This window comes from Uranotaenia lowii, chromosome 2 (assembly GCF_029784155.1).
Source record: "Uranotaenia lowii strain MFRU-FL chromosome 2, ASM2978415v1, whole genome shotgun sequence".
Lineage (NCBI taxonomy): Eukaryota > Metazoa > Arthropoda > Insecta > Diptera > Culicidae > Uranotaenia > Uranotaenia lowii.
The window spans coordinates 249,582,600-249,654,240 of NC_073692.1; the positions used below are offsets into that span (position 1 = coordinate 249,582,600).

Consider the following 71,641-nt stretch of genomic DNA (forward strand, 5'->3'; position numbering starts at 1 on the left):
ACTTTATACATTTGCAACAGCACGAAATATGAGAAACTTCACTTCTTCGAACGAAAGTGAGGTAAGTCGATGGTTAACATTATTCGCTGAAAAGGTCTGCGCGGATGCAGCAGTTCAGAAGTGTATCGTGATACAGAGAATAGTTTCGAAACGGAGGATAAGTTCGTGATGGTTTCGATATATTTTGAAAAGATTGATCATTTGTCGAGAAATTAAGGGCAATTTGATCATGAACTCAACGAGTACTTGCTGATGTATTGTTTAACTTCCCACTCGAAAACGAAGAAGACTCATTCGAGTGATTGGTTTCCAACTTTGTATCATGCAAAAAATATAGACGAAGAAATTAGTGACTGATAAAATTGTCAAAAAGGAACGAAATGTATATGCTCTCTGAAAGTAATAAAGTTTTATTGAAGAAAATTGTGAAAGCGAACAAACTGTCATGCCATTTCGACCCTAGTGTATTTAAAGTGTTGAAACGAAAATGAGGTAAGGTGTAAGGTGACTGGAAGAATACCAGACATGGCTAACACCGGTGTAAGCGACTAACATTCAACATTATTTGATGAGGATCTAAGAGAACTCGAACTCAGAGAATTATTCATGATTTTGTACATGCTGTTCATTCAACAGCGGATTGTGAGAGGCACTTATTTGATTGAAATATAAAATTTAAAAAATATTTAAAAAGAAAAAAAGTAATTGTAGTATCTGCATGAATATGAGTTCTTAATTGATACTACCTTTGCGTTAGTATACTTCTTGTACAATCATAGTTATCGGTTAAAATGTACACCCTCGATCTCTATTGATGTTACTTAGTAACACACCCAACGACATGAAAAAAGTATTATTGTTTATTCGACCTCTGACTAGGATATCAAGCTGGTGTGTCGATTACAGCTGCTCTGGAGGATACTACAAATAGCGTTCTCAACAGCCACCTAAATGAACTTAAATTTTGGGCTGATTAGCATTCTCTTCAGACACAAACGAGAGCTGATTAAGCTTCTATGGAACCTTTTTAAGGGAATTCTGGTTGCTTGGGAAATTTATCCGATATTTTCTTCAAACTTGCAAAAAAGTACTAAATTTTGAACAATAAAATGAAATTGGATTCGTGAATGATACCCGCTTTAAGATTGCTGGGTGAGAATGATGGTCAAGAATGTTTATATTTGACTGGACATAGCCGATGCTTCCTCTGACTTCGAGAACCGTTCAAGATGTGCGAAAGCTTAATCCAAAAGGTGTCAGTTATTCTCTGCCGCAAATGTACTAAAATAAAAAGTAAAATTTTGCCAAGTTAAAACCTAATTGCATTTTTTAAGCAATAAATTAAAGCAGTCCGTTTTACTGAGATATTCAATTTATTCATAAGTTCATTACAATTAAGCCGTTTCGAAAAATGAGCGCTTTAAAAGTTGCTTTGTAGCTTTTCAACGGCGCACCAGATGGCACTGCTTACTGTCAATTTTTAACGTATTTTTCTGATGATAGCTTTTAAATTTTTACACACCTTTCTGAAGATTTTTTGTTCGAGCTTGAACGTCTGTTCTCTGTGGTAGTATGTAAGCGGCCTGTCTTAACCCGTATTTCCTCCAACTGGTATCATCAGAGGTTATGGCAGTCCCATACAATGTGGTGGCAAAAAGTATTATTTGGTGTTTTGGACTCTTTTGGAAACTTTGAAAATTGAGCTATCAGCTGAAGAGAAGTCACCGCAAAACTCTCCTTCAGGTTGGGAAATCCTTAATTGTATCCAAATTACTGTACGGAATAGGCCTAACTATCTGTAATCTAAATGTAATGGACGAGATGCTTTCCCCCACATACAACGAAGTGCCTGGAGCCTGGAGCCTTCCGTACAAGTCCCGTGGAATCTATACTAGCTGAGTCAGGCTGTCTGCCTTTTCGGCTTTTAGTTGTCCAAAGATTAGCACAGTTAGAGCAAACGCACCAATAAGTGAGTATACGCGGCCCGGTTTTGCTCATTTCAGCGGACCGGTTTTGGGATACACACTCTTTCGCGCACCGGGCGGTAGCATATATAATTATTTTTAAATTTAGCATTGCACTGAGAAAACTTTTGAAGAAAATCTTAATCTTAAATTAATACGGACCGAGTAAATTTTCGGAGTCGTCCACCAAACGGCTCTTCTTATGTTACATGATCATTTTTGGTCATAAAATACGATGCTTCGAGTTTGTTTATCTGAAATTGAGTGAGAAAGGAAAAAAATTTATCAAAATTCATAGGTAGAAAAAAGTCCTAAACAATATAAAATACAAAATAAATAACTCACCATCAGAACCAGCAATTGCACTTTCTCGTTCAATTCCTCGATAAACCCGAAAAAATGTAACAAAATTGCGAATTCAACAGTTTATTAAAAAAAATCCATCCACAATTTTAATCTCATACACATTTTTTCTTAAAATGAATATCAACAAACATCCACACGCTGCGACGTCGTTTGTTTAATTCTGCTTAAATCTTCAACTTCTTTTTCTGTCCAACGTGCTGACTGAAATAGTTGCTGCTCCGAAAAACTGGGTCCCACTAGTTGCAAACTTATTGAGAGACCTCGTTTCGAAAGCCGAATTCAGGGCTAGAAGCGACCATGCGGTAAAAAAGTAGGGCAAAATAGTTACTTTGAAGTGAAATTAGGGTAAAATTAGTGACCAGATCAAGACGAAAACTAACTAAAAAATGACATAAAAAACTAAAATAATACGCTTTAAAGACAATTCTGTTAATGGAAAAACGTTTTTTGGAAGGCTCTTGGTCTCACTAATAGAAAAACAATATGTTGGACAAAAGAGGAACATTTTAAATGAGTTTAGATAATTTAAGAATAGCGGACGCAGAATCCTAAAGTTATAAAGAAACAATGGGAGGGAACCAAAAGATCGTTCTGTAAAGACTAGGACAACTAAGCCCGACAAGAACTTCGAGTTTATCCGTTTTCTTTGAAAAAAAAACACAAATTTTGAAAATTCATTCTATAGTGTATACACCATCAGATTTTTTTCAATGTCACTAAAACAGTTGAAAAAGTCTAATATTGTATTAAAAAAAGTTTAAAAAATTACTTTAAATTGAGTGAAGATTTACATTTATCTACAGAAATTTCATTTCATGAAAGAGAGTCATGATATAAAAAATTGGAAGGTCCTCTAGAAAAAGTGACAAAACAATGATAGAGGATTGAAAAAAGATAAAGGACAAAATGTGAACAGAAGATTGACAATGACTTAAAGAAGCTTATCGAAAAACTGACTTAAGATGATAATAATACAAAAAAGGCTAAAAAATTTTACGAGACTAATTTTCAAGTTAGAATATAATTTTTCAAATTTAAACTAATTCAAAGAGAATTTACTTACAAAAATGGAACATTTTCAAAGAGATACACTGCAGACTTTATTGCATGATTCACATATATATCATTAGAAAGATTTACTAGTAAAAAAAAGATGTTCAAAAAGGAAGGAATAAAAAAAAATTTTCATAAATGATTTAACACGAAAATTTCTTTAAAAAGTTAACAGATCCAAAAAACACCTTAGGAATATTGTATCCATCCAAGAAACACCTATTCGAATATTGCAGACAATATATCAGTAAACCTCTTAAAAGGTACAACAATTACTGAAAGTTATCGAAAACTTCAAAAAAGGTTTGAAAGCTATGCATAACCAATCTTTCAAATGATTCGGGAACTTAGAAATGAAATATCTGATATTTTTGATTCAATTGAGTCACTTTTCACAAGTTTGCCTTCCATTCAATACAACCAAGAGCATTGAAAGCATGGAATGTTTCCTGCCATGTGTTATAGTGCACTGTACATATTTTTATTGATTTTTTTTTAAATTCAGTTGAGAATTATTTTTAACAAATTCAAGTTATAACACTTCGAATCTTCGTTAAACATGTTATAATAGTGTCACTTTTGGAAATATTTTTTCTTGACACGAATTCCAAAACGTTGGTAAAGTGTCTTAAATAAACATAAAAAACTACATATTTTTTTAGGCGAAAAACTATTTTCGTTTGAATTCCAATTATCATCCATATAATGTTTAAGTGTAAGCGATATATCAAAGCAAAACAAAACAATAATCTTCCTTACTGAATCTGAGCCATTCTCTCAATTTAGGTCGTGTGAATTCCCACAGGACTCGAAAGAAAAGGAACCCGTCAAATAAATAATAAACGAATAACCTAATAATAAACTAATGAATACATACCACTTGTTGTGAAACTATATAATGTATTTAATAATGAGTAGAAAAAATGCTCAGAAAGGAAATTATATAAAAAATAGTGACTTTAGGGACCAAATTTCAATAAAAGTAACTTTTGAGTGACCAGCCTGAAAAAAGTGACAAAGTTACTAAAAAGTGACCAACTTCTAGCCCTGCGAATTGGTAGGGACAGTAATGGAATGCCACCCATACGGTTGGATAAAAAAATCCTGCACAGCGCACTGGTCTCGATTATTATTACTCCGAGAAAAATCCTTGAAGCTTCACTCAAGGTTGTGGGAGTCAGTAAAATGTTTACTACACGGAATGCACAATCAAATTTTTCAGAAAGCAATCGTCGGACTTGAAGGGCTTTTCGGAAATATTTCATGGAATTAGTTTTTGCGCAATAAAAAAAGTTTCCGCTTTCCGTTCGTTTGTTTAATTCTGCTTAAAACGGTAGAATTTTTTCAGTGCATGTTTGATCTCGCCCCTTTCTAGTGAGCAAATTTGGTGATTTTGTCGGTCCCGACGGCAACGGCCCTATTTTGCTCACCTTCATACTAACCCCCGGTGCGGTATGGAAGTGATTAATCTCGTGAGCATTTTCACTTTGCTCGCGATTGCTGCGGATGCCCCTAGGTATTCGAATTGCGAAGAAAAACATCGACCAATGCCTGCTATTAATTGAAAGATCCAAAAATGTATTTCAGACAACCACAAACACCACGGTTCCTAGTATGTGTCCACTCTCAAGACTCACAGATCGTGCGTGGAATGACAACCCACCAAACATCGATAACACACTTAGAAACTCCATTAAAGCAGGCAGTAGTCAGGGGGTCGTTCGTCCTAAGTTTCACGAACTTATATCCAGAAAATATTCCACACACAAACAGATATATACAGACGGCTCCAAAAGCCACAACAAAACCGGAGCTGGTGTATATATACCACCCAGGAAGATTAGCCACAATCTACCAACTGAACGCTCATTTTAACAGACTCAACCAGCTGTTTAGATGCACTCCACAACGGAATTTCACAACATCCTTGGATTCAGTCTATAGAAAACCACATACGAAAGCTCAACATAACGTTCACTTGGGTACCAGGACACGCCGGAATATCCGGAAACGAGGAAGCCGATGAATGTGCCAATATTGCACGCAACAGTACACCCCCAGCTAGTTCCAGAATTCCTGCGCAAGACGCTATACGCACCATCAAAACCAACATGTGGTGGACATGGGAAAACAAGTGGAGTTCAAATCAATCATTCCTAATGCAAAACGAATATTCATCATCAAAATATACAGACCGGAAATGTTCCTCGGACCAACGTGTTATAACAAGACTGAAGATAGGCCATACAAGACTAACCCATGCGTATCTGTTCGATAGAAGTTCTCCGCCTATATGTCAATTCTGCGGCGTCCAAACTACCCAAGTAACCATAAGCATTAAGCCAAAACCCTGAATCAGCATTAAATCAACATTTCTAATGCAAGTTAGCATGAAATCACCATTTCTAATGCAAGTTGGCATTAAATCAAAATTCATAATGCTTTTTTGTTTTATATAAGCATTATTAATGCATAGAAGCAATAAAGAAAATTAGCACTAATGATAGCACTATATGCACATATAGAGTAGCTCTAAAGTTAATAAGCATTAGGAGTGGTGTGACCCGAACAGTACTTGAAGTACGGATTTTTTCACCCACCTTATCAGCATCAAGAGTGGTCGAAATGGTAAAGGCGCAAGGAGAGATAAAGGCTGCTGCGGGAACCTCGGTTCGAGACTCAGAAGAATTCATTAAGGCGTCATCCATAAATTACGTAACGCAAAAACTGCACTTTTTTACCCCCTCCCCCCCGTATGTCACAAATCGTAACGCTTCAACGTACCCCCCTATGAAAATTACGTAACGCCGATAATTACCCCCCCCCCCACCACCCCAACTCCTCATGTTGTAAATACTGATTTTCGAAAATCAAAAAAAGATTTTAACATAAATTTATTTAATGTTCCTCAAAACGGAAATAATATCTGTCCAAATCGCTTCTTATTGATGATAACTCTCTAATAAAACAAATAATTAATTGTCTTATTACAAGTTGCTCTGTGATTTTTCACTGATGATCTACCTTGTTTCCTTTATTTTGTTTAAGGAGCATAACTTGTTATGCAAAATATGCTCCATTCAGTAATATTCGGCGGTGAGAAAAAATTGTAAAATATAATCTAAAAAGTTTGAATTGAGCCCTTGGGGGTAAATGTATCTGATATTCGATTTCCAACGGATATTTCACGGTAATTCCATACACATGACGGAGTCTGTCTCAGAATCTTTAAAGACGAAAGGTTACAAACCAGTTTCAATCTTGTTGAAGCTAACAGATTTGAAGCTTATTTTGGTTTGTTTATCATTCTGCAACAATTGTATGACATCAAAATAGCTGCGATTGAGTGAATTGAAATTTTTAAGGAAAAAATCGTTACGTAACGATGAGCATACCTCCCCCCCTCCCCTAAGTTCGTCACGCTCGAGCTTACTCCCTCCCCCCCCCCCCCCTAGGAGCGTTACGTAATTTATGGATGCCCCCTAAGCAGGCATAATCCTCCTTCATTCAGCAGGTTGATTGATGTTGCAGATAATCATTATTTTTTTATTTTTTGTTCATTTTAATTATTCAAAAAATAATAATTAAATAAACAAAAGGTGTTCTAAGTATGCATTTTTAATGCTTTTATATGGCTTGCGAAAAATGACGTTTTGATGGTGCTCTAATTCAGCATTTGTAATGCTTATTAAAGACTATATTGTGATAGCATTTAATCAGCCCGCTATTTCGCCTTTTTAGCATTAAATCTGAATTATATACGCATATAGTGCAAAACAAGCATTAATACAGAGTTATATATGGGAATATAGTGTTGATTAAGGGCTATGTTTTAGTGCTTATGGTTACTTGGGTACTGTGCAGCATATTCTGACCGACTGTCATGGATATAAAGAAGCTCGTGAGAGGAACAACATTAGAGGAAGTGTTTTTGAAATACTCAAAAATGATGAACCACGTGAAAAATCGCTAATTAAATTTCTGAACGAATGTAATCTTTATAAAGCTCTGTAAACTGCATTTTATTTACATGACACGAATGCCACGAAGATGGTAAAGTCCCAAGCAACCAAAAGTCGCGTTTTTACTTAACGCCAAACTCTTAAGTTCACATTTGGCTGAAAAAATGTTTTACGGGAACTCCAGATGACTCTTGTCGCGTAAAAGTTACTCAGGAACTTCTATCGCCCTTTGAAAGAATAAACTATCGATAACGGAACTTCTAAGCGCATTTAATGGAAATTCCCTCAAGAAGGTCGATAACGTTCGCGTAACATTCTAAAACGCACCATTAAGATACTTGAAGTTATTTTGAAGAACCTATATGGGAATTCTAAGCGAAATGTCAAAAATGTCTTTCGAGAAGGTCGATAACGTTCGCGTAACATCCTAAAACGCACCATTAGGATACTTGAAGGTGTTTTAAAGAACCTATATGGGAATTCTAAGCGACATGTCAAAAATGTCAGTCAATTTCTTGTCATGGTATTTGTTTTGTTTATATCTGTACTGATATTTACAAATGGAATTCAAGATTTTTTCGAATTTTTCTTATAAATGTTAAGATATTCGAATAAATTTTCGATAATGCGAATTATTGTTATTATTCATATTGTGTACTGAAAGTCCTTCAAACGACCTAAGGAACAAACTATTGACCATCAACCTATTCAATCATCTCAAATGATATTGAGTTTAAATACTAATTATTACAATGGCAATGAACTATTGCTGGATTGGTCGAGAGGCTGGTGAGTTTCATTGCAATCTAGAGAGCAGCGGTTCAATTCCCTAGGCATGTAAGCAGCTTTTGTAATCAAAACAATATAATTAAAACCAATGAGATAGACCATGATAGACCGGCAACCTAGCAATCTGACATCTGGTTGTCAGAGCAATCTATCAATCGGATTTTTTTTTCGGCGCGTAGAAGTTTCTTGACATTCTCTTAGCAGCTGAATAGCGTTCTCTACAGCTTGAAACGGACGGCTAGCTCAGACGACTTTTTACACTCAGGGTCGGCGTGCTTGGGTAGTGATTCACGAATAACGGCTAGGAGGAAGATAGGCAACCTTCGAAACATGTAAGATGAGCGAAAGTTGGAGAAAAACCAAAGAACCCTTCCGTGGTATATCGGCTCTTGATTGAGAAAAAGGGACATTTACATTTTAAACTTTTATTTTTTTCATTTCAAGACACAAAACATTTAGGGGGAAAGGAACCGATGCGGCCGTTCTCCTATCGCTGACACCTTCGAGTTTTGGGCATGGCTGAATTCGGGACTTGATTTTGGTTGGGCTTGATTGAGTTCGGGCTTGATTGAGCTTGAGGCAAGGGGTTCATGCATGGGTACATACGTGTTCCTTAGGCGTCCTCGGATTACCGGATTGTGGCTGGCCTGAGGAACCGTCGATCCTTCTGGTTTTCGGTTTGATGACAATCGTCCAACGCAGAAATAGTCGCCGTACCGATTCGCCGTGACGTCAGCGAAGGGTGGCTCGGCGGTCTTTCTTGGTGCAGAAGTGAGTGTGGCCTTGTCGGATGTGTACTGGTGCTTGGAGTGGTGATGGGGCAACCTCGTGGTCGAATAAAATACTTTCGACGGAGAGCAGGAATTCGGACGACCTGTCCTTCACCTGTTCGTCTGGACCGGATTTCTGGGCGCCTTCTGGCAATTCGGCCGATTGTAATAAGCCCACCACGAGTCCTTATAATGGTACTCTGGATCGTGGCGAGCTGGCACCTCGTGGTCCACAGGCAGAAACAGGCGGTTTCGAGGAAATTCGTGGCGTATCCTCAACCGTCGCTCTGATGGGCCAATTGATTAACCGGTTCCCGCACTAAAATCTCGTTATGTGGAATACTTTCCACAAAACTTCTTCCAACACGCGGTTTTTCCTTTATGTGAAAACACGCGGTGACAAATAATTCTTGTCCTTCAAAAAAATCACGTCCGTCGCACTCCGTTGACCAGCACTCACTGTCCCAAAATGGTCACAAGAACTCCTCTCATCCTGTTTTCCGTTCTCTCTTCGCTCAATATCCTCTCCTCGTTCATCGTTCCGGAAAAAGCAATGACAGCCCAGCTCATATCCCGCCGTGTTCATCCATGACGTCTGCTGATATTCTGCTGCAGGGGCAAGGATTGGATTCTAGGGTGACCAGAGACATAGCCTCACGCTCGCTTGTCACTAACGAGCCACGGAAGAAGCCCGCATCAAATCGCCGGACCGGTTGGATGTGTTTTTGGGCATCGCGCCCTCCAACACACCGGCCAGGTTACCATCCGTGATGACAAGTGAGCGTGAAACCCTACTTTATTCACCTATCGGACGTCACAGCTCGATAACAATTTTTGATATCAAAATGACAAAAGAAAGAGCCTTTAACAAACATAATAACTATATTGATCATTTTAATCCTAACATATACAAGGGATGGGTTATATTATTATTTTATTTAATATTTGAATATTTTGTTACCTACGGTAACAATTATCCTCCTCTTCGCCAAAAAAAATACAGAGTATTTTTTTTTACTGTTATCTTTCTGTTAATATTGTGAATCTAATTGATGTTATCGTGGTTTCTGTTCGCCTTTTTTTTTTGTTTTTTTATTTTTTTTTTGTTTTTGTTTTTGTTTTTTTTTTTTTTTTTGAATGATCAAAGAAAAGAAACGTAAGCATGCAGTATGTGGTTGGCTTAATTTTTATCGCATTTTTTCATAAGAATCTTAAACTAATATATTGTTAACCCTATATGTAATAAACTTTATTACTTTGTTTATTATTTTCATTAAATCTACATTCATACTGTTTTTCATTCATTGGGCCCAATTTCATCCACTCTCTCATTCATTCTACTCACATACTTGCTAGGATTAACTATTTCTAACTAACCTAAAGATCGGTGAATCATTCCGTCACCATGATCATGTGTAGGCGTTAATCGCTCTAGCTTCTCATTTCTATATTACTAAATATCAAGTGCACTTAAATTTCTTTACCAGCTGGATTTTTTTTTTACTTGAGAATTCGTTCATTTTATTCTTCGCTAACCGAAGGTTAATAATGCTTTTTCTCCCATATTTTTTTTGTTATTAACTCCCTAACGTATCTTTATAAAGATGCAGTGTGAACTAATAATTTATATTAATTCCATATGATTATTTTTTCGGTTGATAGAGTTGGGCGATATTAATTCCTTATTTCCTGTTGAAATCTGAATCGCGTTTCTGATTGCACGAAACTGCACGAAAATTCCGAACTGTCAAGATTCTTCTTCTTACTAATATTTGTTCATTTCGAAATTGATTTTGAATCGGTGGAAAGGTGAAATATAAGTATCTTTTGAAATTTTTTTTTTTGTTAGCTATTAGGAAAAATGATCGAATCATTTGGTCTCTATACGCGCGCTTTCGAAGATATATCTTCATATTATTGCGAGAGGATTATGAAGTTCTTAATCCAGGACCCAAGAGCACCAGTCTCGGGAAGAGAAGGCTCTGGTAAGTCGATTCGCGATCTCCTAAATGTAGAATTCTATGTTTATTTTTATTATTAAAGGTTCATGGGTTCTTGCCAGATCTACTAGGCCCAAGAGCAACAATTCCCCACGAGGCATAGGTTTCGTGAGAGAAGACTCTGGTAAGCCTTGATCAAAATTCCACTTACATTATATTTTAACATGAGTTTTTTTTTTTTTAGGTGGTTGCTAATATCTTCTAAGGATTTTCCACAAGGCTGCGGGGATTGGTTACTGGGGCAACTTTAGAATGGCACGCCATGCTTGGCTATGCTAATCCCGTTGAGAATGGCTCCAGAGAGCGAACTTTTCGTTCATGAGGGGTTTTCAATCGTGGTACGATTAAGTTTCCGTGGATAAGCGACCTTTTTTTTCTTAAGATGACCCGTGAGGGGTCTCCACAGTGGATCGATCGAGTTGCCTTCGCTTAGCGACCTATTCAGGGTAATTTTTTTTTTTTTTGTGCTTTATCGACGAAATTATGATAAGATTATAGCTGATTATTCAAACGGTGTATTCTTTTTCTTTTCTGACTGAACTACACTCCAAGTTAGGAAGGTCCGGTTACAGCAAATGTGTCTTGCGAGCAATAAGCACGCGCATAATGGGTGGCTCCAGAGATACTTTTAGTCTTTATTATCATTTTAAGTCCGTAAGTTTTTTCAGTTTAGTAACGACTGAACAACAATCCGTAAGAGGAAGGTTCGGTTACGTCTGAGGATTCATAGGTAATTTTATGTGGATTCATAGACTTTGAAACTCCTATCGGTTAGTGAATTCCTTTTTTTTTTCGATAATTCCTTTAAAAATACAACGGTTTATCAATCCCTATGTGAAGGGATCTATTTGTGACGACTGAACATCACTCCTTGTTAGGAAGATTCGGTTACGTCATCAATGAATTCATTATCATATATTCCAGGTGATTTCTGAAATCCTCCGACCCAAGTGCACATTCTAATTAAAGAAGGCTCTTTTGTAGTCTGGATTATGCTGGTTTAAGGTGTTCGGCTGGCCAAACCCCTAAATCTTTTCCGTCTAAATCGGACAATCTGTATGACGAAACTCCTTTCTTTGCCGTGATTATGGCAGGTAAAAACTGCGGACCGTATTTTGCATTGTAGTGCTCTAATGCACTCGATGGCTTCATATTTCTTCTGTATATCATTTTACCCACTTCAAAATCTTTCGCAAATCTTCTATGGCGAGTTTCATATCGCTTTTTCCCCTCTAATTGAGCTTTCGCAAGATTGCGTCGAACTAACTCGTTAATTTTTTCAAACAGTTCTCTCTGTTGGGCATTCTGTCTTTCATTGTCTAGAGAGGTGTTGATATTCAGTTCATGGTCGGATCCTTTCTGAATCATCTCATACCCATGAGTCGCGAAGAACGGAGTTATCGTTGTAGCTGTATGATCGGTGGAGTTGAGAATGGTTTCTATTTCCGACAGTTTGCTATCCCAGAGTCTTTGGTCCGATCTGGCATAGGATCGAATCGCGGCATTGACTGTACGGTTCAACCTTTCGACAGGGTTCGCCTGCGAATGGTATTTTGCGTTCAGCCAATGACGAATGTCGAACCTATTCAGAAGGGACTTGAACTCTCGGGATAGGAAACAACTAGCATTGTCAGTAATGATCACCTGAGGGACTGAATTGCGGAAAAACCATTGATCTTTGAGAATATTACAGAATTTTGCGCTGTCTATCTTTCTGAATGGATATAACATCACATATTTGCTATGGAGGTCTACTATGGACATAATGTATTGGTGCTGAGCTTTGCTACGCGGGAGGGGTCCTATAAAGTCAATTGCGATTATTTGCCATGGGTGGCTCGTTATCATCCGTTCCCCCATGGCTGGAGCCATCGCTATGTTTGGAGCTTTTGACTCCTTACATGTCGCACAGCTAGCAACATGTTCTCTTATATCCGAGCTCATTCTTGGCCAAAAGTATTTCTGACGAATACGCGACAGGGTCTTTTCAAATCCTAAATGTAAGGAATTATCATGACCGTCCAAGATGATTTGTAGTCTTTCCGCAGGGCTTGGCACCCTTTTCCAGTCGAACCGCGTATCGTGGGGTCCTTCTTTGCTTTCGACATACTTCAAAAGGATACCATTCTCTATTCGGAAGTCTACATTTTCATCAGGGTGGTCTACGACTTCCCTAATCCTTTCATCATACCATTCGTGGGTTTTCATACTGTCAATCGCGGCTACACTTCGAGATAGGGCGTCAGGGACGGTGTTCTCCTTGCCTTTTCGGTGCTTTATGGACATGTTGAATTGTTGAAGCTGAAGACACCACCTGCTGCATCGCGATGCGGTCTTCCATTTAGCGGTCATTAAATGCGTGAGGGCCGAGGAGTCCGTAATCAATAGAAAATGGGACCCTTCCACGTATCCCCGAAAGGCTTCGATCGCGAGTAGCGCCGCCAGCGCTTCTTTCTCACAAGCGTGATAGTTCTTTTGCGCGGTGGTGAGCTTGTGGGAAAAATAGGCAATTACTCGCTCTAGTCCTTCTTGTACCTGCGTCAATATTCCGGCGACAGCGATGTCACTTGCATCTGTCTGAATCTGAAATTCTAAGTTGAAGTCTGGGCAGCCCAGGATGGGAGCTGAAATAAGCTTCTCTTTTATTCTGGCGAACGCATTTTCCGCATCCTCTGACCAACCCAGTATCTTCGATTTAGTTTTCAAAAGGTCAGACAAAGGCGCCGTGACACCGCTGAAGTCTTCTATAAAGCGGCGGTAGTAATTTGCCATTCCTAGGAATCGACGAAGTTTCGTGACGGTATTCGGCCGTTCGTATTCGACGATGGCACGAATCTTCTCCGGATCCGCACGAAGGCCGTCAGTGGACAGCAGATACCCTAGGAATGGCAATTCGGGGACACCAAACTTCGACTTCTCGAGGTTTATAGCTAAGTTCGCGTTGGATAATCGAGAGGCCACATCCTTAAGTAGGTGTAGATGGTGCTCGAACGTCTCCGATACAATGATGATGTCATCGATGTAAACGAAGACGTTCGGTTCCAGTTCACCGTGACCTAGTATTCGGTCCATCAACCTAGCCAATTCCCCAGCGCTGTTAACTAGACCGAAGCAAAGTCGCCGGAACTGGAACATACCCAATCCCTGAACACTAAAAGCTGTATATCGTCGGGAAGCTTTCTCCAAGGGAATTTGGAGGAAGGCTTCCGACAAGTCAATAGTGCTGAGGTATTTTGCCCTAGGCAATTGCCCCAATATACGACCTGGATGTGGCAGCGGATAGGCGTCTCGGACTGTACGTTCATTAATTTTTCTTGCATCAAGGCAAAGGCGTACCTTACCTGATGGTTTGATTACCGGAACTACGTTCGAGCACCAGTCTGAACTGGCACGCTCGATTATTCCTGCTGTCAGCATCCGCTTTATTTCGAGAGCTACCTTTTCGCGCACCTTTGGGGACAGTGTGTATGGATATTGGCGCACCGGAGGCTTGCCTCTCCATTCATCTGCGATTTCTATATGATGCTCTACTAAGTGGGTGAAAGGGAGGTTATCTGGGTCAGCTATTTTGAACAATCTTCTAATTTCTTCTAGTTCTCTCAATTCCTCCGTAGATAAAGATGATATCTCAGGAAGTCGCTGGAGCTCATCAGAAGTTTCGACTAAATTACAACCTTCTATTTTAGGCCATATTTGGAATTTCTCCCAAAAATCCATCCCTAAAATACAGGGTACGGTAAGGTCTTTTATTATAAGTGTTTGAATGATTCTGGTCTTATTCGCAAAGTTAAATGGAATGTCTAGATGGCCCAGGACTATTAGACTGGATCCGTTTGCCGACAACACGGTCGTGGGTCGAATAAGGGGTTTAATTTTCTGATTCGGAAATCTAGTATACACGCTATTACTGATCAGCGTAAGTTGGCTTCCGGAATCCAGAAGTCCTTGGATATCAACGTCATAAATTTTTACAGTGGCGTATGGTCGATTATCGTCATATTTGGATAAGGATATCATTAAACTTTCTGATTGATCAGGTTCATAACCTAATTCAGGAACTATCTCCCAAAACTCAGAAAGGGTCGTATTAGTAGGAAATGGGTTTACGCTATGGAGTTCGGCGGCCGGCGAATTTCGGTCGCCTGGAACCCGTTTTTTCTGCAAAACGGACAATTGTGGGTCTCGAAACCTTTGAAACCACATACTAAGCATATCGAACCCCGATAGCTCCTACATTGATCAAGTGAATGATTAATTTGGCGACAGTATATACATTCTTTTTGATTTGGTGGTATGTGGGCGGCTAGTAAAGACTCTAAGGTCCGAGTTGGTCTCGATGGACCTGCAACTTGAGGGTCATCTTTGGGATCGAGGCCCTTGCTCCTAATCTCCGGCCGATAGTTTCCTGATTGGCCCCCTTTTAATCTTTCTTTTTGTTTCTCCGGAACATTTTCCAGTCTTGAACCAGAGTTTTTGATTCGGAGGTTGTTTGAGTTATTTTTGTTATTCCAATCTCTCTTGGGAGTTCGTATTTCTTCTACTACATTAGTCGATTTTTCGCTACCGAATACTTTTGTGTATAGAGAAAAGTTAGAGGCGTCGATCAAATGACCAGCTTCTAGCAGTTCTATTAGGCTATCGGTTTGTTTCCATAGTAGCAACTTTTTGTAGTCTGAACGCATGTTTCTTTTAAGTACGTCTAATTTTTCTGCTTCACTTAATGGAGAATTCATTGATCTAAACATCCCTTCCATATCGTAATAAAATTCCTGAAATGTTTCATTCCTTTGCTGGCGCCGTTGGTATATCCTGATTCGAACAAGCGAATCGAGCTCAGGATGTACAAACGCCCTCTTTAATTCAGCAACCAAATGCGCCCAGCTGTACAATCTTCCGGCGGCTCGCATGGTCATATACCAATTGAGCGCCGGACCGGAGAACAGATGGAAGGCTGAATCAAAGAGCTCATCTTCACAAATATGTTCAGACAAGGCTAGCTGAGTAACTAACATAAGAAATTCGTTAAGTTTAAGGCCTTGATCGGTTCCCGAATACTTTTCTAGGTGCCATTTCGATACCGGAAGTTGACTATAAGATCTCCCGCGCCCGATGTCTTGTTGGTACAATTGGCCATGGTTACGCGGTTCGTTTCGAATGTTTATTGGTGGAGGGTTCGGAAAAGGGCTATTCAGACGCGCGTTCGACGTTTCATGATTATTCATCAAGTTATTTCGCGGCGGAATTCCAGATAAGTTTGGAATTAACGGATTGGAGTTGTACATGGTGTTTTCAAGCGACGTTCTTTCCGGTCCGGGTTTGATCATCGAAGGTCTAGGGTGAGGGATCTGATGGGATGCATGTTCATGAGAATTCGGTAAAAAGGACGATAAATTCGGTACGGTTTGAGTATTTACCGCCGAAGGGTAATAAGATTGTGATGTCGTAGTCGGTTGAAACATTTGATTCGGTATGGGCCACGGCGATATTGATGGGTAATATTGATAACCCGGCATAATAAACTGGGGTTCGAAATTCCGAAAAGAGGATTCTATACCGTATGCCTCAGACACGCTAGGGCGTGTTCCTGATGTGAATATTGGTGGGTTCGTAATTTGGGTCGCGATTCGCGTTGATACAATCGATGGAAACAGATTACTTTTGTTCGAGGTGTTCTGTTGATACGATTCGTAAGGACGGTGTTTTTGGAACTCACCGGTCATGATTCCCGTCTCGGTGATTCTCGCGTTCGCGTTATTCGTATTCGTCGCGTTTTTAGGCGGTTTAGGGATTGTACCGGTAGATTTAGAAGTCATATCGGAAGACTGTTTCGTGGATTGGTGATTTTCTTTAAAATCACGAAGCTGATAAAGTTCGTTCTCTAGTTCCAATAAACCTTGCATGAATTCTTTCTTGTCAGAGCAATCTGATTTGACCAGGCCTAAACGTTGAAGAGACTGTATTAGGTCGATTTCAATATTGGTCCCTTTTTCCCCCGGATTTGTTAAATCTATCGCCGGCAAAGGTTCAGATGCTTCTGTTTCTATTGCGCGTGTATTCATATCGAACAGTCCTTGTAAAGCTCCTTCTTCAATTACTGAGACAGGGATCTCCTGTGTCAGTTCTTCATTGAAATATTTGTTTAATAGAAACAAAACTCTGTGTAATTGATCATTCAGAACATTATGCTGATCAACTGATATGGACTCTTTTAACAATTTTATACGACAACCTATGTGTAAAAGTATGGTGTAGTATTTCCTTGGAAGGTCCTTTTTGTTTGTAAAGCCACAAACTTCTTCTACTGCCTTTAATTTACTTTCACAACATTCTAACTCCTGCAATACTTCGCGTGTTAGTATCTTTTTATTACTTTCAGATTCTTCTTTTTCTATTTTCAACCTGTCTTTCAAAGCTTTCCTCTTGCGAGCGATATGTTCTTCTCTAGCAAAAGGAACGCTTCGAACTTCCAATTCATAATCGAGTTCGTCGCCGTCCAAATGTTCGATGCGGGCCTCATAGAATAATCTATCTAAATCGCTTTCCATTATTAGATTCATTTTTTTTCTCTATCAACTTCTAATCAGAATTTTTTTTTTTTAATTTTCTGCTGATGCACTTTTTAAGATCCTAAATGATTGAAATACTGTATGAAAATCAAGCCAAACCAAATAAGAATACTTACGCTTTATAATTACCTTTTTCAAAAATTTTACTCTACTGGAACAAACAAACATCGACTGGGCGACAAATCAATCAAATTCGACAATAAATAACAAAACGATCACAATAATTTAGGAATTTGTGACTCACCCCAAGCCAAGTGAAAATATTCAATTGACCTAGAAATCTAAAACAATTGAATATTTTTATTAGCTTTCGCGGATCGCCAAGTGAAACGGACGGCTAGCTCAGACGACTTTTTACACTCAGGGTCGGCGTGCTTGGGTAGTGATTCACGAATAACGGCTAGGAGGAAGATAGGCAACCTTCGAAACATGTAAGATGAGCGAAAGTTGGAGAAAAACCAAAGAACCCTTCCGTGGTATATCGGCTCTTGATTGAGAAAAAGGGACATTTACATTTTAAACTTTTATTTTTTTCATTTCAAGACACAAAACATTTAGGGGGAAAGGAACCGATGCGGCCGTTCTCCTATCGCTGACACCTTCGAGTTTTGGGCATGGCTGAATTCGGGACTTGATTTTGGTTGGGCTTGATTGAGTTCGGGCTTGATTGAGCTTGAGGCAAGGGGTTCATGCATGGGTACATACGTGTTCCTTAGGCGTCCTCGGATTACCGGATTGTGGCTGGCCTGAGGAACCGTCGATCCTTCTGGTTTTCGGTTTGATGACAATCGTCCAACGCAGAAATAGTCGCCGTACCGATTCGCCGTGACGTCAGCGAAGGGTGGCTCGGCGGTCTTTCTTGGTGCAGAAGTGAGTGTGGCCTTGTCGGATGTGTACTGGTGCTTGGAGTGGTGATGGGGCAACCTCGTGGTCGAATAAAATACTTTCGACGGAGAGCAGGAATTCGGACGACCTGTCCTTCACCTGTTCGTCTGGACCGGATTTCTGGGCGCCTTCTGGCAATTCGGCCGATTGTAATAAGCCCACCACGAGTCCTTATAATGGTACTCTGGATCGTGGCGAGCTGGCACCTCGTGGTCCACAGGCAGAAACAGGCGGTTTCGAGGAAATTCGTGGCGTATCCTCAACCGTCGCTCTGATGGGCCAATTGATTAACCGGTTCCCGCACTAAAATCTCGTTATGTGGAATACTTTCCACAAAACTTCTTCCAACACGCGGTTTTTCCTTTATGTGAAAACACGCGGTGACAAATAATTCTTGTCCTTCAAAAAAATCACGTCCGTCGCACTCCGTTGACCAGCACTCACTGTCCCAAAATGGTCACAAGAACTCCTCTCATCCTGTTTTCCGTTCTCTCTTCGCTCAATATCCTCTCCTCGTTCATCGTTCCGGAAAAAGCAATGACAGCCCAGCTCATATCCCGCCGTGTTCATCCATGACGTCTGCTGATATTCTGCTGCAGGGGCAAGGATTGGATTCTAGGGTGACCAGAGACATAGCCTCACGCTCGCTTGTCACTAACGAGCCACGGAAGAAGCCCGCATCAAATCGCCGGACCGGTTGGATGTGTTTTTGGGCATCGCGCCCTCCAACACACCGGCCAGGTTACCATCCGTGATGACAAGTGAGCGTGAAACCCTACTTTATTCACCTATCGGACGTCACAGCTCGATAACAATTTTTGATATCAAAATGACAAAAGAAAGAGCCTTTAACAAACATAATAACTATATTGATCATTTTAATCCTAACATATACAAGGGATGGGTTATATTATTATTTTATTTAATATTTGAATATTTTGTTACCTACGGTAACAAGCTACCCAAACGAACTTGAAAGTAGCTTTAAGAACTTAAATTTTGGGCTGATTAGCATTCCCTTCAGACACAAACGAGAGCTGATTAAGCTTCTATGGAACCTTCTTAAGGGAATTCTGGTTGCTTGGGGTGTCACTAATAAAACATAATAAAAATATATTTTTTTTATTACACACAAACATTTTTTTTCTTGTATTATTGTATCAAGTTCACATTTTGGTAGAATTTAGTGGTGCTGCTATTTTTTCGCGCATCACTGTACCAATTGTCTTTTAGTCATTAATTTTATTTATTTATTTATTAGTCTTCGAAAAAATATTGTTTCGCACAGACTTATTGTTCTAAGAGAAGCCTTAACCTATTTTTAAATGACTGTTAGACATACCAAAATTTAAAAAAAAATCTAGCACACTCATTAAAATAACGGTTACACGTGTCTATTGGATAGTAGTAGCCATATGTGGTTCGATTTAGAGACGATGTTCATAGATTCAAGCACAACATTGATCGAAATGAACCCGGATCCACACTCCTTCCACCCCACCGCAGGGCAACTCTTGGTGAAACTACCCTAGTTTCATTACGATTTCATTGAAGCTTAGATTTATGAGAATTCCAAACTTTCTAGGACTGCAACAAAACAGCTGGGTTGTGGCATGGTTCAATGTTGCGATCCTTAAACTGTTATGTAGTATTGAAAGCTACATATATCCTCCAAGTTCAGCATCCTCTGGCACATAACGTACTTACACATCCCTCATCGCCCACCTACATAGCATATAAGAAAGATTCCCGATGTGCTTCCTAGGTAAACAACAACCGCTCATATGGACTAGACACCGTAGTAAGGTGGTGTAGGTGATAAGAAAATGCACTATCAATGTTTTGCAGGGATCCCAGAGTTTATGTACTTTTATTTATATTCCGACTTTCATCAAATCAACAGCTCTCGGCTTCTCGGCTATGATTTACACGGGTAAAGGCATCTAAAAAATCCATGTGATGAAACCGACGAGTAACAGTGATAACGGCAACTGTGTAACGAAATAATCGAATCATGCAGTGTTCTAATGTTAGAGAATTGATGAAATCGGACTGTGAGACAAGTGACTATTGTGAAAAAAAGGAAAAATATGTTCTACAATGGTGCGAAAAATGTGTTTATATTTCTAGAAATATTGTACCCAGTAAAGGACTTTTTGTGCTCGTTTCTAGTGATTGCTACGTACTGAACTCCATAAAGTAAGTGAACCACAATTTATAAGGATATGTGTAGAAAAACTATTACTATAACTAATCGTGACCATTTCAACAGAGAACTAGAGAGAACACAATTCTTTTTTTATATGCTTCTTATTATTTGAAAAATGTCTCTCAGCATCAATTTTTCTCGAATTTTGAAAATATTTAAAACAATTTTAACTATGCTGATCATTCTATCGATGTATGGACGTCCATCGTATTTGCTATATCGCAGACATTTTTAATCATTCACAGGTTTAGTTTGTTTATAATTCTTGGTTCAGCAGTTATTTATTAGTACAATTTGATGAATCAGGACATTTCCTGAGATTAAGAAACCGACCAGTACTTTTGTGATTTAGTGTTAAGTATCCGCACAGAAATTTACTGATGTGTTTGTTTCGTTCATATTTTGGATAAGTGATTGAATCTTAAGAGGTTCATACCTACAAGTAATTTCCGATAAAGATGATAAGTTAATGGTTTTCTAGAAATTTGATCTAAAATCTGAATTTAATCTTGGTCTGAATCTTAATTTATGAATATCTGGAACTGAGAAGACAATCTGTATCTTAATCTGAATCGGAATAACAAAATGTAAAATCTTAATATGATATAATTAATATCTTAATCTCAATCTGAATTTAAAATCTTGATCTTAAATCTGACTTTAAAATCCTAAAAAGAAATTGGAATGTGAATATGGTGTTGTCAATTGAAAATGAATGAATTCTGAATTTTAAAACTGAAATCTGAATATGAAATTTGAATCTGAAATATAAAACTAATTACTGAATCTGGAACCTGAGTCTGAATGTACCTAAAATCTTAATCTGATATCCGATTTCGGAATTCGAATCTAATTACAAAATTCCGAATCTTTAAAATAATCTTAACTCTCTACTGAATACGAGCCCATATCGCAGTTATTTTCACATCTTTTTGCATAATTCAGTACCTACATACTGTAAAAAAATTGCAAAAATTTTAATGCCTTAAAAAACCATTTATTAAACCTGAAACTAAATATCTCATTTCTTACACTGTTTAAACAATAAAAACTATTGAAAAAAAAACTTCGGGTTTTTGGCATAAATTACCTAGTTAGAGGTCAATATGCAGCGGTCATCGGAATAAAACCGCGACACGACCGGTTTAAACTTCACATCCGACTCCACTCCGAGTGACAAAAGAAGGATTTGAAATTTGTTCCGGCCTTATACATTCTCTTGATACTCAATCAACACCTGATTACCCATCGACCTGTTGTTTTCGTTGACGAAAAATTCATTTTCTCAACGAATTTATAGTCCATGCAGTACAGGCAATTGAACTCTAATGCGTGAATACAAAATGATAATGATGATATTTTTCTTTTCAACGTGATATTACACTTTTAAGAGTGCACGATTTTTATAATTTTTCGTCCTAAGGCTTTCGTTCTTAAAGAAAAGAAAAAACAAAATATAAATATTTGCAATGAATGTAATGTGTGACATTTAAACAATAAAAACTGGGAGTGGAGGGTGGTCGCTTGAAAAGTGTCATCTGAAATCTATATCTAAATCTGAAAAATGAATCTGAATTATATAGCTTGGATTTTATCTAGATTTGTCAATAAATCCCACTTTGAAATCAAGGTTTTATTGTCGAATTAAAATCACAAAATTGAAGATTTCAAAAGGTAATCGACGCATTCAATGGAATTCATCGACTAAATACCTTTTGAAATCATTTTGTCTAAAAATTGGTGCATTATGATCTCAAATGAAGTCGATCAATTCAGCAACTATGTTTGGGATTTTCATCGCAAATCGAACTTCATTGTTTCAAGGGTAAACGGATATATAACTATCGATAATATGGTCTCATTATCCTTTTTTTTGCACCCGACCAGCAAAAAAACGAATTTGTGGACAATGCATGTCTCACTGTGCCAGTACCTACAAATAAGCGATATCGCGATGTTGAGAATGGCAAAAAAATCACCCAAATAGAACCTTAATCATTGTTATTTATCCCTTGTTCCCATCCGTCGTAAGGATGTGCGAGATATGCTTCGATGTAGAGGAAGTTTTGTTAATCGTCATTGAGTGATTGTAACTAAATTTTTTACACATTTGTTCTCACTATGAATCAATGATAAACTTTTCTTAATTCTGCGACTCGAGTGACGTGACTAACTAAATTTCATATCGTTTTGCTGGCTTAAATAATCTCTCTAGCCTCGAAACTATCGTTCGGATGAGCTCTTATTAGTCTTCAGAGCTCATCGATACACAAACTTCTTTGCTGAAGCATTTTTGGAGTCAGGACGAAGAGGTGAAATTTCGTGAGTCACGTCACTCGAGTCGCAGAATATGCCCCACTGATAATGATGGTCTTGGTGTGTTTGTGTTAAAAAGTTATATAAAAACCTAGCTGACCCGGTGTGCTTTGCTACACCTTCTGAAAATAAATTAAATTTGTTAAAAAAATTACTTTTATTTCTAAGGCAGCATTTCTTACCTAATTTTACCATAATCTATAGAGGCAAACTTGTTTGAAAAAAAACCTGCAACTGGAGTTTCGAATTTCAGTACAAAGATGATTGACTGATACTTTCTTAAAATTGATCTTTAAATTTGTTTTTCAAGATCTGAAACTTTTATTCTGTTTTAATAAGCATCATAGAGTTTATAATGATGTCAAAATATGTTTTAATGATATGGACTTCCAGTCCTTTCCCTCTTCCAATGCAAGAACCAATGCAAGAAGTGCTCACGAACTACTATAAAATCATTTTTAGTATCTAATTGAGGTAACATTTCCCTTCATTTGTCTGATAAGTATTGATTTTATGCCAAATATAATATGAATAAAGGCTTGCCTTCTTCTTTCCGACTCCACCCAGAAATAAAGGATGGTCTCAAATTAATCGTACGCGAATAACCTTAATTTTCTCTTTATTGTGCTGGGGGTCCTTTTTAAAACTTTTTAATATTTAAACTTACTGACCTTATATGTTCATTAACATTCGATTGAAAAGCAAATTTTCAAAAATTGAAAGGATCGAGAAAAAATCTGTTCATGTTTCCACGGTGGTATGAATATTTTCTAAAAATTTTCATGTAAACATCACACAAATCAGAAAAAAGGAAGATTTCTACGCCGAGAAGGCTAACAGTTATCAAAGTTTCTATTTTTTCCTTTTTTTTTAATTTCAATCTTAATTTCAATTAAGATCCACCGGGGCAAGTGCAAAAGAATTTAACCATTTAACGTTTATGAAATCTAAGAAAAGTATGTAAATCTTTAAAACAAACAATTTTTGTTTGTCACATGAAAATCAGTTAGCTTAGCTTAGCTTAGCTTGATTAACTACTCACATCCACCTTAAACCGTAAAACCCGAAGCGCATGGTTGTAGAAAATGTAAGCATTGCTTGTTCCAAAAACATATTATGATAACAATCACTTCGAGGTCCCCGATCGCTGGCGTGGCTCAGTAGAACAAGTTCCACATTGCCAATGGTTGCTACTCCGTGATTGACCGAGGCCATCAATTTTGATCAGAGGTCAAATGAATGGTGCTTGGGATTAGCAGCTCATTCACACTTCACAAAACTGATGCTCTCTCTTTTAACGTCAATAACGGCGCCGGCCACGTCCTAGTAGTCAATAGATAAATTGGAAAAATGAGAAAAGGATGAAAGATCTATTTTGTGCTTTAGGACCGAGGTTACCTCTGCATCCTAGCAAAACAATTTTGGTTGGGAGAGGGTTTGAAGGAATTGATTGGGAGACACTTTTGACTAGTGTTACGGTGAACCTTAGTAATTATTTTCCTAACTCCTATTAGTTCCTGTTGAAAGCTTTCAGTTCATTAACAGGCTTGAGTATGTTAAGTTTAGTGGTGACAAAAATTAACTATGAAGGGACTCTAAAAACTCTTGTTTCTTATTTCGAGTGAAAATTTTAATGCATCGTGCCGCAAAAATATCGAAACTACTAAAAAATACTTGAAGTATGGTTGAAAACTCCACAAAGTTTGTTTTCAATTTTTGAAATAAAAAAAAAACTTATCAAAAATGTTAATACTGCTTTTTATTCCCAAAAGCATGAAAGTTAAAATTAGCAACTGTCGTTTCACGAAGATAATCAAACAAAAAAAAAACTTTCCCAAAAATTGTACACAAACGTCTATCGATTTGGCTCTGAATAATAAAACTAATGCACTCTGTTATTATAAAATGCCAAATATTAATCGATCCTCACCGTTAAAAAATGAAACCATTTGTAGAATTCCACTTAAAATCAATACTTGTCCAGAAAGTTTTGAGCAAATGCATTGAATTGCTTGAAAAAATTTACCTCTACCCAGAATCTAAACTGACATTTTAAATTATTATACAAAGTTGATCAATAACATAGGAACTACCGATTTTTCACAAAATTCAATCAAAAGAATGGGCTTTATATAGAACTGAACAGTGTTGTACACAATTTTATGAGATGAATGTATATCAAGATTCTAAAGACAATGTGAAAACCCATTTTTATATCATTTGTAATTAGAAATTCTTGTCCCATTTCTGTGTGGGTGAAAAAAAAACAATTTGATTGTATGTAGTCGGTACACCAATGAAAATAATGGAAGTGTTCACTTATCTTTGTTCCGTATTTCGATGTCTTTTCAATCCTGTAAGCCATCATCAGGAAGGACAAGTTTGGTCCAATTGTTCAGCTGCTACAATTTTCGAGCAATTCCGGAAAACAGTTTGTTTGTCACATGAAAATCAGTTTTCAACAAACTCTTGTTGAAAGTAATTGAGGCAAGTGAAAACACAATGCTTTTCTGAACTTATTCATAGATGCGAAACATAATGTATAGGCTTTGAAATTAATTTAATACGTGTTCCTGTTTGTTTTATCAAATTGTATTGCATTGCATCTGCAGTTTTTCTACTTTATAAGTTGATGTTTGTTGATTCACTTTTACTAAATGCTGTTTTTATCAAGAGACCTTTATTTACAAAAACATTTAATAATTTTTAAAATCCACTTCAGGTTCAACACACGGGATATCCTTTTCTGGCCTTTCTCAAATAATGCTGAATCATTTTGGAGAGAAAATTCTCCAAAGGTAGAGGCGCATTTGAACTTGTTCCACCATGTGAAATTACAGGAGTTGATATTATGTATTTTCAACACTCTCAGGTCATATTAAAAATTTATCAAAAAAAAAATTCTGTAAGTCCTACGTATATGAATTGTGTGTTAACAAACAGTACATTGTTTTTCGGCGTATGATTCAAAAAAAGGTTGAGTAGTTTATTTAGACAGATTGTTTATTTGGGCCCAACAATGTATAGATCAAGTAATGAATGATGAACGTACAGCCGAAGCCAAGTGCCGAGCAAAACCGGTGCCCCTATAGCAACACTACTGTGTGAGCAGGAGAAATCCCGAAAAACACAACTGAAGTGCATTTTTTTCCTTCTCTTCCTACCACAGTAGGCAAACAAACAGCACGAAACGATATTGCTTCTTCTTCTTCCTTTTCTTGTTGCGAAAGAACCAAGCCTACTGCGTTGCTTTAGCGCTGCTCCTCTACACTTATGCCATATTCGTTTTCATCCTGGTGGTGCACCGGTAGTGCACCAAGTGCTGTCAATACGTTTTTTTTATATGAAGATGACAGCAGTTGGTGCACCACCATCTTTCCACCAGATGAAAACGAATATGGCATTAATGTGATGATTTTTTTCTCTTGCTCTCACACTGGCGAAGCGTTCTCTTCTCTTTGATTGGGTGTACGCCCGGCGTCTTAACAGAGCAGGGCAAGTGTATCAGAACGAAAAGTGCACTGAGTTGCATTTTTCAAGCCGCTCGGGGAGAAATGGACAACCATGTTGAAAACATTCACTTATGCATGCAAAAAATCAAAAAGTTCTCTGCCTTTAATTACATCAATCCTCTATTTTAAATGCAGGCTCTTGTTCAGTTCAGTGTCTGTTCATTTTCACCGGATTTTGTTGTTGTTCTTAAAATTGAAAAGGTGCTTGATACATCTTCAGTTTAGTACATGTTCAAAAAATGTGTTCGACCTATTTTTGTTGAAAACATCTTATTCTTTTTTCTGTCATCGATATGAACCAAAACCTTGGAACGGGCATTAGAAACGACCATCCAGAGTTCATGTGTACTGGACAGCAAATCAAAGCCTGCTTATGAGTTAAAAATTTGATAGCGGAATTTTTTGGCGAGTTTTTCCCTTATACTGTTCGTAGCACGAGGTTCTTGAATGAAATAATGATTTGGCCTATGATTTGTCGATTTGGCCTATTGGTAAGTCGGAGAGGTAATCAGTAGGCTCGAGTTCGATTCCTGTTCGAGAGGATTTTTTTTCACATACCATTCATGATTGATTTTTTAGATTGCCACATTATACGGCTAGTCAAACAAAACACCAGAAACATAATGTATGAGCATGTGTTAATTCCTTGAATTCTACAAACAGACCTAGATTATTTTGTTATTGCTTTGTTTGATGAATCTACGCCTTACCGTTTAGTGCAAAATGCATTGATCATGAATGATAAATGAAAAAAAAATCACCTTGACCAGGAATCGAACTCGGGTCTACTGATTACATCTCCGACACCTTACCAATAGGCCAAATCGTCAGATGAAACAAGTCAAGCTGTAGCTCTATTATTCAGTTAACTTCATCGAATCGAGCTCGCTGCTAGATTCCCCGGCAGAAAACGCTCATCGTGCTCCGATTAATGGTGCTTATACTGCCCCTGGGGGGTTCTCATTATGCCCCTATAGTGACTGGTTTTCAGTTTTTGGCAAAAAAAAATTTAAATGCATTTTTAAACGTTTTTATCTACTTTTTCAAGTTTCATCCAATTAGGCAATAGACTATTTGAGTCTGAACACGGAACAATGATGTAATACACATATTATAGCTGTTCTCTATGGCTAAATAAGCGTTTTTCTTAAGGTGGCCATTACGCCATTATCTCCCCTACGTTGATTTTGTATGGAGGCCTCCGGTTGAAAAAGTGGCATAGGTCATGTAGTAAAATAAATAGTCTAATCATGTCAAAACTAGCAATTTCATGAGAATCTCATGAAACTTGTATGAGTTCTGTTATTTTTTACAATAAATTTTATACGGAAGCTACTTGTTTCAAAAACCACAGAGCCATTCTGCAAATCAAATTCACTTGTTTGTCCAATCGTGCCTCTGAACCCATTTTTATGAAATAACCTGAAAATCGTTCGAGTTATGACATATTTAAAGTTGAATTTGTATGCCCGCCATAGAATGAGAGGAACTTGAAACTATTTAACAAAACTCGGCCAAAAAACCCTCGACTACCAAATTTCATTGATACGTAATCTTATTTCCAAGAAAATGCGTCCATTCTGATTCTTGATTTTATTTTTATTTCTGTTTCTGAATTTTGAATTTCGACCCGAGTTCTTATTCTGAATTGTAATTCCATTCACCCCAATACCGCACACCTTAACTGTTAAACAAACGCACGCATCAGGATGATTGTCTGCTGATGTCAAATCGAGGGCGTCAATTTTGCCACCTGCTGCGAATCAAACCAACAGTTGCCTTGACTGGAGAACCGTTTAGGATACAATTTTCCGCCAACGATTACCACCAGGCATTTGCTTCTTGGTGTGCTTGTGGGATGGCCAAACCAAGTAGAAGAAAAGGGACATTGTACGTCTCTGGACGTCCTTTTATCTCACAACAAATTACACTGATCCGAAAGCTAGGCGTCGTCGATGTAGATTGTATATACCGGAGAATAGCGAACAATATACAACTTGTGAATAGGAGATTCATTATCAATGTTTCGTACTGCGCAAAACTCTTCCAAAAAATATGTATGCTGGCTTATTGATGATCTGACCGTCTCAAAATTAACATCTTATTGACCGTTCGTTTCGAGCGCGCTGGAAAAGTGAACTCGAACTACATATTTGAAATCAAAAGTGAATGAATACCAACAACATTGAAGGTGAAAATGAAATAATCAAATTTAGACTGCTCGCCCGATAGTTCCTGGGTGCTGTAAACTGCTCTGCATGTAGCGGCTCAAGAAAAAAATTTCACTAGTGAAAATGTTGGGAGAGTGTTTTCGGTCACATTTCATGATTGATTTGTGGACAAAACGTGCGTTGTGTTAAATTTGATTCACGAACAATGTAAGTAGTCGACGTTTTTTATTAGACATACCTACTAGCTGAGAAAGTGGTTTAATAATAAATAGTACACAAACAGGAACAGGTTGAGAGTATCTTAAACAAGCTACAATCTTTTGACGGAAATATGATGCACTTTTTTCATTAGGTTTTATAGGTTCACCTGTGAAAGTCGATTATGCACCACGGATTTAAAAGTGAGATTGATTGAAAGCTTCCACATCTGTAATTGGACGCTAGCCTAGATCGACTCTTATTTATTAGCAGTTTGGAGCTGCTCTAACATACGTTTAAGTCAGCACAACAACAAGAAAAACTTAAGTTTGTTACACATAATTGTTTGACACAAATGGATTGTTAATTTAAAAAGGATGAAAAAAATCTTTAGGCGAACACAGTCATCAACCTACATAAATGTTAGAAAGGCTTTATTTAGGGGTTTAAGCTTGTGTTTCTATTCGTTCCACACAAGCGGAACATGTCCCCTTTATTCGAACATCCTGAAAGCATGCCAGAGCGCGCAAGTTTTGCGCTCAACGCGTGCAAAGCGTCGTCAGCGATAATATTTGCTGCTTCTCCAGTTGGACTTTTTTTAAAATACACCATCTGTTTTAGGCAATCTTGTTGCACTGCCGGTCGCAGAGAAAACAATAGGGTTATTTTCTCACTTGAAGCCCGTACGAGAAAACAAATTGAAAGATATCGTGGCGGACTTTTTATCGTATCCGACTTATACTGACTTTAAGGAATCATTTTTAAGATCGTTTACTCACTTGGGATGAATTGCGATTCGCATTAATATTACAGGGTGGCTGGCGAACCGGGAAAAAAACCAGGAATTTCAAATCAAAACCGCGAATTTTTATATGGATTATTAAATTCTATTAAATCCTAAAATACAATGTTGGGATTTTATATTAATGAATAAAATGCCGGGAAAAGTCGAGAATATTTGAAAAATTGAGATGTCTCGACCACAAACTTACCTTATTTCTTAGCACAAGCACTGCAGTTACTATCAAAATGTTTTTAAATTAAATCAAAGTTTCACAATTGTGAAGTGTGATTCATATGTTGAAATCAGACAGTTTTCTATTGAATCCACATCTCGAAAACTAAGATTTAAGCTTATCATCTATCTTATTACTGGAATTACTATACACTAGTCCAGAATTGACGTTCGAGTCTGCATCACAAGCTCATTTTTTTTTTTTCAGAAAAACACGTTATGCTGAAACGATACTTGGAAAAATTAGCAGAAATCTAACAAACAAATTTGAACTGGGGGAGTTATTTTGAAGAATCCGACGAAAATATCGGATTATTTGATGAAAAAAAAATTAATTTTAATAGAACTATAAAAGAGAGATATTTATTTATTTATTTATTGGGTTTATATCAACGGATCACGTATTGATCCTAATGATTAGACTTAAAAGTAACATTAATATAAATTAACAAAAAAGTATAAACTACAGACTACACAGTTCTTAACATCGCTAGAATTCTTCTTTTAAACGTATTCCTGGAGGTATCAAAGTCGAAGAGCTCTGAACAACGGTTGAATATCCTTGTAATACCGATCAGGGCACTATTGGCTCCATAGTTGTTCTGGCGAAGAGGAATGTGAAGCTGAAGGTTCCGATTTCTTAGTCCTGGAGGTCGTACGCACAGGTTGATAGTTTCCAGCAGCATGGGGCAGTCTATATTCGAAGCCAGAAGATCGGAGACAAATAACGCTCGAATGGTAGCTCGCCGGGCTTGGAGCGTGTCCAAAGATATGAGGTAGCAACGATTCTCGTATCGTGGAAGGCGGAACGGATCTTGCCAATTCAAGCGTCTCAAAGCGTAACGTATAAAGCGTCTTTGGATGGCCTCGATTCGATCAGCACCATTCTGATAATAGGGACTCCATACAGCAGATGCATACTCCAAAGTTGAGCGGACAAGGCTACAATAGAGACTTTTCAGGCAGTAAATGTCTTTGAAGTCTTTAGTCACGCGAAAGATAAATCCCAAACTTCTCGATGCTTTGTCGACTACATAATTAGTGTGCGACTTAAAGTCCAACTGTTGGTCAAGAATTACACCTAAATCATTTACTTGTTTTGCTCGAGCAATTATCTGGTTTCCAAGGAAATAATCAGCAGTTACAGGAAGCCGTTTACGGGAAAAGGTGATGACCGAGCATTTTTTGCGGTTTAATGGCAGGCAGTTGTCATCGCACCATTTGGCAAAATTGTCAAACTGTCGCTGTAAAAGTACAGTATCTCCAGAACATTTTATAGTGTAGAAAAGCTTCAGATCATCTGCATAGGCGAGTTTTGGACCGTCAAGTAGTAAAAGCACGTCATTGAAGTAAATCAGGAACACTACTGGGCCTAGATGGCTGCCTTGAGGCACGCCTGATGTGGCAGAGAATTGTTTGGAACATGAGTCACCAGATCTTACAGAGAATTTGCGTCCAATGAGGTAACTGCGAAACCAATCTAATAAGGACCCGCAAATTCCCAGCCTTTCCAGCTTCGCAATAGCTATTTCGTGGTTCACTTTGTCAAAAGCGGCCGACAAATCAGTATAAATTGCATCGACTTGAGAACCGGCAGCAAAACTGTTTTGCACGAATGATGTGAATGTCAATAAGTTCGTAGTCGTAGAGCGCTTGGGCATAAATCCATGTTGATCATTACAAATATATTGCTTGCAAAACGAGAAAATTGGGTCGAAGATAACGAGTTCGAACAATTTAGCTACAGCACACAAAGCCGATATTCCTCTGTAGTTATGAATATCCCTTCTTTCGCCTTTTTTGTAAACCGGGAACATAAAAGCATTCTTCCACAACGACGGAAATATAGCTTTGTCAAGCGATGCGTCAAATATGCGTTTGATAGGAATTACTAGATGAGGCATGAAGCATTTCAAAAAAGTAGCTGGTATGCCATCGGGGCCCGGGGAAACAGAATTTTTTAGTTTAACAGTCGCCTTCAGAATAGTGTCTTCACCAAAAGAGATGTTGTTTAACCTTCCAAGGCCGTTCGCTAAATATCCGTTTCGGGGAAATATGAGTTGTAATTTGATTTCGTTCTCCTGGCTGTAAATGTTAACCGATTTTGATGATATTATATTCATTGTGTAGGTAATTTATTCTTATTTCTCAACATTTTAAAATAAAGTCGATATGTATTAAAAGGTTATCAGAAACTGGTTCAGAAAGTAAAAAGTCCGAAAAATCAAATTTATTTTTAAAATACTCATAACTTCTGACAGATTTTCTGTATTTAATTATTTCATTTATGTTTGAAATTGTCAAGAATCCATCTATCCGACAATGTATAGATATGTTGGGGTCCAATGAAAGTTTTTACCGCTATGACAGATCTTCCGGTAGAAAAAAAATCTTACTTAAAAAAAACGACATCCAGTTTTGGCTTTGCTTAGCTGTATTTGATTTCTCAATGAACCGATTTTAAAAACTCAAATTTTAATTTATTGGCGTTAATTTGTTCATTATTTTCATAGAACATACTTGGTCTGTTAAAATTACCAGTTCATCAGTATATTGGAATGATGATAAAGATGCTTGAAATGTGCGCTTCGGGTCATATTGACCCGAACGGCTTTGGAGGGTTAAAAGAGTATTCAAAGATGGAACGTTTCTAGTTGCACTAGCTATTTGTTCTGGGGAAATAGATCCGGAAGTGAAGACGCTAGAAAACTTTTTAGCAAAAAGATTGCATATATCGTGGTCCGACGATGCCGTCTCGTCATCAAGAAACAGGTTAGTTGGTAATCCCGACTCTTTCCGCTGGTCTTTGACGTGTTTCCAAAAAGAGATATGAATCCAGTTATTCAGTCATGAAGTCTTACCTCGGTCGAAAAATTTTCTGAAAAGTTATTTTTACAAAAATCTAATGATCAATGGTAGTTTTTAAATAGATTAAAAAATGAGATTTTTTTTATGTGACTTTACTTATTTTCAGCAGTTTTCAATTTAGTTAACAGTACCTCAAACATCAAAAATAATCATAACCATATTTCAAATTTTCATTTCATTGATAAAACATTGAAAACAAATTAAAAAAAGAATATTTTCTTTGTGTTTTATGTAATAAAACACGAAAAATTGTCAAAAAGTTCCAAAATAAAAATCAAATTTCTGACAAACGACATGACCTCGAGGAACTTATTTTATTTGGTTTCGAAAATATTTTCTTCTAATATTGAGCTTAAATTTAACTTTTGAAAATCGGGAATTGTCCCATGCGGGAAAAAATGCCAGAAAAAAGATGCCACCATTTTATTCGGTCAATTAATAAACGCATAGAAGGAAGAAGATGTAAAAAAAAAGTAACTTAAGGCAGGTAAGGCAACTTATTTTCTTAGCGTATTTGAGTTTCAAGATTGAACTAAAAAGAATTAGGTCCTCTCACACTTTTACATTCAACTTGCATAAACATATCTTAAGTTATGGTCAAAAAACCTGTTGGACATATTTATTTGCACATTTTGAAACGAGGGAAACCATAAAATCTCAATCGGGAAAACCGGGAAAAAAACCGAGAATTTGAAAATGGAAACTCGCTGGCCACCCTGGCATGGGCTAATATCTTTATCTTTATATTTTCGGAATCGCTTGTTCCTATATTTTTTCAAAAGCGACAAACGAGTGATATGAAAAATTCATCAGAATAAAATTGGTAATTTCGAGCGTTCGACAACGACAAAGATGCATTTTATTTATTTGCTATCAAATACGATCCATCTGCGTCCCCTTTTGGCAAATGGCATAATGGCTGCACTCCCTGATTGGTTCGACATAATCAACATTGCACAATGAACCAATTGAAAGATTGCTAGAATTGATTGGGACTCTTTATATTTTTACTTAACGCGTTTCAATTGGTTCACCAATTTTAGCACTATTCATTTCCTGCAAAGAAATGAGAGAATAAATTTTTCGATTTATAGTAGAATAACTGTTTTTCAAATAAATGGTTGGTGTTCTAATTCGTTGAATGATGTTTTGCAAAAATCTATTGGAAACCTTGACTAAATTTTAGGTCTTAGTGCTGATAAATAATTGCATCTTTAACTTTTCGCAATGCATAATTCTGTTAATCATGACATTGTTTAGCGTGTACTTATTGAAAAAACAGAAACAATTTCATTTATAAAGTGAAGTTAATCGATTTTTTCTTCTTTTTTGGAATAAATACTTTGAAGGAAATTCTATATCTAACACAATCGAAAAAATCAAAAGTGTAGTCTGACATTTCCAATAGTAAAATTCTAGCATAGATTAAAGTTATAGTTTTCTTTTTAAAATCCTCTTAAAATAAACAAAAATAGAATAGAATAGAATAGTTTTCTTTTTGAAATATTTCCATTCCTGATGTTTAAATTCAATAAAACTGGTTTGCCAATAAAAAAAATCTGAGCTAAAAATTCAACAATAATTTTTATTTTCGAAGTTTTCTAGTCACGTGAAATCTGTACGCCAATTTGCGTTAAAATTGAACCACTTTCCGTAGGTAACATCATTTCAAGAAACTTTCACAATATTTGAAAGTATCAATTCACAAAATATTTAGATATAACGTGTAAATGATTAGGTTAACAAAATTCCCAAACCCGGTAGAGTTCGTGATTCTGAGTTAAGGAGGACAAGTGATTGAAGAATTTAATAACATATCGTTTATCGGAAGTTTCATGAAAAATGTAGTGACGCCTTGGTGAATTTAAACAAATAACCTTCTTGAGAACTTGTTTTCAAAGCTTTCTGCCCTCGTTCACATGGTTCGATTTTACGTTTTTTTTTTCATTTGAAAATTACACTTCCAAACTAAAAAAAATCTAACAAGACGATTTTCGCGGACCTGTCATAAATACAACCGATCACTATTTTTACTCATGGCCAACTCGATTTCATTATTATTCGTTATTTTTGATTTACTGCTTTTGAACGATTGAAATTTTACAACCAATAATCATTATGTTCATTTTTTTTCTGTTTCCAGGTAAGGCAACAATTTGATCCAGCTTTCACCGCGTCACCGTAGAAAGCAAGACCGGTCCAGCTAAACCATTATTGTGATAGTTTTAACGCTCAGCTTTTAAAATCGGACTATAATGCCCAATTCTTTACTAAATACCGGAGATGACGATCGTGAGAAGTTCATCAATTGGCCCTACCAAAATGACTCCAAGAGTGAACTGCCGATGGATATGCAGTTTAATTCCGGACACTTACTGCAAATAGTCGTGTATAGGTTCGTATTGCTTTTGGTTAGTTTAGAGCTGTTGGTTTTTATATTGTGTGCGATTTCAATATGCTGTTTATTAAACTGAGCCATCAAAAATCTTTAGCGAGATTGATTTAAAAAAAATTACTATTACTATCTTTATTCATTACAGTGTTCTGATGGTCATTTCGGCAATTGGAAACATAACAGTTCTAACACTGCTAATAAAACGTCGCATGAAGTCACATTCTCGGATAGATATGATGTTGATGCATTTAGCAATAGCAGACTTAATGGTATGAACAGAACAATAGTTGTTAAGATAGTTAAGTGGCTGTTTAATATGCTGTAAATTTCACAGCTGAAAATATTCCGCAACGCTACAACCTATATTGAAATATGTTGAAATAATTCCAAGAAATTCTCTTTTCCGTCCTTATTTTCGGTTTGAGCTTATATAACATCATCAAACGGTTTCGGACCCTCGAAAAGTTACGTCTTTTTCAAATGCCGAATCGACAAAACAGATTGAAACAAAACTCGGTTGTAGGAATTGATCAGTGTTTCTGATAATGATTACATAATTTAAAAGTGTTGTAGCTAAGAGCTATTTTAGCTATGCTGTTCAAATCTTTTGCTGCTCCGGTTTACCTACAAAGGAACTTTTTGAGGTTTCCTGGTTTGGCCTTATTTTTTTTTTTTTTGCTTTCCATATAATATGTCATAGATACACCTAATATATTTTTTACCCTTTATACCTCACTTCTTGTATATCAATAAAACATCTTGTTCTAAAATTTCATTAATGTATGTAATATATACACTGCCGGCCAAAAGTTTGGGATCACCCGCCTAAAAACATGCAAATTTTGATCGTTCATATCTCAGCCGTCTTAGGACATATTGCAAATCTTCTGATCTCATTTGAATGATAATGAGCAACAGCTATTTCGGAGGTATTTTGCCCATAAATAATGTTTAAGTTTTGCACCTAAAACTTAACCTAAAGTTAGAGCATGTTCAAAAAAACGCACTCAATATTCAAAGCCAATCATCTCGCGATAAGGTTGACCAAATTTCAAAATTTGAGTTGCACTAGAATCCTTATTCTAAACTTCTCAAAATACAATCAAAAAATGTTGTGCAAAAATTTAAAAATGTACTTTTAATTAATAAAATAGACACTTAAGTTATCGTCCAAAAGTTTGGCAAAATAACTCCGAAATAGCTATTGCTCATTATCTTTCAAATGAGTTCAGAAGATTTGCAATATGTCCTAAGACGGCTGAGATATAAACGATCAAAATTTGCATGTTTTTTAGCGGGTGATCCTAAACTTTTGGCCGGCAGTGTAGTTGGATGAGCGCAGAAAAACCTTGACTTCTAATCAGATTTGAAAGCACTTTCTTCAACTACAAAGAAGAAGAAAACTTGTTTTCTTTCCTTGGCAAAAACCTTAACTTCCCAATTCTGGAAAAACCTCCAGCTTCAATCGTCAAAACAAATCAATCAATTCAGGTCCTTTCCGAGTGCTTTGGCGGAATCGCACAAAAGATGATATCTGGTGTCCTTTCTTGCAATTTCATGGCGGTGATGAATCGACAACAACGAACGGCTTCATAAGGTGACATTTCTAATGATGCCATTGGAAATCGCGTGGGCGTATACAGTCCGGTGGATGGCCGGCGATATCATGTGTCGGTTGATGGCCTTTTTCCGAACATTCGGTCTCTACCTATCTAGTTTCGTGCTCGTTTGCATATCAGTCGACAGGTGAGACTTTCATACACGTGTTTCGAGCTCTAGAATGGACATAATCCAGATAATATTTCTTCTGTTTATAACATTGTTTCAAGATACTTTGCCGTTCTTCAGCCTTTGAAGCTATCGAAAAGCAGAGGGAAAATTATGATAACAATTGCTTGGGCCTTATCCTTCCTATGTAGTGTTCCACAGGTAAGTATTTTTGTTTTTCATTGCCATAATTTTGTAATTTTATGTGATCGTTTATTATCATTTATCCTCCATGCGCTTCATCATCGTTTAAAAACCGACCGTTCCTACGTCAGTACAATAAAAAAATCTGGGCATTTGAGGACTCCAAAACTGAAAAGTTTTTTTGTCTTGGATTTTTTTAATCTAGAAGTTCATTTTTGAAAAAGTCAGGAAACATTTTCAGATGAAATATTAAGAAGAAAGCAATGAAAATTTTGATACCATCGAATAAAATTTACTCTATTTTCCATTTCACATTTATTTCTATTTCAGACTATCATCTTCCATGTTGCTCATCATCCTGATGTCACTTGGTATGAGCAGTGCGTCACAGACAACATAATAGAGAACGATAATTATATTATCGTATATAATATTATCGTCATGATGTTTATGTACACATTCCCACTTTTAACCATCATTTGTTCATACGGTTCAATCTACATGGAAATATTCCGGCATACACGAAGGCCCAACTCTGGTATTATAGAATAAAAATGAAAATTTGAAAGACTTTTTATAACTGCCAGTATGAAATATTTTACAGAGGGATTTCGCAGATCCAGTATCGATGTTCTAGGGAGAGCCAAGCGCAGAACTTTAAAAATGACCATCACTATAGTGATGGTATTCATCGTTTGCTGGACACCGTATTATGTTATGTCAATATGGTAAGATAATGCTTTCGACTTTCACAGAAGTTTATGACAGCATTTCTCAAATCTAATCTAGGTATTGGCTCGACAAAAAATCAGCATCGAGCGTTGATCAACGTGTTCAAAAAGGACTCTTCCTGTTTGCTTGCACCAACAGCTGTATGAATCCTATTGTTTATGGAGTATACAATATCAAAATACGCAAAACTCGCAAAACGGTAAACCATTCTCTTCAATCGGAATTGTCTGTATACTTGAATGCACCTATTTATTATCTTTGCCAAAATACGTGTCGTTGGTAGAACACAAAAGTAACAACATCTAACACAAAATGAAACATCAGTTGGATGAAAGGGTCGATCATGTAAACCTAACAATAAATTTAACGACTCATAACTTATTTGCATCACAAGAAAAGTTGAGCAAAGCGATTTAATCATTCCGAAAATAATTCATGACTTGAAAATAAAAAATAAAAGGAAAGCGAGTGTTGAAAACTGTCGAAACCGATTTGATTGCGCCTGAAGATGCAACTACAAAACTCCATTGTGTTGTGTTAATACATTTCATACATGATTTTTGTTTGTTTTGATGGAACCAACATGAATAATGTCTTGCTTGTTTAGCTAGGATTGCATGTTAAACTATTGTATCAAAAGTTGCGATTGATTGCTTCATTCTACTTACAGGAGACTGATCAGTGTTCGGTTGTACTACGTAACACCGCAAAATATACCCGTCATTCGGAATCTCTCCGGTCATCCAATGGTAGAGGACATAGAACTATCAGCGTTGCCTGTGACGTCAAAACTATTTAAATACATTTCCTGGACAAAAACAAGTCTTCCACACATTTGTTTCGCTTTAATTTCTCTTTTTCCCGAAAAGGAATCCACCTACCTAACCTAACCTAAGGGTTCGGTGCCGATTCTCCGAAGTATAGGGCCAAGATAAAAGATGTTGGCGATCCGGAACCAGCGTCTACACTTGCTACCAGCCAAGGCTTTCATCAACTGTGCGGATTTCAGCGGCTAAACTACGCGGCCAGTAGCTTCAGTGGCTGCTTCTTCTTCGATGCCTATCAGGATTCCAGTATAAGAAGAAAAAGATAAATTATTGGCTTAAAAGGAAAAGAAGATTGAAGTTTCTTCTTCCTTTTTTGCTTTTTTGCTCCGGCTAGCTCATTTAATTTAGCCAAAGAAGATTTCGGAACAGTTTCCGATAATAAATTTCACATGTTGCAACGGGAGGCAGTGGGCGAATTGGGATCTGGGTTGTTAGCGGATGATTTAAGCGCCACTCCGAGGAGACCAGCCGCCTTTTGAAAGCTTGCCCGGCTTTTGAGACCCAACATAGGATGGGTGTATATTGTATTGGCCCAGATCAGACTCAACCTACCGACCTCAACCGTCGACCATCCATCAATATCCCAGACTAATTGGTCGAAAAATACACGAAAACTAAGACTGGTTGTTCGGTTGGCCAAAAAATATCAACTAACTGGAAAAAACTATATTTCCAGAATTATCTTCAGCGGACCCACTTTCCCCGAACAAATTCCCCAAGATTGCTTCGGAAACTGGAAAGGGGTTGGAAGGGAAAAAAAAGAATAAGCGAGAGTCAACCCTACTCAAAAAAAAACTACCGAACAACCGAAAAAAAACGTGAACTTTAACCATTCATTAAAAACATCGTTTATTTGCTCGAAAAACGTTTGTTGCAACAACTGATTATTTATTTACATTTTCCTAATTTGCTTGGTGGTGGTTTGTTGTTTGTTGGATTAGTAGGGAGTGTAAGTTTACATTTTTGGTGGGTGGTTTTGGCTTAGAAGGTTTCTCCTACATCTAGCTTCTCCTTCGAGATTTCTTCCAATTTACATTAGCGCCTCTAGCGCTGCCTAGGCACACTAACCTTCCCAAAATTTCCCCGGATGGGGGTATTTGTCTGTCGGTAACTAAAGAGTGCTTTCCTCAAGTTTCCTTTTCCTTGACGAGGAAACGGTGCGTTTTCTTTCAACACCACCGGAGGTTATTCCAACCTCATCGGTGGACCATGGATTTTATATGTATAAAAAAATATCTCGCAAGGGGAATTGAACCCGGGCCCTCTAGGTCCTCAGCTGGGGACGTAGCCGAGTGAGCTATTTGCTCATATGTGTGATCGGCTTAAAAAAGGGAATCAAGATCGGATTCCAATCATGCGCATGATATATGACAATTTTTTGAGTACTCACGTTGCTGGGCAATCAAACCTCAATTAACATTTCGGTTGATCCCCAGACCGTCGTTTCTGCTGCTGTCGATGTTGGTATGGTCGTCGCCGTCGCAGGGTGTCGTCGGAAAATCGGCGCAGCTCCCGTGATGTGTGGCTTCGCCGGTGGCGATATGCGTCGACCCGCAGCGGATTTCCTTGGACCAGGTGATGATGACGTTGTTGTAGGCTCGCGTGGGCTTCGTACCTGATCCGTTTTCGAAAGTTAGTTTTAGGGAAAAACGCACTAAAAACCATTAAAAATTACCGTGTTCTGCTCTTTGAGCTATCACCCAACGGTATTGCTCGCACTTAGAACACTCTTAATCGCACTCTATTTTGGGAAGGTTTTAAAAAAGACATTTTTATAAAAAAAATTAAAACCCACGGTTTTTTTAACAAGTACCTTGTGGTACCAATGCGAACCCGAAATAAAAAAAACTTGCAGTCCAGCCTACTCCACAGCCCAAGGAAAAGTGATCGAGTACTTGCATCAGCCCTCAGATCAGAACAGTCATCTAATTTCCTGACCGGAACTTCGTAATCGTTAGCGAACGATTACGAATGTTCACGAAAAACCCTCTTCTTTTTCATATTTTTTTCTGGTAATCAACCCGAGATATTGACATCCGATCTCGGGTGTAGATTCTAATTCCCGATTCTTACCAATACAACCATAAGACCTATCATCTGGTGGGGTCAACGCCCGGACATGCATCAGCTGGTGGCGATATCTCTAGCAAAGTTTCGCCAAATCCCTTTAAAACACCCAGATCCGCTTTACGAAGAAAAAGAGTTTTTCCGTGACGTCACGCTCTCGATGGGGTGCGTCGAAAGTTTTGTTTACTCTCCAAAATATTTCTCTCCTACTCGGCTATGCTCTTGGTTTACTTGGTCTATAAATAGATATTTTATCGGCTTTTACAGGGATGGCTATTTTCAGCTAGGTGTTCATTCGGTCTACTAAGGGATGTTCAAGTAAAACAATATGAAAATTATTTAATTTTATCCATACTGCTACAATGTATTTAAGATTAAATTAATTTTTTTTGGAATATTGAGAGCCGTAAAGAACGAACTAGCTTCGTTAACAGTTGGAACAAGAGAGAGAATTTTATTTAAATTTTAAACATGGGTTACTATGATTATTTTGTTACTATTAAACGCCTGCTGCGTTCAACACTCCTCCTCAAACTATTCAGAAAGTACACCCATCTTAGCACGTAACTTCTCAAGGCGTACTCGCTGAAGCGGCTTCGTCAGGACATCTGCAACCATATCCTCCGTCGGGCAATATTGAAGTTGAATAACACCCTTCTGCTTCAAGTCGCGAACGAAGAAGTACCGTGTGTCAATATGCTTACTTCGTCGCTCGATCCGGTCACTGTCAACCATCTTGATGCAGCTCTGGTTATCCTCAAACACTTTGGCGGGAATGGACTCGTCTCCACTGATTTCGCTAATCAGCCGGCGCACCCAAAGCAATTCTTGGCACCCTTCAGCGAGTGCAACGAATTCGGCTTCAGTTGAGCTGAGGGACACACACGCTTGCTTTCTGGATCCCCAGGATATGATGCCTCCTCCGAAAAATACTGCATGGCCAGAGTTAGATTTTCGGTCCCGAGCATCACCGGCCCAGTCCGCATCTACGTACATCGCCAACTCGCCTTCTGTGGAACCCAGTTTCAGCTTCAAGTCGGATGTTGTATTCAGGTATCGCAGCACACGCTTTGCCTCATTCCAATCCAGTTGGGTTGGGCAGCTGGATTTTTGAGCTAGGATGGATGTGCTGACAGCCACGTCCGGCCTGGTATGAACAGCTACGTAAAGCAGACCTCCGATAAGACTGAGATACTGCTGGTTGTTTGGCAGCCGTTCCTTCTCCTCCTTCTGCTGTAGGTAGCCCGGATCAAGAGGAATCTTGCTGGGTTTGGCCTCCCCGAGCCCAAATTGTTGGGTTAACTTCCGGATGTACTGCTGTTGGCTAAGCTTGAACCTATCCGGACCACGTACAACTTCCATGCCAAGGAAATGTTTGATGTCTCCAAGGTTGTTAATCCTGAAGTTCGTCAGAAGACCTTGGAATATTTCTTGGAACTCCTCCTCAGTCTCGGTTATCACCACCATATCGTCCACGTAAACCAACAGATAGGCGATGACAGTTCCCGTTCGACGAATATAGAGACACGGGTCTGCTTTGGAAATGCTGAACGACATTTTTCGCAGGAACGAATCGAGTGTATGGTTCCACACTCGAGCGAACTGCTTGAGGCCGTACAGGCTTTTGTTGAGACGACATACACTATTTCCAACAGCATACCCTTCCGGTTGTTTCATATAGACAATCTCGCCCAGTTGTCCATGAAGATACGCAGTCTTGACGTCAACGTGTTTGACGACCATGCTACGACTGCTTGCCACTTCTGCTTCGGGATATGGACCATAGCTGGGGAACCAAACACTCGGATGTGAGCTAAGTTCGGCTTCTTTCCGCTCCACATTTCCTCAAGTGTCACCTCGTGTCCTTTGGTAGGCGATCGATTTACCAGATAGACCGCTGTTGCTGTTGCTTCTGCCCAGAATGACTTAGGCAGATCCGCTTCAAATAACATGCATTTGGCCCGTTCTACCACAGTACGGTTCACACGTTCGGCTAAACCGTTTTGTTCGGGAGTGTAATCCGCCGTTGTTTGATGGCGAACCCCCAGACTGTTCAGATGGTCTTCCAGCTTCTTGTTGCGAAACTCCTTCCCGTTGTCGGTTCGCAGAATTTTTAACTTTCGGCCAGTCTGCCGCTCTGATGAACATCGGTAATTTTCAAAAGCTTCAAAAATTTCATTCGCTGATTTTTCTTTCAGGAAATACACTGCGATGCGACGAGACTTATCATCCGTGAACGTAAGAAAATATCTTCTGCCGCCCAACGAATTAACTTCCATTGGTCCGCACACATCGGAATGGACCACTTCCAGGATTTCTTGCACACGTGAGCCTTGCTTTTTGAAAGGAAGACGAGTTTGCTTACCCATCGCACATGTTGAACACCGATCTTCAATTTCCGCTGGACCGTCGAATTGCACTCCGGAGACCATACCACGTTTCAATCGCTGAACACTTTCCAGGTTGAGATGGCACATTCTCCTATGCCACAGTTTGATATCCACGACGGAAGACGCGCTCATTGCTGTTGATAAAGGCAATTGCGCCAGACGAAACAAACCATTCTCCAACACGCCGGTAGCCACCAGATTTCCGTTCCCTTCGTTGACCTTCACACCAGCTGCGCTAAACGTGACAGTGTGTCCGCGCTTCACTATTTGGCTCACCGAAATCAGGTTCGTAGAAATCTCCGGAATGACTTGCACATCGTTGACGTCGATTGGCTCGTCGTCTTGACTACACTCGGGTAACAGCTTCAATTTTCCTTTCGCCACTACCTGCATGGCACCTTTGTTGGCTGCAACGACGGTACCGCTGGTTTTCTGCACGTTTTCCAATTTCGACACGGAATTGGTAAAATGATTCGAAGCACCGGAGTCGAAATACCAGCTCGATTCTTCGCCAAAATGTTCGCTTCCATTCGTTGATAAAACGGTACACCATGCTTTCGACTTCCTATCTTTAGATGGACAATCCCTTGAAAGATGGTTAGGCGATTTGCATATTCTGCATTTTGGACCTCGTTTCATGTCCGATGGTTGCCATTCTTGGTGCTGTTTCGGTGGTGGTTTTGAAAAATGTTTCCTCCCTGCATACGCTGTTCCTGCTGATGGCTCAGGTGCTCTAACTTCCTGCAGTAGCTTCGTCTTGATGACATCGCCGTTGATTGCTGCCAAGGACTATAAAAATCGCTCACTCCTCGAAACGCACACGAAAATGCTTCGCCGCCGGCTCGTTATTCGTTTGTGTTTAATACAATCACGAACAGCAACAAAAACGATTCTACGACGGCGGTTTCCATGCAGTGCAGCTCGTATTAAAAAACATAAATGAGCGAATCTGAGAAACGGGATCACGAGAGACTCGAATTTGGTTCATGAGAATTTTGATACCGAGCTTGCTGTCTGTTTAGGGAAGGAAGTACGCCAGTTCCAGGGTGGATAAAAATCAATGATTTTTTCAAAAAAATCAAAAAAATCAGATTTTTTTGATTTAAATCGGATTTTTTTGATTTAGATCAGATTTATGTGATTTAAATAGGATTTGTTCTATAAATTGGATATGAGGGAAATATTTTAGCATCCGAAGGTTCTTCAATCATGTGATAAAGCTGAGTGATAGTGTAATATTCATGATTCATGATTTTCAACATTCATCAAAGACAAATGCTTTTCAAACTGAATCCACATCGATTCGACTTTGTATCTAACGACTCGATACGATTGACGGTTGTGTTAGAAAATTTTGTTTTATTCCTTCGTAAGCTTACTCCTTTGTTATGCATGTTTTCCACTGTCCTCGTCTTATTGAATAGTTTGAATACAATTTTTGAAGTATTTTTTAATTAAAATGGTTTATTTCATTAACAAATGAGCAATTCCTTTACTGAATGAAAATATTGTCGAAACTCACTAAACATTTTTTATAGACGGACTACGAGTCAGAATTTAGCACTCTACCAGCCTTCTATTTCTCTTGGTTCAGAGAAATAAAAAGATCAACTAAAAAGAATAAATTGTAATTCATAACTTTTAAAAACGTTGAGCATAGAAATTTAAGCAAAAACATAAAGATCAGATGATTTTATAATTTCATTTTGCTTGAAAGAAATGAACATACATTATTTTGAGCAGACTTAAGTGGACATTGTTTGCCAATGCGAACTTCATATCAAAAATATATTCATTGAATTAAATTTGAGTGATATTTGGTCGGGATTCGACCAGACCGAACTGAATGCCATCAGCATTTTTTCAAGACACTTGAACTTCATGTTCAAATATTTTCATCTAGAAACAAAATCTTTGATGTTTATGAGCTAGAATCAATAGTTTATAATTCAAGGAATTCATTTTAATCATTCTTTTTCGGTTTTGCGATCTAGGATATGAATAACTCGAGATTTAGTTTCTGTTGTTTTTAAATTTTCTAATGGCGCTCAGTTCGGTCTGGTCGAAGGCCGGCCATTTATGAAGTATGTCCACGAGGACATTATCCAAACTCCAACCTACTTCTACGTGGACAAGCATTCGTCATCTCTGTCAATCACAACTTTCGGAATATCACAAGGAGCGAGAAAAAAACAGTTTTAAATTCCCGAGGGGATGCTTCGATGCTTAAAAACGAGGAAAAATTAAATAAAATCGTTCCATACTCACTAAATTTCAGATATTTTATTCACTGAGGAACTCTGATTTAAATCACTGATCAAAATCAAGTGATTTAAATCGTGATTTAAATCATGATTTAAATCATTTTGATTTAAATCAAATCCACCCTGGCCAGTTCAGAAGAAAAAAGTAGGAAGAAAAAAAAGAAAATCTTTCGGCTCTCAGAGACAAACCATCCGTACCGTACGAGCACCGATCGTTCAAATATTGGCTTGGCCTACACAAGTGCACACTGTTGCTGTTGATGTTATTGATGTTCCTTCAAGCTCGTAGCTTCAAAAAGTGACGCACATTCTTTCGTATGAAGCAATAATAACAGCACTTGCAAGAAGCAAAACAATTCGTTTGGCTTGGCATATTTCCCTGAAAAGAATAATAACATCACTAAAATGGATTGGATGTGCCGGCCGTATACACACTGTTCTTCTTATTTTCCGTTCTTTTTGGCCAACGCGTTTTTACAGCCAACACGGCTTGGCGTCATCTTTGTTGCTTTTTGTGTTTGTTCAAGCTCAAGCTTTGCAAACATTTTTCCACGGGAAAGAATAATACCATTACTAACACGGCTCATGAGCGGGTTGGTAAGAAGTTTCATGAATCGGCTCGCTGCTACGTAATCGTCGGGTTGATGCTAGATTTTGTGTGCGGAGAAGGAAGCAAGGCAAAAAGGAATCAGGAGCCTTGGTGGTGTTTCCGTTTTGGTCGGGCTTGATTCGTGAGAACAGGAGATTCTCGCTCACGCCTCATTCGCGTTCCAGGGCATTTTTAATGATCAAAAATCGGAGCGATGCAGGTTCCGTCGCTCGTTTGAATGAGTTTTTCAATCCTTGATTGCTGCTCCGGAGTTTTCGAGTGCCATCACCATTGGGCTGTACGATTCTGGCAATCCTGCCAACAGAAGAGTTCCGACCCACTCTTCGCTTATGTCAAAACCGATTCCACGTAGTTGATGTGCTGTGGTTACTATGGTGTTGACATACGTTTCCATGGAGTCGCTCGTTGCTAGGGACGTTGTGATTAGTTTTCGCAGCAAGCCAACTTTTCGTGTCAGCCCGGAATCCTCAAACGCTGCTTCCAATTTCCACCACGTTTCCTGCGCAGTTCTCGCTTCCCTCACATGGACATAATTCGTAGAGTCAAGAAGAAGAATTATTTTTCCACGCGCTTTTCGGTCCTTCACCGGGTTTACGACCGGCATGGTTCCATCCTCGTTCGGTGTCGGCTTCACCACGTCCCACAAGTCCTCCAGTTCGAGAAAAGTCTGGACTGCGAATTGCCACGTGGACCAATTTTCACGGCCCATTAGTAATTCTATCGATGGCAAATTCAGCGAACTGAAGGCTTTTGCTGTTGCAGCTACATCGCCTTGACCGGTAGACATAATCGAAACTCGCGACGGTACTTTTTAAAAACTCAAATTCAAAAAACTTTTACTTTTTAACTTTTTGGCTCTGGGCCCATAACCTTTTGGAATATGGAGAGCCGTAAAGAACGAACTAGCTTCGTTAACAGTTGGAACAAGAGAGAGAATTTTATTTAAATTTTAAACATGGGTTACTATTATTATTTTGTTACTATTAAACGCCTGCTGCGTTCAACAATTTTGCTTTTTATTTTGGCCATTGCCACTTTGCTCGTTTTATGAGAGCAGGAAATTCCTCCCGCCAAACATTACAATGTAGAAAATAGTGATTGGGCACTTACATTTTGGCCTTTAGGCCTCTCCGGCACGGCATCGACAGTGTAGCGAAAACGCTCATTTCTTCGCTTGCAAATGGTCATCAGCTGACCAACCAATAACAGACGCGCGTGGATGGCTCTGAACAGAGCCGACTGACTCCCACGCTTCGACGGCGGAATGATGACGAGCACTTTGATCCCGGAAACTGTAGATGAGAATCGCGCCATGCGCGATTCCGATTGATATCGCTTTCCTGAGCGAGGCTCGTTCCGCTGCGATGATCCCTGATTGGCTCGCAGGCTCTGCTCCCGGATTCGAACACTGTCCGGTTTGCCGTTCCGATTCCTATTCGGCATGCGGATTCGGTGCCTTTTCTCGGCTCGTCGGTCCAGTTCCTCTGTCGGCTCTCGGATCCGGTTGCTGCTCGGCCCTCGGATAATGCGACCACCCGTGTTGTTGTCAGTTTTCGAAGATGCGGAAAGGACCCAGAAATCTGCGAAGAAGAACAAGAAGAGAGGAAGAAAAAAGAAGCCCGACTTTCCAGCACTCTTCTTGACCGTTTCCTTCGGTCCACCGTCTGTTCGTTCCCGTTCGGTGGGCTCTGTCGGTTTTTTCAGGATCCCGGGAAACCGCGGTGAATTTGGTTTCACGGCACACAACAGAAAAAAACTGCCACTTGAGCGTACGACAGCCAGCAAAACAGAGAGCTCGTCAAGCGGAAGCGTGTCGTCGTGTGGTTGTTGTTGTATTTTCTTGAAGTCGTTCTCGTATTGCGTGATTTTCTTCCTTTTGACAACAGCGGGTATTCAGGTCGACTTACACTTTTGGTGCACGGAGCTTAACTTGCACTGAGTTTTTTCTTTTGTATGTTAAAACTATTCTTATTTATTTAATCTTTTTACATGTTTATCCAAATTGGTTCATAAAACACTTAAATGAACCAAGTTTAAAACATAACCGTTACACCAGTCAAGCGCCTCCCTACAAATCTCGTTCTTATCTCTGAGACTCGCCAACGCAAATCGGGCTTTTCTGATTCGGGTTCCGATGTCTGTCTTGGTATTATCAGGCGCTATCTGGCTGCCAAGATACTGGAAGCACTTCACTTCCTCAATTTGTTGCCCAGCTACCACGAAATTGGAAGGATTTTCAGTGTTGATATCCATCGACTTGGTCTTTCCGACATTGACTTTGAGACCTGCTGCCTTGGAGCTCTCGGTGAGTTCGTCGAGTTTACTCTGCATGTCTTGTTATCCTAGGGCGAACAATACAATATCGTTAGCCAGGCCAAGGTCGTTCAGCTGCTCCATTATCGAAGGATTCTACGGAAATCCTCGGTTTTCTCTACAGTCAATCGATCCAGCCAAGATCTCATCGATGAGAAAAAGAAGCGGTGATACATCCTTGTCTCACTCCAGCAGTTACAGGGATTGGATCACACAAGACACCGTCGTGCAGGTCCTAGCACGAAAAGGAATCCAGGCTTAAACAATTGTTTAACCCTAATCCGCTCTTGAGTTCAATGTGACACTATTGGAGGTGTGGCGGCTTGTACCACAAGCCGCATCCAAATAAAACATTTTCTTCGGGCACCTTCAATGAATTCTTTAAATCTTTAATTTTGCATCGTTACTTTTTTTATGGACGCACCCTGAAAGCCCAGGAAAAAACTCCCTAATCAGGCCTTGAGTGTCAATTTGACACTCCTCATTTAAAACTACTAAAACTCCAAGAATGCTGAAGTTAGAAGCTTTATGTTGCACATAAGGATATAGTTTTTTGAATTTTTGTTAAGATCATGACCACAAGAAATGTAAACAAATGGTGTAAAACCGTACTTTTTTAACAATGAATCGTAAAAATTGTTTAAGTCACATCAGATAAATTTTGAAAAGAGGATTGAAAAGTTGACGTAATTTGGCACATTTTTGCATTTTTAGGTTGTGAAAATACGAAACACAGAATTTTCGACTTTTTGTCAATTTGCAATTTTTTCAGATTTTCTTGCACTAAAATACAACTTTGCACTGTATTTTGAGTATATTAACGAAAAATGTTCGCAATAAATTTACATTCACCAGAAAGCAAATTTCATACCGATTCTAGTGGTGTAATTACATAAGCGCTGCTGATCGAATTATCGGATCAGAACCAAACAACCTCGTCCTGTAGAAAAATATTTTTCGGACAATCGCCTATTTTTTTAATAATTCATTAATATTTGTTATTTGTTGTTCAGTTACCCTTACCCAAGATTCACCTTTTAAATCATGTTTTCAAATATGTTATCCCACTCTCTCCTACAAAAAATGACATTCGGAAGAACAAAAAAATATTTTCGAATCATATAGGGAAATTGCCTTTGAAACTTGATTTCTCCAAATAAGCTTTTATGCACTTATATACCTTTGGCTCCAAGAGCCTCGTATCTTAACTCGAAATATTAATTTGGTATATGAATGTAAAATTTGCCTCTTTAATCCGAAACTGAAGCTGAAAATATAATCAATATATTATTGGAATCCGAAATTCAAATCTAATAATGAAAATTTAATTTGAGTTCTACATCTATCTGAATATGTGAAGTTCTTGAAAGCCTAGTACTAAAATCTATCTTGACTGAGAAAAAATAACAAGTATGTATATACGTTAATATGTTTTATTCAACACAGCGTAAGAGCATGAACATTTGTCCTCTTACGATATTAATCACTTAGGCAACATAGCTGTACTCATCTCCGGAATTGGGGGTTCGCTCAATGTACTGTTTGTCAATCAAGGATTCGATACATTTCTTGATCATGCCTATGCTCGGTGCGAAACTAACCTTCGATTGAGAGAGAATCTGAAAATAAATACAAAACCAGGTGTTGTAAAATCATTACTTAACAATAATATTTAAATAAAATCTCGCAAGGACTCCGACTGAAATACTCTTTTGTTTTACATTGCTTTCTAAAAACGCACGATTAAATGCGTTTCTTAACTAATCGATGACAGAACCAAAACTTACCTCTTGAATCAGAGCATTATGGCGAAGAACTTTTCGCGATTTCATAATCCGAACTATTGTTGCTTGAAGATACATTTTGCGATCTTCGTCGACAGAGTTGATAGTGTTTTCAATCTAAAAAAAAGCAAAACCATTAATATTTGTAATTCCATATGATTTGGTTTTCTGCTAAGTGGGAAATCGCACATAAATATGATAAAAATTGCTATTTTAGGTAGATATTTACCTCTTGAGGTGTTTCTTTCTGCAATGCTGCCGTAATTTTGAATTTAGTCCGCCTGTTTGTGTAATCTTTGTTCAGCGAAAGCTTTGAATTGGTATCCACATTCTGTAAATGAACCAAATGAAAATCAGAAACAAATATGAAAGAAAAACGCATTTTCCTACCTCAGTGTCAACAAGCAAAAGCTTAGATTCAACAAGACTAGCTATATGCTTTTGCAGCATGTCACCATTCAGTTGCAACGACTCTTGGATGTCCTTGTAACCCATGTGGTCAACCGTTTCAAAAAGTAGTAGAATCGCCATCTGGTACGTCTGCATGGTGATAATGTAGTTCCGGTTGGCGAAAGTTATTTTCAATTCTCCGTGACATAAATGGTGTAGCCAACTCAGCTTTCTGCCACTGAAGTTTACGTGGTAAAAATTCTCAAACAGGCGTACCGGTTTTTCAAATTCACGTGGCACCGCAAACCCTGCAGTTACTTGTGTTGGGCCAAGCGGCCACGCTCCAGCTTGTAATATTTTGATTGATAAATTGATGCCTGCCAATTGCGCTTGATAAATTTCATGTGAATTGCAATAAAATCATTTTTAATTTACCTATTTCTTCATTTTGTTTTTTGAGATAATGATTAAACTTGACATTCAGATCTCCTGATACAGATATATCCGTAAACATTCGATGTAATTTGTTTGTGAACTCGTACCCGCAAGCCTGTTTCAATTTGTTTATCATCATCTCTTCAGCATCCATACTTTGTGATTGCTCGTGAATCAATCTATAGGAAAAAGTGTGTTAGTTTTGTACTAAGAGTAGGCTTTCAAATCCAATTGAATACCTTTTTGCCAGCATTCTACTGTAGAATTTTTGATATACATCTTTATCTTCAATGTATTTAAATATAGTTATACTTTTAGTCAGTTTTGTATCGATTTCGCTTTCTGTGGTTTTCGATTTCTTCAACAAGCTGTCACAATATTTAGCCACAAGCTCTGCACTCTTAGACGGTTGATTTTCACATATTTTAGAATTTATAACAATTGAACAAGCTTTATCAAGTGCACTGAGAAACAATGGGTCTGATTTAAAGGTGTCCGATATTAACTCTTCGTATTTTTCGTGAACCTGGAGCATACCTTCGACGAACTGCACATGAACCTAAAGAAAATAAATTGAATGTCTTAATGAAGTTTTAAGATTAGTAAACTAAACTGAATCCAAAAATCAACTATTGTTTAAAAATATCAATGAACCTTAACTAAAAATCGATTCATGAAACTAAGCATAAAGTTCTTATAAACAAGTAATTGAAAAACCATAACCAATTTCTTACCGTTTCGCCCTTCAATGTCGATATCATTTTGATGCCTTCTCCTTTGATGTACTCCAAGAAAGTCTGTACGAGCAATTTTAAAGCGTCTGGTATTGGTTTCAATATAGTGTAGAGGTTTCTAAGATCTTTTCTGTTCTCGGAAGAAACCATATCATTACACTCAGAGTACAAAAAATCTAAATGATCAGTTATCATTCTCTGTTCACATTCTTTGCGCATTTTCGGAATCGAACTGAAAAAATAAACAGATGTTAATAATGCTTTCCATATAATTCGTTTTCCATTCAAGTACCTTGCATGGAGATACTTCAAAGCACGTTTGTTTTCTTCTTCCAATTTTTTAATAACCTGTTCCATATAACTACTAACTGTGCAAGCCTGTAAATATCAACGCAATACTTCAGTGCTAATTTTTTTTTAAAGTTAACACTACACTTAGACAACCTGTAGAAGTATATTAGCTTCAGATTTATAAAACTCGCCGCTATCCGCCAGGAGAGGAGCTTCAAACATTTGTTGGTAAAGCTGTAAAGCTCCCTTTTTCTTGTATTCTTCTACACTAACGAAGCTTTGTATAGTACCCTTAATATAATTGGTCATATCGGAAGGTTGGTTCTGGTTTAGACGGTCAGTTTTTATTCCCTCAAGTAACTGTTGAACAAGCGATGATCCTAAGCATTCTATCATGTGCTGTCTCCATATGTCTAGTCCTAATTCGCCAACTTCAAGCTGCTCATAGGAATCATGACCGACACAGCCGTAGACAACCTCCACTTCCGAAAGTTTTTGCTTTTTAATGTGCTGCTGGTTTAAGTACCTGAAACAACACAAGCCGCGATTATTTGGATCTTTGTTATGATTGCGCCATTAACTTACAAATACAGATAGTTGAGGTACTCGACACCTTTGCTATATTCTACCCAGGCATCATAATAACGTTTCAGCAAACCGTACGGCTCACTACTAACATTCGATGGCAAAGATGAAGGATTGACCTTATCCTTCAATAGACAGCGTACATGATCTTCGAGGAAGAACTTAGTTTCACTGTACAATTTATCTGCCAATGGTTCTGGGTGGGCAACACATATCGAATAGATATCGCTGAAAAGATATTTATAGGTACATTACATCTGAACTGTTAGTAATCATAATTTATAGGAAATATTTTTTATGTGCATTTTACATATAAAATGCATATTTGATTACTAACAGTTCAGATTAAAAAACGCGAAACTGAAATTCCTTTTAAAAAATATAAGGCCGTTGAACGATTTGTTATTTTTTAGAACATCCCTAATAAATAAAGTGTTGAAGAAATTGAGCGTCAGCTGTTTTTATCGCCAATTCATTTCTGAAGGACAACCAGAATTCGGAATTAGGAAAGTTATCAAGGTTACAAAAGCAACCAAATCCGCTCGACTTTGTGCTTTAAAACCGATAATTGTTAAGGCCTAATAAGGCAATATAAAATTAATTTGAGGTTAATGAAAGGATGACATACACAAAACGGCTACTCCAAACGTCCCGTTGAACACTTCCAAGGGTGATGACTTCCTTCACTGTTTTCTGTAGATCATTCCAGGTCGCCTCGAAATCGATTCGCTTAGGTTTCAGAGACATCTTGATATTGTTTGTCTTCACTTGTATCCCGTACGCACTCCTATAACATTACTTTTAGCGAGTCTACCAGAAAATATACGATATGGAAACTTTTTTCTCACGGAAGAAACGATCACGTAAAACTGTTCTGGATGTTGATTATTTATGTTCACTACATACACTCAGAAACAAAACAACCCAAAATTAAGAACGCCAGGGCATCAAAACAAAGTTCATCTGACGTTCTTAATTTTGGGCTGCAGTCAACACCCCAAAAAAAAAGTTCACAGCTTGAACTGTCTGCCCCAAAATATTTTTTGTTTACTTTCTTGGTATCGAGAGGATCACATCGTTTTTTTTGGTAAATGAAATGGTAAGAACGATTGAAATATGCTTTTTAGTGTCTGGTTACATTTATTTCTTTACTTTTTCAGGAAAAGTGAACTCCGAAATGACAATGTCGTCAACCGACACTTTCAATTTTAAGCGGAATGACATCCGGATGTGCCTTCGGATGGTGAAAAATTCATTACCAGGCTACGAACAACCAAAAAGAATACGAGCTGATTCATTGATATTGGAACCAGTATGGACGGAGGATGAAAATATTGAGGATCCGGATCTGGATCCGGCACGGAAAGATATTACTATTTATGCGCGTAGTAGGGGTTTATGTAGTTCCAAAGGTTAACCATTTGTTCATATTTGATTTTGTTATCGTTTTTTTCTTACCAGATTTCTCTTCCGTTTTCCAGGTAAACGAACTTAGTATGGACGAGTGCCCGGTCAACCGCATCGACAGGCTTAGTTAGTAACAGGAAAACATGCCCCCCATATAAAGTTAGCATACCAAATTTTTAATCCGTTCCGATGGTTCTCCGATGTCATTCTTGCTTTTTACATGATGAAGCTTTTCTTCCGGCAGCATCCCACAGGCTAAGTGACTGTAGCTTATATGTTCTAAGTGATAGAAAACTCGAGAATTACGAAGAGTTGTTAATTGCAGTCTACATAAAACGAATTGCAAGAATTATATTTTTGTAGATGCAAATTTTATTCAAATAAAAATGAACAAAAGTAGCTAATTTTTATTCCCAAAAAATTCTTATGCCCTTTCGATAAGATTGGTTGGCTCAAGCAACAACAACAAAAACCCTACCGATGACAACACCCCAAAATTAAGTTGTGAGAATGACGTTTATTCTCAAGTTTGGGAAGACCCCTCCGAACTTATTTTCGTCGGGAGCCAGTTTCATCCGATTTTGCGGCATTTTAACTTGGTTTTGGGTTGTAGCGGCTTAGAGTGTAAGCGTCGACGACCGTCATATGACAACTACACGCTTATGTCAGAGAACCGAAATTGGATTGACTCCATCGCTCTTATAGAAGTTTGGTTGACACATAAGTGGGTACTTTTAATTTATTTATTTTATTTGTAATTCCTCTTTGCTCGATCAGTTAATTTATCAAATAAGTGGTAAGATTAAAATCAGAAAAGAAAAAGAATAATAAAATGACACAAAACTTAGAAAATAAATGTACAGGTTTTATAAAACTAACTTCGAGTAGGTGCTAATTGCTAAATGTGTAGTGTGTCAGGGAGGCAGAATATTAGAAAATCGAAATTGCGACTTCTCACAAAAATAATTTATTAACTTATAATTCATATAGACTATTATTAAATTATGTTGCTCCAAAAATGTTAATATTTTTATTGATATAAAATTTCTATTATAAAAATATTAGGAAAATTTGTTCCGAATTCGCAAATCACTATACCTGGCATCCCTGATTCATCCAAACAATAACAACATACACTCTAAGCCGCTACAACCCAAAACCAAGTTAAAATGCCGCAAAATCGGATGAAACTGGCTCCCGACGAAAATAAGTTCGGAGGGGTCTTCCCAAACTTGAGAATAAACGTCATTCTCACAACTTAATTTTGGGGTGTTGTCATCGGTAGGGTTTTTGTTGTTGTTGCTTGAGCCAACCAATCTTATCGAAAGGGCATAAGAATTTTTTGGGAATAAAAATTAGCTACTTTTGTTCATTTTTATTTGAATAAAATTTGCATCTACAAAAATATAATTCTTGCAATTCGTTTTATGTAGACTGCAATTAACAACTCTTCGTAATTCTCGAGTTTTCTATCACTTAGAACATATAAGCTACAGTCACTTAGCCTGTGGGATGCTGCCGGAAGAAAAGCTTCATCATGTAAAAAGCAAGAATGACATCGGAGAACCATCGGAACGGATTAAAAATTTGGTATGCTAACTTTATATGGGGGGCATGTTTTCCTGTTACTAACTAAGCCTGTCGATGCGGTTGACCGGGCACTCGTCCATACTAAGTTCGTTTACCTGGAAAACGGAAGAGAAATCTGGTAAGAAAAAAACGATAACAAAATCAAATATGAACAAATGGTTAACCTTTGGAACTACATAAACCCCTACTACGCGCATAAATAGTAATATCTTTCCGTGCCGGATCCAGATCCGGATCCTCAATATTTTCATCCTCCGTCCATACTGGTTCCAATATCAATGAATCAGCTCGTATTCTTTTTGGTTGTTCGTAGCCTGGTAATGAATTTTTCACCATCCGAAGGCACATCCGGATGTCATTCCGCTTAAAATTGAAAGTGTCGGTTGACGACATTGTCATTTCGGAGTTCACTTTTCCTGAAAAAGTAAAGAAATAAATGTAACCAGACACTAAAAAGCATATTTCAATCGTTCTTACCATTTCATTTACCAAAAAAAACGATGTGATCCTCTCGATACCAAGAAAGTAAACAAAAAATATTTTGGGGCAGACAGTTCAAGCTGTGAACTTTTTTTTTGGGGTGTTGACTGCAGCCCAAAATTAAGAACGTCAGATGAACTTTGTTTTGATGCCCTGGCGTTCTTAATTTTGGGTTGTTTTGTTTCTGAGTGTAAATTGCAGCGTGCAGAGCGCGGAAATCATAAATTTTTAGGTGTTTTGGAATAAGTTGCGCTATTTTTCGTTTAATCAATTAAAAGTTGTACCATTGTGCATTCTTTTAGAAAATGCTTCAGATACGAGCATTAAACGATCCAGAGGATAGTAACAGTGACACCGAAGAAGAGCCGAATGTAACCGGCGAAGCTGAGGTAAGAAACATTTTGGTTGCTCTTAAAGCCCGCCCGTGCATTGGTACACCGTCAAATACGTATTTGACGATGTATAGCGCGGACCGGGCTTGTAAATGTGGCGTTCTTGTAAATACTGTAGAGAAGAGACCCTTGTAACACGCAACCACAATTTTGATCGTTAAATTTACGGAAAAATCCCTCTATATCATCGAAAAATGTCTATCGACAACAGTTAGGTACATGCAATTTTAAGGCTTTAATTTCGTTTAGTATTAAAAGAAATTTATTGCGGTTTATTTCATTCGTTAGAATTGCATTAAAAAAAAGAGAGCCAAGATGTAGGTATCGGGTTTTTAACTGAACCGCAAAGGCGTGTAATCGCCTTTCAGTACAATATTGTAACTTTCATTTGTATCAGGTCAATCATTCACGATTTTTTACATTTACAGGAAACGATTCTTATTTCAGAATACATGCGAGCATTGAATTTGAAAAATTCAAACGACACTGAAAATTCTCTTTCGTTATTCTTAGAGTTGTTGGAAACAGAAGTGTTGAACAAGGTAATTTCGACAGCGTTTTGATAGTACACATTATAAACATTTTTTTACTTAAAGGTTGTTTCAAACAATGACGACAATAAGCTATTTCTGGTGAAATACAACTGCTATCGCAATGTTGGATTTCTCTATCAAGAAATCGGAAACAACGATTTAGCTCTGCAGTATCTGATAGACGCCGTGGAACTGGACGGAACCGATGTCTATACGATGTTCTACCTTGCCAAATTAGCTTTAGAACATCGACAAATTGAGATTGCAAAGATTTATTTTGAGAAATGTATCGAACGAAACCCCAACCACTGGCCCAGCCTAGACGGAATGTTACAGGTTTTTTGTTTGACTGGAAATATTATTGAAGCATTTTTATGGGCTATTATGTGTCACGGTAAAGACCACAAGTATCGAAGGGCCGCTAATGTGCTGATGGAAATAAAAGAAAGATTCGCATCGTCCCTACCATTTCTAGAAGAGCTGTCGGGTACAAAAGTTCCAACTTTTGAAAACCACGTACTTCCAGAACAAACGTGCTTTCCCGCCGATACTTTCAAAACTGTCCCGGAAGAAATACCACCTTTTGATTACGAACAGTTTAAATTTGACCAGTTATCGTGGCTTGCTGTCGGTGAGTTAATAATCCAATTGCACAACTACGAAAAAGCACAAAATAGGGTAAGTATTTTCGTATTTTATAAAATTATAAATTAAAAAAGACTTTTCAATTCTTCCAGGTTACTTTGTACGCACATAGGCTACAGTGTTTCTATGATCCTTCCAATAAAACTCCTAACACCCCAGAACGAATGGAAAGCTCCGGCGGTGATGAACCTGTAATCGATCTAAACGAATCGATTAATGGTAAATATATTTAAAAAAATGTTTTGGTTATCAAACAATCATTAAAACTTTCTGTTTTGAAAATAATTAGCACTAGATAATTTTCTATATGTTAGGAAATAGGTAATACCAAGTTTCAGCGCATTCCTTCTTTATTCCAGTGGAAGAAAACGATATTAAAGGTCGTCGCCGTGGTAGCGAGTTGAAAATTCTCGAACAGTGGGGCTGGCATAAAAATCGCCGTTCAACGCGCAAAAAAAGTTTATTAGATGCAGCGGATGCAGTAGAGTCGACAGCTGATGGGTTCATTCGACGAGTATTTGGCCAGTACTTAAGGTAGGCACTTTTTTTCCCAATGTATCAAAAACGAATATATTTTTGTAATCCGCGTCAACCACGTTTTCGAGGCACAACTCTGCTGAAAACTCCTTTATTTCGTTGTCATATAGGAGCGAATGTTAATATGTCTAAAACTAAATACCGGTTTACCTTACATATAAATGGCTTGACTGTACTTCCTTGAGGTCCTTCAGGGTGTATCATATTCACACAGTTTATCAGGTAACCAACGTAATGTAACAAAGTTATAATTTCTTTTCAGTAGTTGCATAGAAGATGACACTTCTCCATTCTCCGGCAAAAAATATAACATCGATAAAAGCAACCCTGCTCAAAGTCACCTACAGAACTTAACTCTGGAAGATTTCGAAACAATCAGCAGAAACAGTTTTTGCAAGTTAACATCGGCTTTACAGGTAAGGATATGAGAAAAAACCACACACTCGATCTCACAGATATTCCCCTTCTTTCATTCTACGATATTACATCATCATAAACAAAACACGGAACGTATTTTAGGTTGCCGACTTCGACAATTTCAAACTTGGATACCTATATCTGTCCTATTTGTCAATGTATTGGAACGAAAAACTGCCGGTAGAGTTGCGAGAACTTTTCCAGCAAATTTATGAAACGACGTTCACAACCTACGGCCCAGAAACATGGAACCAACTGGAAATGAGCGAGATTACCGAAGAATGTCGCGTCACACTTCTGTATCTGGAGCTAAAGCTTGACAACATGATCACTAACGATAAAGTGTAAGCGTATATTTTTGTATTCACGTTTTAGTTTGGACAGCCAAAATGTACATTTACAATATATTTTTCAGGGAAATTTCAAAAAAATCCCATGAGCTGCTCAGTGGTTTGCAATTTTACTTACCAAATGTCGCTGAAAGTGACCTCTTCCTTTTTCAAACACGCCATCTCTGGTTACAGCATATTGTTACCCTTCAAGAAAACAATATTAACCTAGCTCTGCAACATCTTGAAAAGGTATGTATCCTAAATAATAAGAAACATCATGTTTACATGTTAACGGTTTGCCTTCCTTAATTGTACCTGTAGCTTGAAGCTTTGCTGGAAAACGCTCCAGACATTACGTGCATTCGGTTACCCAATCAAAAAAATAATCACATGTATGATTTACAAATTGTAAAGGAAAAAAGTGCTCTGCTATGGCGCAGAATAAAGCTAAGCAGTATAAAGCAATTGTACGAGAACAAAAAATATGAAGAACTGATTGTCATTTTGCGAGAAAGTTTATCCGCTGAAGAAAAATATGAACAAATTTTTGACCAAAAGTGTGCCAATTCTATACAGCAGATAAAAATAATGTTGGAATGTCTATGGAATACTGAACAGTATACGGTATTTGAATCTTTTTATTTGAAAGTACTCTCTCTGTATTCACCTATGCACATTTCAGGAATGTTTAATTTGGACTGAAAAGGCGCTTAAATTTTCTATAGATATGAAACATTTATTTCCAAACTATCGGCACTTTTCATGGTGTGACTCCATAAACTATTGCTTAATCTACATACATTCGCTATTGGACTTGGAAGCCGTCGAAATTTGTAAGATGACGTTAATTCAAAGTGTCTTCCCACGCAATCACAGTGTTGTTTTGTTTTTCAGTGAAATTTGACAAACTTTCGCGGCTTATACAGTCGATTCATAAAGTACTTACTTTCATGTTGGACGCTCCTTCGGATAAGAATGTTTCCTCTGTAACCAACATCGATTGTTGGAAAGCGTGGGCTGTTCTATACTACATCATTGAGAGGTCAGTAATCCTAAATGGTATTTGTAATTATTTCCTTTAAGTCTATTGATTTTTTTTTGTTTCGTTAAACTAGGCGCGATAAACAGAAGCTGGAGCTCGAACCAGAAAATCTTTCGAATAATTTGATGATATTTTTCGTAGCTCACGAGCTGCTTGGAAAGTATAAAAATTGAGCGCAATGGTGCGTGAATTTACAAACTAATAATTTGTTTCTCACCTTAGAAAATCCTGGTGTTCCAGAAACGACAGCCGCTTTTTGTACATGATATTAGATGAAGTCATTCCGAAATTGCGATCTCCATTGTATGAACCGTATCGTGAATCCATCAAAGAAGGACTAGAGCAAACGATATACTGTCTGTATGGATATCCAACTAAAAAAGGTAGAATGCGACACATTCAGGAGCACGATGCAGTAAATCAACAGCTTACCTGGGAAAGAGCAATACAGCTATTTGATGTGATTCGTCCTGATATATTACCAGAATTTAATTCTTACAAGTATTGCTCAACACTCAACATTTTGTGAATTCATCGAGCATGAATTGATTTCTCTTTTTTTTTAGAATCGACTCGATATCTGCTGACATGGAAGCGCTTTTTCAGAATATGTTAATACTTATGCCAGAAAGTTGTGATATTTCCAATTACACGAACCCAATAATGCGTTTCATAAACGGTGAACAATCTACGTTAATTCCAAAAGCCGTTAATATTTTGAACTTCAAAATACGTCCCATTTACTATTTGCTGGCAGACTATTACTTTAAAAGTAGAGATTTTGGAAAAGCTATTCACTATTATGTTATGGACTTGACGATCGAGTCAACCCGTTTCGATTCCTGGGCGGGTGTAGCATTATCAAAAGCGAGCAAATGTGAAACCACCTTGAACTCAACTGAAATTTTCAGGTAAATTTATAAAATATAACAGTAGTTTACATAGAATGGGAGTATGACATTTGGCATAAAGCCATTTGGCATAATGCCTTTTGGCATAAAGCCATTTGGCATAAAAGCCATTTGGCATAAAGGCCATTTGGCATAAAGGCCATTTGGCATAAAAGCCATTTGGCTTAAAGCCATTTGGCATAATTTCAGCTTACCGAGTGGTGACTATTTAAATAAACTTGCAATTTTTTTTTTAAATTTTGCGGCGTTGCCGCAAACATCGAGGATGCAGGGGGTGAGGCGGCACAAAGCCGCCGAAGCTCCCTAATCCGAGGTGGCCGCCGACCCGCCGTCGGAAGCGGCGGCCTTATTACATTGGTCTAGGTCTACTGGGGCCTCCTAGGTTTACAAGAAAGCTAGGGGTGATCCCTTAGCCCCGTCCGCCGCGCGATAGCGCGAAGGACACACTTTCATGAAAGTTCGAACGCGCAGCGTGAGGAGTCGGTTCAAGCTTAGGTCTAAACGCCTTACTTATTGCGGTTCTACAAAAGTCAACACCAGCCTCCTCAGGCTGCGCGTTAGAACTTTTATTAAATATTGTCCTTCGCGCTATCGCGCGGCGGACGGGGCTAAGGGATCACCCCTAGCTTTCACGTAAACCTAGGAGGCCCCAGTAGACCTAGACCAATGTAATAAGGCCGCCGCTTCCGACGGCGGGTCGGCGGCCACCTCGGATTGGGGAGCCTCGGCGGCTTTGTGCCGCCTCACCCCCTGCATCCTCGATGTTTGCGGCAATGCCGCAAAACTTAAGAAAAAAAAACATGCAACGTTGTCCGAAAAGTGAATCTCAACGTGATCACACGAAAAAAGAAATTATGCCAAATGGCTTTATGCCAAATGGCTTTTATGCCAAATGGCCTTTATGCCAAATGGCCTTTATGCCAAATGGCTTTTATGCCAAATGGCTTTATGCCAAAAGGCATTATGCCAAATGGCTTTATGCCAAATGTCATACTCCCACATAGAATACATATAATAAAATTTACAGCGCCAATGAATTTCTATACGAAGCAAACAACTCCATGAAATGCTTTGAACAATGTCTGATGATCAATGAAAATGATCCACAATTATGGGTGGAGTATGGATCCTTCGTATATAATGTGCATTCTTTTTGTGCACGATTTTTGAACTGTCCTAACAAATCGGAGAATGACAGGTAAGTTTATTACGTTAAGAAAAAATAGTACTTAAAATTAATCACTTTGCCTGAACGCTATATTTTTTCTGTAGCAAGGCTTGACAACCTCAAATAGGCACAATTATGTTCTTATTTGATCTGTACTTGAGTTGAGATCCCTTAACCCAGGTTTTTTTTATTAAAAGATAGGCGATAGATTTCTGGGCAATAAGAATGAGATGCCGATTATTATTATTAATATTTATTAAAGACCCTTTAACAATTGTCATTCGGGTCAAAAAATGAGATGCCGATGTTTTTACTAAAATTTGAGAAAATAAAGATCACTTTCATCATTTTTCAGTATATCCCAAAATCGTTCTTATACGGTTATTTTATCATTATAGACTGATTATAGTTTCATAACTTTGTTCCCAAAATATATGAAAAAATACCAAGCCTATGCTGTCCCATACCTATTTATTATAGAATATTTAAAAATTGCTATTAGAGAATGTTCTAAAATTGCTCCTCGGTGAACGGTAATTCCGTAAATATGTATTCAAACAATGTATTCTTCGAAAAAAACAAATGTCAGATAAACTTCTTTGTAAAGGGATGTCAAAAATAACAATTTTGACTTTAACTAGACAAGCTTAGCCTTATGGGAATTCCATCAAACTAATTCATACATATTTTTTCAAATTCAATGTTAGGCTCATTGAATTCTCAGTTAAAAAAGAATAAAATAATCAGCTACATAAAAGCCATATTTTGCAAGTTTTTGTCGTGCGTGCTGTATTTGGTAGCGAATTTTATTGAATTGTTTTTTTTTCTTGTGATCTTTTTCATCGAAGATGATGTGTTGTTTTTGATTCAGCAATAATTTAATTTTAATTGATAGTCTTTCTAAAAAAACCCAAGTTTCTAAAAATTAGATCATCGACCGACACACTTCGGAAACCTTCATATCAACCTACACGTTGTGGAATTCACGGATTTTATTTATTTATTTTATTTTAGGTACTCAATTCATTTGATATACTTGCGTAACCATTTTCCAAATACATCGTAATTTACAGTATGTACAATTTTTTCCCAAAATTTAGAAGAAAATGCCTCTTATAGTGCGTTGTTCTGTACAAAGTATTCGCAAAACAAAACATTGGATGCATTTTTCTCAATTTTTATTTTTACCCATGGGACTCATATGCATGAAGCGCAGTAGAAAAAAACTTCAAACTTGGGCTGGAACATATTTGAAATCCTTCTTCTGTCACTCGCAGGAACATCACGAGACGGAATAAAAAATAGGTAATTAAAAAAAATGCATACAACCTAAACTGAACAGAATAAAAAAAAAACCATTTCAGGTAAAAAATTTGAAAATAAAATCACGAATACGAAAGATGATCGTGATATTTGCAGTAATTTCTCTTCTGCAGCGAATTCGAAAGCAGTAAAACATAATGATCGATATTTTCCAACAATTATCTAAACATCTGCGAAGAAGAAGTATAAAGGGATTTTATCATTCTTCAGGTCAATTTACTCAAGAATGAAAAAAATTGTATCAGACGATGGCAAATTGAATTTCCTTTGAAATGAATATGATTGAATCACGTGAACGCACGCTAGAATTGATCATTTTTGACTTCAATACATATCATTTTAGTTTTCTGTCTCTGTGGAAAGATAAGTTGTAGACAAAACAATTACCCACAATTTCATGTTAGTAGCCTCAGTAGCCTTCTGATTGAACAACAACAAACAAAATTATGCCTCTTTAAAATTGTGATGTGATTTCTCTCAGTTTCATCAAAACTGGGTTGTGGAGACTGAATTCCCGTCACGAAATTTCTGTTAAAAATTGAACAACGTTTAAAAACGCACGTAATGATACAAAACCGAAAACCGCATCTATCGATAAATGTGTCTCGGTTGCATTTGGAGCTTTTCTGAGCGATCATATGTCATCTTTTTGTTCGTTCGCACTGCAAGTCTTACTCTTGTGGGGCGAACCACGGTCGGCCTTCTATTGTGTGGTGGTAGCTCTACAACTCTATCTGTATCTACTGTAACCGTCGTTACATTTTTTTGCGTGGCTCCGCCACCTAATCCTGACATCCCTGCCCTTAGTGGAGAACCTTACAAAAGTCGCTCAGAACGGCTAACTTCACCCAAAATCATCTGTCATCCCGCACGGTCACTCTCCTTCTCTGAGTTATCCATAGGCGTCGTGCTCAACCAGGGACGTCACGGGGAAGTGTGGGCACCCAGAGAGCGACACACCGTGTAAATTTGCCTCCGAATAAATATGTATGTGTGTCGGTCCACTGAAAGTAAAGTCTCGCAAATATTTTCAGAGCGGAACATGTTCTTTCTGTCTGTGACCTCGTTAGAGTGCGCGTCGTGTGTAGTCAAAGTAAATTTTGAGTTTTGTATAAATTTGTGGTGTATATTAATTAATTTATTTCTAAAACTTATTCTAGAGTTAAAAAGTACCAAAAGTTATACGTATTACGAACACTAAAAGTAGTACGGTGCGGTTATTAAAAATTAGTACGGTTAGTAAACAAGAACATAAAACGTGTAAAAGCACATGTTAAAACTTAAATGTAATTATTGTTATAGATTAAGAAATTGTTAAAAGAACATAAACAGTGTGAACAGAACTAAACAAAAAAGCAACAAAGAAAAGGTAAATAACTGAACAACAAAAACAGTAGATTTGTAAACCACGTGGATTATGTAAACTTTGTTATGTCACTGGTACTATAACCCTTCTTGGCAGGTCCAAGAGGGCCTTTTCTTATTTTGTCGGCTAATTATACAGGTTAACTGTGACTACGAGCACACGGCGATATCTCGCTAACCAGGCAGAAGGAAAAACAAAACCTTGTTCGACATAAACAAGGTTATGTTCTGAGGACCATCCGATGGTAAAAGGCCCGCTACATAACCTCGTTCGACCAATTTGAGGTTTGTTCGAAGAACCATCCGGTGGTGAAAGGCCCGCACCATAACCTTGCCCGTCAATTTTGAGGTTACCGGCGAGGACCTTTCGGCAGCACCAGTCAGGGGTCACACACAGCCAGCATCGGGCTCTTCCGGGACGCCGGAAAGACGCCTGTTGTGAACCCTGAACCAACGTCGGAAACCACCACACGCATGTGGTTAACCGTTGCTGTTCACCGAGCCAGCCGCCTGTCGCCGTTCCAGCTAAGTTCCGTGAAAAACTAAAACTAACCGCAAGTATGCCTAAATCTATGTGACGTCACAACAGGAAAATTATGTAAAAATAAACCCTCTCACATTATGTAAAATTTAAACTAAAGGCAGTACTTTACTGGGAATATTTAGTTAATCTACACCTTTTCGATTAATTTGATTCCGTTGTTCTATTTCCGTTTCCATCTTTCACTCGAGCGAATTTCCAGTCAAAATTACATGTTCTGTTTTGTCCGCGTTTTGAGTAGCATAATTACTGGACCTGGGTGCTAGCATGAGAGGTAATCACCCGTGCACGCTCCTGGTCGTCTGATTCCAGTTGGATTTCTCTAGTGCGAGTTCCGCCGAAGGAAAGTGTCACGTTGCAACACACCGACCCTGAGTTCCCCCCTATGTTTACATTCCAAAATTTCCCACCCACTGAGCTTCTCCGTGTTATAATTGGCGCCCGCTTAAAAAGTAACTACGTTGCATTTTCCTAAAATCCCGGAGGGAAGGATAGAAGCAGTTCCTGCTGAACTATTAGATCGTTCTCTAAACGATCGCTGGATGTTTGAATGCTGAAATTTTGCTGAACCAAACTTTACATAAGTGCATATTTGAAACGAGAAATTTGTTCAATCTTCGACATCGTTTGCGTTGTGAAAACTAAGAAGTTTTCCCCATTACCACCCACAACTTGTATTTTGTGTCGGTTTTAAGAGTTGGAAAGCACAGCAGCTTTCTCAGTGCTTCCCCTCAACCGCAGTATCAACCCGACTTATTGACATTTGCTTTACTTTTTAGGAACATTTAAAATTATAAAGATGGAATTGGAAATTCAAAATCTATACCAAAACATGATGGTACACCATTTGGATAGAGAAGAAATTGTTTATGAGTTAACCATCCGAGCTGTTGAAGTTGCTGATAGAGATTCTAAAGCAGCTTTAATGAGACGACTCAAAGACCGTCTCAAGACCGAGAAAAATGAACCCAATCCAGATATTGACTTTTCGCGTTGTCAGACATCTATCGACCAAGAGATTAGGCTGATTGATAGGGAAGTAAAGTACATCGTTGACGTCTTAGAAAACAGAATACCGTTCGATGGAATTCGTGATACCCTCCGAACTAGACTAGCACACTTTTATGTGCGATGCACTAGGGTACTAGAGGTAGCAGAAGCTGATGCTGACTTGAAAGACTTAGACAAACTTCAGGCTGCAATTCGAGGACATCTACATACTTTCTTTTCGCCTCTTGCTTCCTTACATAAGGCACAATCTACTCTGATGGCGAACATCGTGAGCTCGCTAGCTGAATTAAATTTAGCTCAAAAGAAAAATCGAAACCTAAAAAGAAACAATCCTACAAGAAAAAAACTAATAATTTTGAAATTGAACCTGAAAATATCGAAAAGGAAAGTTGTAACGAATCAGAGAGCGAAAATGATAGTACCGAAGAAGAAGGAGCGATCGGTTTTAGCCTCGGTGGCAGAAAATCATCGACTCAGCCGCGAATTTTGAAATCTATTAGCGATCAACCGCGAATGTTAAAAACTTATAGTAATTCGGCGCGAAATCGGGTATCAGATTCGGAAGAGAACGAACGATTCATTAACCGCGTGTCGCTTAGAACAAAAACGAAATACTTAGGGGAGAGTGGGGTAACGTGGGCCATGGGGAAACGTGGGCCACTTCAAATATCTCAGCTGTGTGTTAAAATAAAAATCCCAATCCAACTGTCATCGTCGTCGCTTTGCGTAAGCATGTTTTTCTATATGTTGTTGACTTATATACGTATCATATGCTTCTTTTATGAAACTTGCCTAGAAAAATGTACTTAGATAATCAAACAAGCACCCGCAAACCTGCATCCGTGCGAGACCTCAAGTACATAACAAAGATATGCTCATACGATTATGATCTTGGTTTTGTCATGTTCTTTCGCGCGGAAAAGGAATTTTTGATAAAACATAAATAGGTCACACAAACGCAACCAATTTCCAAATCATTGCTTGTGGGGAATCGTGGGCCACATTTTGTGGGGTAACTTGGGCCACCTATATTTTGGTGTTTTCATACACGTTCAGTACTTAAAATACGTTTTTCCAATCTGCATAGTTTTCTTATGCCAAATGAAGAATTATGAAAAATGTTTTGTCCATCTTTTCTAATGCGATAGAGACGAACAAAAATCCTTTATATGGAATTATGCTGAAACGTTCGCGAGCCAGGTTTTAGGATCTATTCGATCATACACAACTCTCTTTTTAGTTTCCTCATCTGAAATTGCTTTAAAATAACCAAATGAATTATGGAATTTCAGTTTTGGGTCAACTCATAAATTTTGTACGTTATCTAGTCAATTTGGATTTGGTGGCCCACGTTTCCCCACAGTTTTTCAAAATCCAAAAAAAATTACTTTTTTCAAAACAGTCAAAACTCGGAAAATTAATGTATTTAAAAAATAACAAAAAATGCCTTATGATACCTTAAGAATGTAGAAATCCTTTCCATATATTTTTTTCATTTTATCTCTTCTAATGAAAAAGTTATGAAACAAAGAAAGAAAGTGGCCCATAATACCCCACTCTCCCCTACCTTCTCTTCTCGACAGCTCCGATTTCCGCGGATCAAATTCAGATTCTGATACAGATGATCGGCGTGTTCAACCTCGACGGCGCGAAGAAAGATCGCCGCAACAACCTTATCGTTCGCGTAGAGGCCGGCCAGTTTCCGATTGGAATCTCTGGTACGACGGCAAGGATAACGGCCAAGGTTTGATGGGATTCTTGCGCGAAGTCGAATTTACGGCAGATTCTGAAAACGTGTCTAGACAAGAGCTCTTCCGATCCGCTATTAATCTTTTTCGAGGTCCCGCGAAAACGTGGTTCATGTCCGGGGTAGAAAATGAAGAATTTTCTTCATGGAAGCAGTTGGTCCGCGAAATTAAAAACGAATTTCTTTCCCCCGATCATGATCACGCGAGTGAAATGCGCGCAATTGCTAGAAAGCAAGGTCCGAAGGAGAAATTTCAAAATTATCTCACGGAAATGCAAAAGATCTTTAACGGTTTCACGAAACGCCTTACCGAGAAAAGGAAATTTCAGATCATCTTTCGGAACATGCGAGCAGATTACAGGGGTTTCGCGATCGCGTCACAGATTGATAATCTCGTGGACCTCAAATCGTTCGGTCGAAAATTAGACGCTACTTTTTGGTACAAATTCCAATCGGTCGATGATAATCCTCAGCGAATGAGAAATCAGGTGAATGAAGTTTATACCGGTACGAAACCTAAAACTCGAAACGATTCTGAGAAATACCATCAAAAACCGCGTTATTTTTATGGAAACTCGAAATATGAATCAGGAAACGATGACAAACATTACAAGAAAGGGTTTAGAGATTCAAACAAGTCCATTCAAGAACTCCCCTCGAAGAAAGTTGCCCCTACTGACGGTCTAGAACTTTTACTTGCACAATACTCACCGTTACCTGAAGGTATCTGTTACAATTGCAGACTCCGTGGTCATCACCATAAAGAATGCAACAGACCTGCTCATGTTTTTTGCCATAGATGTGGTTTCATGAACTTTGAGACCAACAACTGTCCTTTCTGCTCAAAAAACTTTCAAAAGACTGCTTGAAAGGGCAAGCAGCTTCTCAAAATTCTAAAAATCCCTTAGAAAATTACGACTACACGATTGATTTGGTTCAATTAGGTTACCAAATGGTCGATTCTAACGATTATGTTACCCCAAGCCAACCGGAAGTAAACGAATTACTTCTTAATCTCCAAAATGACGGTCGTCCTTTCGCCAAGATATCCATTTTCGACTTACCCATCATTGGTTTGCTCGATAGTGGCGCTAACAGAAGTGTTCTAGGGTCAGGAGCCGAAAATGTAATTAGAAACTGTCGTTTACAAATCCACAAAACAACTTTAGACGTTGCTACCGCCAACGGACAAAGCCTGGAGGTTTCAGGTTATGTCAATGCACCTGTGACTTTCAACGGATCAACTAAGATAGTGAGTCTGTTGGTCATTCCCACCCTGAAACAAAAATTGGTACTTGGTTCCGATTTTTGGGACATTTTTGGGATTGTACCCTCACTCCTCACTACCTTAGTTGAAGAAGTTGACTGCTCACAGGGTGCACCGCAGTTATCACAAGAACAGCAAATCGAATTAGAAGAAGTCAAACAACTATTTAAAATCGCTGTTGATGACAAACTCGATGCAACTACCCTAATTTGCCATCGAATCGAGATAAACGAAGAAGCCAAGAAGAAACCACCAGTAAGAATCAATCCGTTTCCAGTATCGCCAAAACGACAGACCCAAATCGACGCAGAGTTGAATAGAATGCTGGAGTGCGGGATCATCGAGAGATCTTACAGTGACTGGGTCTTGAGACTGGTTCCAGTTGACAAAGCTGATGGCACTGTAAGACTCTGCATTGATGCCCGCAAACTCAATGAAGTCACGATTAGAGATTCATACCCCCTCCCCCATGCAGATAGAATTTTAAGTCGTCTAGGCCCGTGCGAATTCATTTCGACTATTGACTTGTCGACGGCTTTTCTACAAGTCCCATTACACCCAAAATCCAAAAAGTTTACTGCTTTTTCAGTTTTAGGTCGCGGGTTTTTTCAATTTAGACGGATGCCCTACGGTCTAGTTAATAGTCCGGCGACGTTGGCTCGTTTAATGGACAGGATACTTGGTGGCAGTGAGTTGGAGCCGTATGTTTTCGTTTACCTCGATGATATCATCGTGGTAAGCGACACATTCGACGAACACCTGACTCGACTCCGCGAAGTAGCCTCTCGGTTAAACGTGGCCAACTTATCCATTAATATAGCTAAGTCCAAGTTTTGCGTTTCCGAGGTCAGTTACTTAGGCTATATTCTTAGTAACCGTGGATTACGACCCAACCCTGATAGGGTCGAATCCATCGTTAACTATGAAAAGCCTAATTCACTTCGAGCCTTGAGAAGATTTTTAGGGATGTGCAACTACTACCGAAGATTCATTGGTAACTTCAGTGCAGTTGTACAGCCCCTAACCGATCTTCTCAAAGGGAAACCAAAACTCATCCAATGGAATGAACAGGCTGAGAAAGCGTTCGTTACAATAAAGGAGCTATTAATTAGTACCCCTATTCTAACGAACCCTGACTTTCGCAGACCTTTTTGTATTCATTGTGATGCCAGCGATCTCGCGATTGCTGGGGTACTTACGCAGTTCTACGAGGACGACGAAAAACCGATTGCTTTCTTTTCGCAAAAATTAGGTCCAACTCAACAGCGTTACTGCGCCACAGAAAAAGAAGCATTAGCAGTACTGAAATCTGTGGAAAAATTCAGATGTTACGTCGAAGGATCCAAATTCGTAGTTTACACAGATGCCTCAGCCCTAACGTACATTTTGAGAAGCAGTTGGAGGACCTCCTCGAGGCTGTGCAGGTGGAGCATCGAGCTTCAACGGTATGATATGGAGATAAAGCATCGGCGTGGTTCAGACAACGTGGTGCCTGATGCCCTATCTCGTGCCGTTGAAGAACTCCATGTTTCACCTGGCCAGTCTAGTTGGTACCTTTCAATGGCTGCAAAAGTTGAAAACAATCCTGAAAAAAACAAAGATTATAGATTGGAAAATGGTATCTTAAAAAGATTCATAGCTTCACCTGAACCCCACACTGATTATCAATTCTCGTGGAAAGTATGTGTACCCCCTGATATGCAAGAGCAGATTTTAGTTGAACATCATGACGATGCTTTACATCTTGGATGTGAAAAGACACTCGCAAGAATAAGAAAACTGTACTACTGGCTAAAAATGGCACAGTTTGTGAAATCTTACATCGCAAAATGCTCGATATGCAAAGAATCAAAACCGACAAATCGTTCCCAACACCCACCAATGGGAACCCAAAGAATCGCTTTAAAACCTTTTCAAATAATAGCTATCGACTTTATCCAATCACTCCCTAGGAGTAAACAAGGTTGTATTCACCTTTTCGTAGTGATGGATACCTTCTCCAAGTTCTGCCTCCTGTTTCCAGTAAAAAAGATTTCCACTTCCCAGGTGTGCAAGCTACTCGAAGAGAATTGGTTTCGTCGTTATTCCACTCCCGAGTGCTTGATATCCGACAATGCTTCGACCTTCTTATCGAAGGATTTCAAATGCTTCCTCGACAGATATGATATTCGTCATTGGACGAATCCGCGTTATCACAGTCAATCCAACCCGGTGGAGAGACTCAACCGTACCATTAACGCTTGCATCAGGACCTACGTGAGGTCTGATCAATCACAATGGGATTCTCGAGTATCGCAAATCGAACACGCGTTGAATAGCACTCCGCATAGTGCCACGGGTTTCTCACCATACAAAGTGATATTTGGTCACGAGATCGTGAATTCTGGTGAAGAACATCGAATAGATCGGGATATTGCAAGAATTTCGGATTCTGATAGACAAGACGATTTACATTCCACACAAAAATTTATTCACGACTTGGTAGCTAAAAATATAAAAAAGAATTACGATAAAAATGCAAAAACTTACAATTTACGATTCAAAAACGCAGCTCCGGTGTA

At 38.2% G+C, this 71,641-nt stretch overlaps 3 protein-coding genes and 3 long non-coding RNA genes across 12 annotated transcripts; 4 read left to right on the plus strand and 2 right to left on the minus strand.

Annotated features, from left to right (window-relative positions):
* Positions 1-10,701: 10,701 nt before the first annotated feature.
* On the plus strand, positions 10,702-11,401 carry LOC129748845 (uncharacterized). The gene is made up of 3 exons (XR_008737849.1): positions 10,702-10,889; positions 10,948-11,028; positions 11,089-11,401. It is a non-coding gene; the product is annotated as an uncharacterized LOC129748845 (long non-coding RNA).
* An 8,845-nt stretch (positions 11,402-20,246) lies between these two features.
* LOC129748835 (adipokinetic hormone/corazonin-related peptide receptor variant I-like) lies at positions 20,247-38,881 on the plus strand. The gene is made up of 9 exons (XM_055743604.1): positions 20,247-20,554; positions 34,788-35,039; positions 35,185-35,308; positions 36,637-36,785; positions 36,869-36,968; positions 37,281-37,488; positions 37,555-37,678; positions 37,740-37,881; positions 38,353-38,881. Exons 2-9 carry the CDS (start codon positions 34,900-34,902, stop codon positions 38,479-38,481), a joined length of 1,116 nt encoding a protein of 371 aa, XP_055599579.1. The 5' UTR covers positions 20,247-20,554; positions 34,788-34,899; the 3' UTR covers positions 38,482-38,881.
* A 10,687-nt stretch (positions 38,882-49,568) lies between these two features.
* Positions 49,569-53,273, minus strand: LOC129748830 (cullin-2). The gene is made up of 11 exons (XM_055743597.1): positions 53,001-53,273; positions 52,373-52,600; positions 51,941-52,313; positions 51,789-51,874; positions 51,497-51,728; positions 51,002-51,321; positions 50,763-50,941; positions 50,328-50,704; positions 50,167-50,268; positions 49,941-50,054; positions 49,569-49,772 (listed from the first exon to the last, which is right to left on the minus strand). Exons 1-11 carry the CDS (start codon positions 53,117-53,119, stop codon positions 49,641-49,643), a joined length of 2,262 nt encoding a protein of 753 aa, XP_055599572.1. The 5' UTR covers positions 53,120-53,273; the 3' UTR covers positions 49,569-49,640.
* Positions 53,274-53,277: 4 nt separating this feature from the next.
* On the plus strand, positions 53,278-54,164 carry LOC129748843 (uncharacterized). The gene is made up of 3 exons (XR_008737848.1): positions 53,278-53,471; positions 53,533-53,784; positions 53,854-54,164. It is a non-coding gene; the product is annotated as an uncharacterized LOC129748843 (long non-coding RNA).
* A 989-nt stretch (positions 54,165-55,153) lies between these two features.
* LOC129748842 (uncharacterized) lies at positions 55,154-55,981 on the minus strand. The gene is made up of 3 exons (XR_008737847.1): positions 55,847-55,981; positions 55,534-55,785; positions 55,154-55,464 (listed from the first exon to the last, which is right to left on the minus strand). It is a non-coding gene; the product is annotated as an uncharacterized LOC129748842 (long non-coding RNA).
* Positions 55,982-56,046: 65 nt separating this feature from the next.
* LOC129748828 (calcineurin-binding protein cabin-1-like) lies at positions 56,047-66,285 on the plus strand. Of its 7 annotated transcripts, none has more exons than XR_008737840.1 (19): positions 56,047-56,238; positions 56,670-56,783; positions 56,838-57,452; positions 57,512-57,638; positions 57,779-57,953; positions 58,219-58,372; positions 58,476-58,717; positions 58,789-58,954; positions 59,027-59,329; positions 59,388-59,538; positions 59,600-59,747; positions 59,821-59,907; positions 59,970-60,248; positions 60,314-60,658; positions 61,686-61,856; positions 64,184-64,242; positions 64,310-64,384; positions 64,452-64,518; positions 64,612-66,285. XR_008737840.1 is itself a non-coding variant. In XM_055743589.1 (19 exons), exons 2-18 carry the CDS (start codon positions 56,155-56,157, stop codon positions 64,348-64,350), a joined length of 3,261 nt encoding a protein of 1,086 aa, XP_055599564.1. In that variant the 5' UTR covers positions 56,063-56,081; positions 56,152-56,154; the 3' UTR covers positions 64,351-64,384; positions 64,452-66,285. The 7 variants fall into 7 exon arrangements, 5 of the variants coding, with proteins under 5 accessions (XP_055599563.1, XP_055599565.1, XP_055599567.1 ...); XM_055743589.1 differs by having other exon boundaries at positions 56,063-56,081; positions 56,152-56,238; positions 64,452-66,285; XR_008737842.1 differs by lacking the exon at positions 64,184-64,242 and having other exon boundaries at positions 64,612-66,284.
* The last annotated feature ends 5,356 nt before the right edge of the window (positions 66,286-71,641 follow it).

What these genes read in the sequence shown, in the direction of transcription:
- LOC129748830 (XM_055743597.1), bottom strand. Translation starts at nt 53,119, where the DNA reads ATGTCTCTGAAACCTAAGCGAATCGATTTCGAGGCGACCTGGAATGAT. An exon ending in TTTTGCTTGTTGACACTGAG is followed by an intron (nt 50,269 to 50,327) that starts GTAGGAAAATGC and finishes GTTCATTTACAG; the next exon opens with AATGTGGATACCAATTCAAA. An exon ending in ATAATGCTCTGATTCAAGAG is followed by an intron (nt 49,773 to 49,940) that starts GTAAGTTTTGGT and finishes ATTTATTTTCAG; the next exon opens with ATTCTCTCTCAATCGAAGGT.
- LOC129748835 (XM_055743604.1), top strand. Translation starts at nt 34,900, where the DNA reads ATGCCCAATTCTTTACTAAATACCGGAGATGACGATCGTGAGAAGTTC. An exon ending in GTTTGCATATCAGTCGACAG is followed by an intron (nt 36,786 to 36,868) that starts GTGAGACTTTCA and finishes CATTGTTTCAAG; the next exon opens with ATACTTTGCCGTTCTTCAGC. An exon ending in TCCTATGTAGTGTTCCACAG is followed by an intron (nt 36,969 to 37,280) that starts GTAAGTATTTTT and finishes TTTCTATTTCAG; the next exon opens with ACTATCATCTTCCATGTTGC.
- LOC129748828 (XM_055743588.1), top strand. Translation starts at nt 56,155, where the DNA reads ATGCTTCAGATACGAGCATTAAACGATCCAGAGGATAGTAACAGTGAC. An exon ending in ATGATCACTAACGATAAAGT is followed by an intron (nt 58,718 to 58,788) that starts GTAAGCGTATAT and finishes TATATTTTTCAG; the next exon opens with GGAAATTTCAAAAAAATCCC. An exon ending in CTCTGCAACATCTTGAAAAG is followed by an intron (nt 58,955 to 59,026) that starts GTATGTATCCTA and finishes TTGTACCTGTAG; the next exon opens with CTTGAAGCTTTGCTGGAAAA.